A 72,089-nucleotide genomic window follows, 5' to 3' on the forward strand; every position below is an offset into this window, starting at 1 on the left:
CCACCGCCGTCGGGAGCCCCAGATAGCGCTCACTGAATGCCTCATTGGTGATGCCCAACATTTGTTTCACATGAATCCTTCTATGCTCCGGTGTGTTTGGACTGAAATAAATAGCGCGTTTGCCTTTATGAACACTCTGGCCCGAACACTCCAAGTAAATTTTGAGGATTTCATTCAGCCTTGTACAACTCTGAATTTTGGCGTCAATGAATATGAGGCTATCATCCGCAAAAAGTAGATGATTGACCCATGGAGCTCTAAAGCTAACTCTGATTCCTCTATCAATATAGTTTCCTCCATAGTGCTTAAGCAGCGACAAAAAACCTTCAGCACATATAAGGAATAGATACGGTGAAATGGGGTCTCCTTGTCTAAAACCCCGAGAGGGAGTAAAGGAAGGTAGTAGTTCCCCGTTCACTTTCACGGCGAACCTGACCAAAGAAACGCACTTCAAAATCAGACGCACAAAGGATGCACAGAAGCCCATCTTGAGCATGATCGCTTCCAAGTAATGCCACTCGACTCGATCATACGCTTTCATCATATCGAGCTTTACTGCACATGCAAAATTCTTTCCCTTCTTCCTCCTCCTCATCGCATGTACGCTTTCATAAGCAACGAGGATGTTGTCTGTAATCAGACGGTCGGGAACGAAAGCACTCTGCTCTTCACTGATAATATCATCCTGACACAATCTCACCCGGTTTGCTATTGTTTTTGCTGCAATTTTATAGGGCACCGGGCAGAGAGAGATGGGTCGGAACTGAGTGACATCTTGGGGATTACGTACCTTCGGAATCAATGTAATAGAAGTGTCATTAAAACCGGCTGGTAATTCCCCACCATTTATAAAGTCCGGTATCGCTGGCACAAGGTCTCCTTCTATCAGGCCCCAATGCCGTTGAAAGAAACCAGCTGTAAATCCGTCGACACCAGGAGCTTTCGACGGCGCCATTTGAAACAACGCCGCCTTGACCTCGGATGGTTCGAACGGTTTTGAGAGTACTTCATTCATCGCCTCTGTAACACTAGTTGGCACAAATTGAAGCAGCTCATGAAGATCATGTCCTCCTTGGGACATGTAAAGATTCTGATAAAAAGAATTAATCTCCTGTTTTATTTCATCAAAACTATTACAAACTGAGCCATCAACACGAGATAAATTAGCAATGCGATTGGTGCACTTCCGCTGCGCCGCTTGGGCTTAGAAGTATCCTGTGTTGCGATAGCTAGAGCGGAGCCACAATACCCGTGAACGTTGCTTCATCCACAACTCTTCTTGGTACAGTACCTCCCTCAATCTCTTCACTAGCCCCTTCTCTTCTTCAGATGGGCCTTGACCAATGGAACGAGTGCGCAGATTCTCAATACGCTGCTTGAGTTTCCGAATCTTCTTGCGCATATTTCCAAACTCGCAATCACCCCAAGCGCCCAGGTCCTCTTGTAATTTCTCCAATGTATGCGCTAGACCTTCAAGGCCCTGTTCACCGCGGTGTCGAGACCATGCTTCACACACCACCTGCTCATAATCACAGTGTGTTTGCCACATATTTTCGTACTTAAAACTCTACGCCCCCTGCTATCAGCCACCATAAATCTGTCTCTTATCTCCGTAATAACAAAATAGTGGTCCGACTCAATAGCACTGACATGCCAAACTCTAGTTTGTTCAAAGCGAGTCAAAAATTCTGCATTAATTAGCGAACACACGGTCAATCCTCGCCTTAACATTGTTGTTTCCTTCTTGCCGGTTATCCCAAGTGAAAGGGACACCAGACCAGCCCAAATCCTGCAAGCCACATTCCTCCGTGACTTGTCGAAAAGCTCTCATCTGCCCTTCAGGCCTAGGCCTGCGGCTAAAATGCTCTGTTGCATAACGTTTCATTAAAGTCCCCCATACAAATCCATGCCTGGTGACTAATATTGTGCAGTGTTCTCAGGAATCGCCAGCTGTGGTGCCGATCCTCCACTCGAGAAGCTCCATAAAAACCTGTAAATCGCCACTCCGGTTCAGAGAGATCTTTCTTCTGAATGGTGACATCAATATGGTTCTGGCTGTAGTTTTTAAAGCTGACCGTGATATCCCTTGACCAAAACAAGCCGATCCCACCACTGAGACCATTACTATCCACTCCAAAGCTTCCTGCAAAGTCCAACATACTCTGCAAGTTTTCCACCTTCTTCCCCCTAATCTTTGTCTCCATAACAAAAACTAGGGCAGGCCCTTCTTGCTTCACAACATTGTGAAGCTCGCGAACTGCCTCGGGGTTCCCAAGCCCCCGGCAGTTCCAACTTATACAATTCATTGGCTCTGGCAGCGCTGCTCCGCGGTCGCTACCGAATTCTCTGAACTGGGCGGTGTTGGTTTCTTTTTCTTCACCTCCCTCTCGCCCTCCAAGCTCTCCTGATCGCGCTCAGTGCTGCTGAACTGGTGTGTATATTCTATCTGATATGTTCCTTTCCCATCCGTCAACAACGCTGGCTGTACCTTTTTGTACACCTGAACCGGAGGCCCCCCTTTTCTCTTGTTGATATTACCAGTGCGATTTTTACGTGGGGACTGAACTTCAGGGTACTTTTCTGCCCCCTTCGACGAAGAGTTTGCGTCCTTACGATCTGACTGTGATGCACTCGAACTCTTCTGATGTCACTCGGAGGAGCCACTATTTTTCCACTCATCTGGCGCCCTCAAGTTCGCCTTAAATGGCAGCTCACCTTTTTCATCCCGAGTACCTGGCGTCGGACAGAATAGGTCTGAGTGACCAAGCCGTCCACATGAGAAACAAAAGTGGGGAATCTTCTCATACTGTATATCATAATAATCACGGCTGTTCCTCCACTCCGACTCAATCAAAATCCATCTCCTTAGTGGTTTCTGTACATCTATAGTTATCCGTGTTCTCAGGAAACCTCCCATCAGGTCGATCTGAACACCAGTAGTATTCTTGTCCAACTATTTGGCGATTGCCATACCCCACGTTTCATCCCTAAGATGGAAGGGTAGGTTAATCACCCTAGCCCACACCTGCAGCTTATCAAACTTGAGTTCTGACGGCCGCATACAAGGCACAAATTCCTCAAGAATCACTGCATGCTTGCTGACATGCCACGGCGACCCCTCTTTGACGTGATCCCGATCTCTCTTGGTCTCAAAATCTGCCACAAAGATGTTCTCTCTACCAGATCGAAAAGCTAAGCCCTTAGGGTTTCCCCATGCAGGTCGTAGAGCATTAGCGATTGTTTGAATATGCAGGATGTTGCGGTAGAGGATCTTCCCGACCAACGACCACTTCCTTGGGGCACCACTGTCAATATCCTTGAGCACAAGCGGCGTCGCCTCCTCCTCTGAAATCCCCATCCTACCAAGCTCCTCCTTCATCCTCATCCTCGCCGAGCGGGGCGAGAGAGGAGTGCCTCCATCCCTCCCCGATGCAGATGATGAAGCCATCAACCCGATCAGGAGTGTTGATGCAGCCCGCCGACGAATCTGCGAGCGCCGTCTCGTTCACTCGAAAACCCTAATCGCCAGATCGCCAGAGCGAAGGCTCCTAGTTTTTTGGGAAACCCTTCATGAGATGAATTGGCCCAGGAACCGTCTATGTTCTGTACCCTCGTCCAATACAGATAACCTAGGGCCTCGAATGTAAAACATACCGATGTGGCGTAAAATACGTACATGGCCACACGCCCAAATTGGTCTTTCATTTTTACAGGGCCATGTAAATCTGTTGGGCTTAATTCCTAATTAGCGCTAATTATATATGCATGCTGCCGATTTCTACGCATAGTACTTGTGTGTCTGACCCTGCTCGCACCCCCTGACTCTGCCCCTGCCTAAGCAACCTACAATCAAATATTTGAGGTTACAAAGCAAAATGACTAGCATGATATATAAGCAACAACCTCATCATAAAACTATTTAGATTTCCATGAAAACATGTAAATTACAATGACAACTCTTCAATTTATTCAATTCTTATCAAAGAAAAAAATGGATTCAATGTGAATTTCTTGAATATAGTTTGTAGAAGTAGATACCAAATTCAAGTCTTGCAGGAGAATGAGTTAATTATCATCAACCATATCTGACCGCATCAAGGAAAATAATATGTACACATTGAAACTAATTGCATTCGGTTCATGATATGTACTTTATACAAGTCGATATATATCATTATGAATTTGAAATATTTTTGCGATATCAAGAATAACTGAAACTCACTATAGGAAATTAACAGGAACTCACTTATGAAATTGATTGGTCAGCACCACGCGCAGTGCTAGAACTTTTGGGTAGATAATAGAACACTTAAAAAAACAAATTCCTCAACCATAAATAAAATTTTCAATCCAGTAGCGATAGTAATAAGCTGCTATCATAGGTAAAAAAACATGTTAGTTAAATAAAGGCATCCGAAAATATCTTATATAACAGTTACTGAGCTTTGGATGGAATCACAAAATGGACTAACGATCTCCGAATTACTCAATGCTATGGGAACGTTGCCCCGCCGCTGCTGTCAACCGCGCGAGCAAGTCTAGTGACACTGAGTGGCGGCAGCAAGGGAACCGTGCACGACGAAGGCTCTCAGAAAATAACTGGATTAGGGCCTTTTGAGTCGCCATCTCGGACGACGCCTTCACATGTCAAAATTAGACACACAATAACTCATAAAGCTTAGGGTTAAGAAAACTGGTACTACTCTCTCCATTCACTTTTGTAAGATTATTTAGACATTTAAGACAACACCTAAAACAGTTCAATTTCTGCTGTCCTAAAGGACTTACAAAAGTGAACAGAGGGGGTAGCAATTTAATCATGATGAGGTGACCCAAAATTGGCCAGTGCTAGGCATAGGTCGGGCGATGCTAGGCGATTCGTAAGCCACCTTTGCGGTCGTCCGATGTAAAGCACCACGTCCGTCCGATCTGTACGTGCACGCTTCCCCCTTGCAAAGCCCGTCGGCCCGTAGCGGTCGCTGCATTGCAATGAAACAAGACGCCCCCACACGCGAATAGATCCCCACCTGTGGCTGCAAATCGCGGGGCTTCCTCCACCTCCACCTGCCCTGCGATTTTAGCTCGTCGGAGACTACAACGACCCGTGAGCGCCACCCCTTCTCTCCACCTCCACCCCTCCACCTACTCCACCTCCCGCGATGGCGCACCACATCGCCAGAGACATGGCCTACTCCGCCATGGCTTGGAACTCCGGCGAGGGTTCCTCTGTTCCCCGGCGGACAACTTCAGCTCCGGCGACTGCCCTAGATCCCAGGAGACAAGGTCCCATGTACAGAGATCCTCCAATTGTTTTCACTCATGCACCCCCTATAGGATCCGCTTCAAATTGGGTGAGCTTCCCCTTTCTCTACCGCATTGACATTTCCTATGCTAATGGCTTTGTTGCTTGCCCTTGTCGCTTTGCTCATTGTTCACTGTCATTTAACACAAACTAGTGTGCAGCTGAGGTGATGTTGCTTTGAAACAAAACTAGATGTTGCTTTGATTTCAATTCAGTAAGGAAGAAAAGTTATGTAATGGGAAGGTTGCATTGCTTCAGATTCAGAGGATGTGTAGCTTAATTGAATGTGTGTTAGCTATGCAACACCACTGAATGTTGCTTGCTTTAAGATTCACATGATGTAAGCACACACTGAAAAAAAATGATTTCTTTAAATTTCAGAGATTACTTGTGCAAAGTTAAAAATTCTGCTGTATGAAAAAAATGATTGCTGAATAGCAAAAAGCACTAGTAGATTATAAGGCTTGGGTATGTTATAGTGTTGTTGGCCTCTACAATTTCAGCAAGCATAAAACTCTGTAAAAGGATATGTTATTTAAAGCTTGTGCATACTGCAATGAAAAAACTGGTGTTGTTCTTCACTACTACTGATGGTGTTGTTCTACTGTTGTTGCAATGATGTAGCATACCGAAGATGGGGCGGCAAATGAGGAGAGTTTTGTTCAGCAACCTTTCACAAGTCATGGTGGTGGGGATTCAGATGGTGTCCTAGAAACTCACGGTGGAATGCATGATGCAGATGAGGATGATGATATTTCATCTCAGCCACTTCTACCCTATGTTGGCATGGAATTTGACTCAATTGAATATGCCAAAAAGTTCTATAATGACTACGCATTTGGAACGGGCTTTGGCTCACGCATAGCTTCCTCAAAAAAACAGCGAGAAGAAAGGTTCACAACAACTTATAAAGAGGGTCTTCCAATGTGTGCATGTTGGCAAACCGGAGACTACATGTGAGACAAGCAGCCACTCGGAAGGAATTGCAGCACGGGGAAGCTCATCAAGCAAGCAGGTTGGGGTTGAAATGGATGTGATAGTCAAGCGTCAGAGGAATCGGATTATGCGTTATGATTGCAAAGCTCATATGATTGTTGGCCTTAGGGGCAATAAGTGGGTTGTTACCTACTTTGTTGCACAGCATACACACCCTTTGATGCAGCGTGAGGAGATTGTGAGGTTCTACCGCTCACACCGCAAAATTCCAGAAGAAGATTACCAACTACTGATGACAATGCATGATGTAAACTTGTCAACTACAAATTGCATGGGAATGCTTGGAATGGTCCATGGCGGAGACCGGAGGAAACTGTCATATGTGAAGAGGGATGTTTCAAATGCGCGTTCCAAGCTGCGACAAAATCAGTCATTTCAGGACATGGATATGACGGTTGCTTACTTTAAGAGGCGTCAAGCTGAGAATGCTCAATTCTACTACGCAACAGAAGTTGACAAAGAAACAAACGAAGTGACAGCTCTGTTTTGGGTGGATGGAGGGACAAGATCATTGTACCCAAAGTACAAAGATTGTGTGTTCTTTGACACAACATTTTGCACAAATCGGTACAATCTGCCTTTCGCTCCTATTGTTGGTGTGAACAACCACTTGCAAACCGTGCTGCTAGGTTGTGCCTTGGTGCCAAATGAACAAATAGAAACTTTCAAGTGGGTGTTTCAACATTAGATGATTGCAATGAATAATGAGCACCCGTTGCACCTAATGACTGACCAAGACAAGGCAATGGAAACATCAATAAAAGATGTCTTCCCAAACACAGTGCATAGGTGCTGCAAATGGCACGTCCAGCGAAAAGCAAGGGAAAAGTTGGGTAGGATCCTGAGCATGGATGAAATTTTTGAGCAGGTTTTCTATGGGGTTATCAATGATTCAGAGACGGTGGATGAGTTCGAGGAGAATTGGCAGCATATGCTGCATTGCTTTGACTTGGTTGACAACAGACATCTAAGTAACATGTGGCGTACGCGAGAGACCTGGGCTCCAGGATACTTCCGAAAGAACTTCTTCCCATTTACAAGCACTACAGGGCAGTCTGAGGGTCTCAACTCCTACTTCAAGACATTTGTCAACCCTCAAGACTCTGTCTGGAGATTTGTACAACAATATGAGGTGCTTCAAGAAACAATGTTGGACCATGAAGACAATCAAGCTTTCATAGGCCACGCAACAACTGCACCACTTTACTCAAGGTATGTGTGTGCTTTTGTAGAGAGAAAAGGTTAGAACAGGGAACTTGAAAAACTCAAAATCATTGACCTTTTCATTGCAACATTCAGGTACAACTTTGAGCGCCAAGCAGTTCACTTCTATACCCGAAGCGTGTTTCTCAAGTTTCAAAAAGAGGTCATGGCATCAACAGGCTTCCTCATGAACCTGGCCCCTTCTCTTGACAATGCAAGCGTGAGGTTTGAGCTGCACTCAAATTACTTTGAGAACCCCCGAATATTTTCAGTGAATGTTGTGTTGGCAGAGGAGAAGTTTGAATGCAGCTGCAACTGTTTTGAGATGAATGGGATTATTTGTGCACACATCATAAGGGTAATGGTGCATCTCAATGTCCAAAAAAATCCACAAAGATACATGCTAGAGAGGTGCTCAGAAGCTGCGACAACGGCAATGAGCAGTGGTGGATGTCTCCTAGATTTTGGGCACCCTGCAACCAACACTCTCAAGTATAACGCCTTGTGCAGAAAGTATACATGGTTGGCTTCACAAGCTTGCAGCAACGATCTTGCCTATAAAATAATGAATGATGCAACTCACCAACTTGAGCCCCTCATAGCTGCAGCGAAGCAAGGGGCGCTCCAAGAACAACAGGAAGCAAATCAGCAGCAAGCAACGCAACAGCAACAACAAACCCCCGAGCCAAGCACTGTGTCGCAACCTGATGGCGATGCCATGCTTCAGAACCCCGCACGTGTTCCAAAAAAAGGGCGTCCGGCTGAAAAATCAAAGAGGAGAAAGACTCTGCTTGAGCAACGGGAAGATGCACATAAGAACAATGCTAAGAAAGATGAAAAGAAGCAAACCAAGCCCAGAGGAAAACCTGGACCAAAGAAGAAAGCGCCTCCTTGCTCGTACTGCAACGAAGAAGGTCACAGTGTCCAAACATGCCAGTACTTGAAGGCTGCAATGGGGGTCAAAAAATGTCCCTACTGTGAAGAGCAAGGTCATGCTGTGCAAGAATGTCCCTACCTAAAAGCTGCAATGAAGACAGATGCTAGCATGGCTAGAGCAATAGAGCTTAGGCTGTGATCAACTTCAACCAGAAAAAGAAAAAGAAAACTCTCTTGCTACTACACATTTGTAATATTGGTTACATAGATTAGTTTCTTGACAAAGAGAATGGTGCAATTTACATTAGAGGACAAAAAGTAGTTATTTCATCATGCATTGAGTTGTGCCTCATATAATGCTCTTCTTTTTCTGAAATTACAATTCCCCCTGTTGCTTATGATATTGTTGCTGGCTCATTGTACTTCCACCATTGTAGCTTTTATTTTGAAAGGTTTCCTTGGGCCAACAATGCATGATGTTGTTGCTGGCTACTTAAACATACAAGTACATTGAAGCATCCTGTTTTAAAAACTTTTCCATAAAAAACACACTGGAGAAACTGTAGCAAAAACTTTTGACATGCCCGTTGCCACATAGAAAGGATATTGCATTACATTTCCTTTTGTTTTAGTGAGATTGAAAAGTTATGAAGATGAAGAGAAACAACAGCCCGACAATCGCCCCAAACCCACCCTATTGTTGCGATTATTCAACTTCGCACACGATTACATGTGTGAGTACAGTGTATTGACTTTCATTGATGATGTCGAACTTCACTGTAATTACTAAATCCATATAAAAAAAGATGTGTATATATATATGTGATTAATAGAGATACTAGCAGATACATTGTAACAACTTGTGAGAAAAAAGATCTCAAGCCAGGTACGGTCAAAGTATATCAACAATCTTCTTGAAAAGGCAAGTAAAAAAACAAATAATCCTTGCATAAGCTGACAAACAATCTTCAATAGGCTTCACAAAAAACCAAATCCTTGCATACAGTCACACAATGAAACATTCCTGTGAACTTCATTCAGAGTTGCATTGTGAAAAAAGTTCAGTCGAGCTGGCTAGAAGAACAAGCTCTCAACTACACTCGAGCTGGCTACAAGAACATGCTCCCAACTACACTCGAGCTAGCTACAAAAACTCGCATCAGCAGTACTAGGCCACCGCCGCCAAGACTCCTCCTGTTGCAGAAGCTTGAAAACTCCCATCTAACGCTGAAGAAGCAGCTTTAGCTTATGCGCGGGGTCCAACTTGTTGCTTGGGTGTCTCAACAGATCTACTGCAATGCGTTTCCGAAGGTTTGGGATGTAATCCTAGGAAGCAATAAGACAGGAAACAAGTAAAAATTTAGTCATGAAACAGATCCCAATCAAGTTGAGAAGAATTACACAAAAAAATATGGTTTTCTATCTAAAGAAAATACCTCGCCAAATGACAGCATAACAAGGCCATCCCAATTCTCCACGTATAAAATACTATAGTAGCCACAGTTATAGCTGAAAAAATAGAAGGTATATAGTTATAAAATGCAAAAGCAGCTTTAGGTGAAAAAATAGAAAAATGTCTCTAAATGCAAAATAAACACATATTCTACTGGGACAAAAATGTTTACTAAGTTTTTTGTTGAGGGTAATCAAGTGGGGTGAATAGCGAGTAAGACTCGAGATTGTGCTTAAAAAGTGGCTCCCTCATTGCAACACTCTTGATGTTTGCGACCTGATCAAACCCGAGAAAACATGGACAAACAAAATGCATAAGTGTGCGGTGTGGAAAAGCAAAAAAGAAGGAAAAGATTTGTTGCGCCAAACTCCAACAGGAGCATTACCACATTCTTAGTGATCCTGTCCATCTCAAAAAGGTCTTCCGAGTTCCTGATGGAGTCAAAGATATTGAACTCCTTTTGGGTGATGTTAGCAACTACTATTGCCCAGTGCTTTTTGTGTACAACCATGAAGAATAGCTGCAATGCATCAAAACAACGCAGAACCAGAAAATCCATTTAGAAAAAAAATGTAAAAAAATAGAAAAAGAATGCAAGATGGAACAAGATAAGAACTTACCAGGTCAGATTTTGAAATGTGATTTTGTAAGCAAGCATTCTTAAATTCTTTTTCGCACACCTTCGGATCAAACACATCTGGCTCAACACTGAGTTTCAACTGATGGAGAAAATCACAAAACAAAAAAAATATTAGAGGGCAGACCACAACTATATGATAAATCAAAAAAGCATTGAAACAACAGATAGAAAAAAGAGATTTGAACACTAACACTCATCAACACTGAGAAAACAAATTTTTTTTGGCTTCTTCTTCTTCTTCACTGACTGATCATAGTTGAATGTCTTCAGGTATAAGGTCATGAACTCATTGTCAATCTCCGCTCTTGGCTTTAGAGATGCATGAAAATTCTTGAGAGATGTATGGAAGCCATCTATTTCAATGAAGTTGGGCCTGTAAAAAGAAAATTTGTGTTGATTTTAGATAAAAACAGCAAGAGATATGCTCACATAGCAAACTCTTTCATCTATGGAAACACAAAAAAAAGATTTCAGGCAAAAATGAGTAATAGAAAAGCATCATCATATGACTCACAGAAGCTCGTTTTTCTTTGGTTTTCTTGTCTTGTATCTGGTCATTACATACTGATGGTGTAAGGCATCACCGTGTGCATCAACCTTAATCTTCTTCATCGTTGGCACATTGTCTGGGGAGAGAGCCGCCCTTTTCTTCTTTGACTGTTTACCAAGACTGTTGGACTCACCCCTAACCGCAACATTCACCTCGGTTGTCTCGTGCAAATCCACTACTACTGCACAGCATTGCAACAACACAAAAACAGAGAGAAAAATGAGAATGCAAAAAGGAAACGCACTGAGAAAACTCTTAGATAAAAAGAGCTTGTGTTCTGAAGCAAGAAAAAACCTTGAGGTCCATCGGAGGAAGCGTTTTTGAATGAGATGGGGGACACATCAAACACAGGCCCCGGAATGTCGTTTGCCCTAGGGAGCTTTGGAGCTGTGTCAAATGTTGCGGTTGGGAGGTTGCTAGGCCTTTCAACTTGAGGAGTGTTGTCAAAGTTTGGCACTAATGGGATTGAATTCTGCACATCAGAGCTAGAAGCATTTGGTGTCTGCACATGCTTGACTGGTATGTCTACTTTTTGATTCATCCACTCATAGTCTTCGGTTCCCTCCACGAAAAGAGCACAAGATGGGCCATCTTCCCACTCCAAGGCAGTTACCATCATTGCCTGCATCGTGCCCTGGGAAAGAACTGGTGTTTCAACCTTATCAGAAGCTCCCGAAGGATCCATGTTGCAAACATCTTTGGGGGTCACCTTTCCGCCCTGATGTATAACTTCCTCCTGCTCCACACAATCCTTCCCATGAGAATGATTGCTACTCTCACCTTGTTGCAACGCAGCACCCCTGGAACACTTAGCAACGCTTGTGCTTTGACCCGCCCCCTGTTTCGCTTCCACCCCAACCTTCTCACCTAATGCACCGGTCTCCACTACTTTGGGAGTAGCAACTACACCACCAGGTTGTGCCTTGTTCTGATCATCAGCACCTGCTTCTTCCCGGGAATCAGGATCCGATAATGGACACTTGGAAGAGTGGATAGCAATGCCTGCTGCAGTGGCTGTTGGGGTGCCAAAAGTCACCGCTCCCGTGCGCTCGACACTGCTTGTTGCAATGACTCTTTGGGCGACAAAACCTTCACTCCTGTGCTCATGGTTTGACACTGCATCGGAGTGCGCTTCCATCAACATGAGACCCAACCGCTTGCAGAAAGTTGACTGCAGGACCTGCCCAAACGAGGTAACAACATTCTTCAACTCTGCCGTATAGAGATTTTTGTGCTTCTCATATATAGGCTTCAAGTGCAAAGGTATCTGGCACAGAAAATAAGAAACAAACAAATGGGGGTAAGCATAAATAAATATGAAAAGAAGATCAAAAGAACACAAAGAAGCAAAATCATGCACTTAAATTAATTGGTTTTAACAAGGTAGTGCATTTCTACCTCTAACTCTTGGCAGGAAGGGAGCGGCTGCAGCCACTCATCCAGAGAGACGCGAAACTTAGCGCCTAAATCACCCTCAACACTGACTTGAGTGTTGGCTTTGTCAGCACTATTAATGATATTTGCCGGATGATGTTGATTCTGACCCTCACATTGCTTGTCCGCCTTCAGTATTGCATATGGCGTTTGAGACAAAGGACGATGCTGCATACAACAATCACCAAAAGAAGAAAGTAAGATGTTTATCACCGAAAGAAATCTTTAGAAAAAGGAAGATTGGGTCTGCTCTTACATTGCGCTTTCCAAAATCAACCTTCTCGAGGGTGAGCTTGTTCCTGTCAAAATCTTTAACAAGCTCAAAATCTGCATTGCACACAAAGCAAGCCCTGAGCAGCGAGTAGTTGAACGTCTCCTCACTAATCAATGACCGAGGCACATCCAGGAAATCCATGTAAATTAACTACATATATTTTTGAAAAAGAAAACAAATCAGAAGGTTGTATCATACATATGATTGTTGCGAGCAGAATAAAATAAAATAAAGTAAAGCAAAAATATGAACCAATGAAAACATAGACAAAATGATTTTTGTTTGGCATACCACGAACATAGGTAGACAACTGCCTATCCAGAAGCCACTTGCCCCAGCCTCCCTCTTTAGTTGGTAATTCCTCGCCTCCCTCAACGCAGTTGCCAACACATGCTCGTCCCATGCAAACTCATTCAGTTCATCCAAGTCTTTCAAGCTAGCAAGGTAGTCCAACGAGACCATGTTGCCAGTGCCAGGAACTAGCACGAGAGCAAGGCATAAAAGAACCCAAGTCCTCTCTAAAGTAACAACGTCATTATCCGATGCTTTCTTGATTACAGAAATGGATTTCTTCATTGGAGCCCTTGTGCCTTCTCGATATATGTCGCGCAGCTCGCAACGTTCGTTCCTCTTCAGCAGCTCCACTGCCCTTGGTCCGGATGGGATATTAAAAATTTTGTGCACCATGTCTCTAGTGAACAATATAGTCTTCTTTTTATGGCTGACAAAAAGGCACATGTCAAATTCGAGGACGAAGAACATTGCTATGCAATTCCAAATAAAGAACATTGCAACAGAGACAAACACAAAATGAAATGTGCCAGAGGGTGATTTGAAGGTACCTGAACAAAGAATGCTTAGTGTCAATTCTCATAACTACCTAGTCAATCAGCTCGAGAGGTACAGAAAATGGTCTGATCTTCAACAACGAACCAAAACTTGACTTCTCTAGCACTGCCTTCTTGTTAGCATTCAGCTCCTTGTCTGCAACCTCACGGCTAGCTGAAAAGCGCGTTGAAAACGACCCATCGGAAGATTCATCATCATCCATTTTTGGATCACTGCAAAAAAAAAGAACAAAAAGGAAATGTTCAGAACACCCATTAACAACACTAAAAGCTATAGAGAAGGAATGCATGAAAATCTGAAACTTGTGAAAAAAATCTGAAATATACTTGGTCATTGCATGAAAATGCTGGTTGGTCATTCATTTTAGGAGGCCACATAAAAAAATTGCAATGTAGCATCTTCACTAACTTCTGAAAGGGAAAACCTATATAGCTATCACTAACAGATATCAAATAAAAACAAACACAAACAACTACTTCTGCAATTTCCATGCAATATGGGTAAAATCCTAGGGTAACATGTACTGCAATGCAACACAACTGCCTCCTGAACAAACACAACAACAGACAAAACTACACTAAAATCTACAACTCACAAGTACTACAAATGCAAAAAACCGCCTAATCATATCTCTACATCATCAGGCCTGCTACACACATAAAAACAGCAGCAACCGTCTACATAAATCCACATGCAGTCAACGACATTGCAGCAGTAGTCGTGAGCACCACCGAAACCTGTCAAAAAAGCAGCAGCACACACACACACATATACCATCACTGATGACCTTCAGCAAGGTGCAGTGCAAAGACGTGGAAGATTGCAACAAGCTTGAAACAAATGCAGTTGCGAGCACGAGATCCCGGAGAGAGTGTATGGGCTCTGGCAAAACTCCTGCTCCAGATCCAGAACAAAGACCACTGCGCCTCTCCCAAAAAATAGATGTCTACCGGCGAGCCCGCCCCTAAAACTCCGGCAAGCCAGCAATCCGCCTTCCCTAAAATAGATCGTCTGGGACGTTGAACCTACAAGATTTCTACTACGAATTTCTACTGCGGCCATTTCCGGATTATTTTGGAGAAGGATCGGAGGTACCTGTCCTGCAGATTGTCGACATCCATGTCTTCAGCCGCCTCCTCGCGGACCTCCTCGCGCGCCTCCCCTCGTCGACCTCGCGTCAGCTTCGCCGCTCCGGGAGCTGGACGCCGCGACGACCGTCGCATCGGAGATTTGGAGCGAGCTTGGGGGAGAGGAACGAACAGAAAAGGGAGAAATGTTGCAATGTGCGTAGGGGTGAGGGAAGGGGATGCGGGTGAGACAACCCGACCCGATAGACGCGTCCTTGTCAGCTTGCGTCGTGCACTACACCGGGTCCGTCGGATCTCTCGCGATCGAACGGTGCGCGAGGAGATTTACGCGAGCGAGAAATCAGTCGTTGGAAGGAAGCGTTTTCCAAACGTGTTTCATGCTCGACGAATTGACTTTTCTCATGTAAAACCGCCGTCTAAATGGATTCAGGTTACGGACACACCCAAAGGCAGTCCACGACAGGTACCGAGCCGGCCCCATGGCCATGGCCGCCGCTGTCGCGCGCCGCCTCCTCCGCCTGCTCTCCTCGCGCTCGAACCCTAAACCCGCCTCCCTCTCCTCCTGCTCCTCTTCCTCCTCCTTCGACACTCCGGCCACCGCCGGCGAGCGCGAGGGCGACCCCCTCTCGTGGCGCCTCCTCCGCCTCCGGTCGCCGGGCGCGGCGGCCGCGGCCATCGACGGATGGGCCCAGGAGCGCGGCCGCGTCTGGCGGCCGGACCTCCAGCGTGCCGTCTCCCAGCTCCGCCGCGCACGCCGCTACGGCCACGCTCTCGAGGTCAGCGGCTTCAACCAGTAGTCCCCTCTCTGAACTCTAGTTTTAAACTTCAGGCTCTTCATCGACTGAAAATCCAGCTATTTGCCTTGTACAGTGACACTAACTCATATGCCATTTTTGAACTGAAAAATCTGATAACATGGAGATGAACCCAATTAGGCCATTCCTCGGTCGTCGCTTTACATCTTATTAGGAATAATTGCACCTTCGTTCCCCTGTTTTTATTGACTGACAGCAAGTATTGAGAGGTTAATTGCGAAGGAAGAACTGATTAACCGCAACTCTGTAAAAATTTCAGACCCTTTAAAATCTCTGCTTGCAGAGGAAGAACTGGTCAATTCAAACTCTTCATATTGTTTGATCGAAACTCTCGAGACGGGAATCTGGCACTTCTGCCGATTGGCAATTCGTGATTGTTTTAGTCCCATGTAGGCTAGAGTTGAAAATTACAACTGGCACAGCCTAAAAAAACTTCTGTTGTCCTGCAGATTTTATCATGGATGGACTCACGCAAAGAAATTAAACTATTACCATTGGATCATGCAGCTAGACTGGACTTGATTGCGAAAGTGCACGGTACTTCTCAAGCTGAGGAATATTACAACAAATTACCAAACTCTGCTTCAAGGGAAGCTGCCTCATTCCCTCTCCTCCATTGCTATGTTGCTGACAGAAATGTTCAGAAAGCAGAGTCCTTTATGGCTAGCCTGCAGAGTATTGGGCTGCCCGTCGATCCTCACTCGTTCAATGAAATGATGAAACTCTATGTTGCAACATGTCAGTATGAGAAGGTGTTCAGTGTAATCGATCTGATGAAACGCAACAACATTCCCAGGAATGCTCTCTCATATAACCTTTGGATGAACGCATGCTCTGTCTCTGATGTTTCGTCTGTACAATCAGTCTTCAAGGAGATGGTTAATGATGGCACAATTGAGGTTGGTTGGAGCACATACTGTACATTGGCCAACATCTTCAAGAAGCATGGACTGAATAGTAAAGCCCTGGCTTGCCTTAGGACGGCCGAAACAACATTATCAACAACACAGCGCTTAGGATATTCTTTTGTAATGACATGTTACGCTGCTCTGGGTGACAGCGATGGGGTTATGAGACTGTGGGAGGCTAGTAAATGTGTCCCAGGTAGAATCCCCGCTGCTAACTACATGACTGCTATTTTATGTTTGATAAAAGTTGGCGACATTGACCGGGCTGAGTGGATATTTGGAAGCTGGGAAGCGGTGTGCAGGAAGCATGATGTGCGGGTTTCAAATGTTCTTCTAGGTGCTTATGTGAGGAACGGGTGGATTGAAAAGGCTGAGAAGCTTCATCTGCACATGCTCGAGAAAGGTGCACGGCCAAACTACAAGACGTGGGAGATATTGATGGAGGGATTTGTTCAGAGTAGGCAGATGGACAAGGCTGTCAATGCCATGAAGAAAGCTTTATCTCTAATGAAGAGCTGCCATTGGAGACCTCCACTCAAACTGGTTGAGGCCATCGCAGCATTCTTCGAGGAGCAAGGAAACACGGATGATGCAAGCAGATATATTAAGCTTCTTCAAAAGTTTAACCTGACAAGCTTGCCCCTGTACAAGTCCGTGCTTCAAGCATATATTAAAGCTGATACCGTGGTGCCAACAAACATTTCCGAGATGATAGCAAGAGATGACATCGTTATGGATGAAGAAATGGACCACTTGATCATACGTGCTAGCAAGATAGATATCAGAGGCGATGTGTAACTATGAAATGTAACAGCCTGTGATCCAGACACATGCTATATAGCATTTTGCTGATGTCGCAAAATAGAACTGCAGATTAGACTGAGAACAACACATGACAAAACAACATTTCATTGCTTAGCAGGCAAGCAAAGTGAATTCTTGTCTGTCATCTGAAGTGATGATTTCTCACAGAGATGACAATTATATGCTTTTATTGTGGAGGATCTCCGTTGTATGTACTTGAGACGAGCCTGAGAAATTTGGAGGGCTTCATACTTTTGTGAGAACCGGATAATGGGTTCTTATAGCTTTATTGGGATGATTAGTCATGAGCAAAGTGAATTCTTATTTCTTAACAGAGATGACGATTATATGCTTTTATTGTGTAGGATCTCTGTTGCCTGTACAAAGACGATCCTGAGAAATTTGGAGGCCTTCATACTTCTGTAAGAACCGGATTAGGTGGTTCTTATAGCTTTATAGAGATGATTAGTGATGTACTTGTGTGTGTATTTTCCTTTTTCAAAGATTTGTTGTCTCTGAATACTGTAGTTATTCATCTTCAATATCATCCCTGGAGTTTTGTCAAACTAGGCAACATTGGTTGTACTTGGTTCGTGTTTTCTCTTTGTAATAATAAAGTGCATTGGCTAGGCGTGTCACATTAAATTCTTGATCTTGGTACAGAGTTCCGAAAGGCAATACCATTCTTCCTACTAAGAAAATTCATTATTTGTTTATAAAGAATGGTTAAAGCTCTCGCACCCGCTAACCTACTAAGGACCAAGCTCATGGCATTCTTAGCCACACTTCTTACTGGAGTAGAAGTTTAAGATGAGAAGTACTAGGCCAGCTATTGACCTACCGGAGGACCAATGGCTTCATGTCACTCCCTACCATCACCATCCAAGTTCTTTTATAAGGAGCGGTGCTTCTTTAAGCTAAAGATGAATATCTTTTTACCATATTACTTCTCCTTTTTGAAAAAACCATATTACTTCTCTGCCTTGGAATTACACAGTTCCAATTTTGTACATAAGTTATTTGTGTCTCTACACACATAGGGGTTGGAAATTAATAGCAATGGGCATAGGAGGCACCAGGAACTACCGATGGATCACAACATTCATTTCCTACCGACATGCCTGTCTGTCAGAATCATTCGACATGCCGCCATCTCCTGCCATCTTGAGAAAGCAACCGTTCTCCAAGCTTGGCTGGGATGGATGGCTAGAGAAAGCAGGCGTCACAGTCGCTAGATGGATCCGGAAGAACGAGATAAGGTGGCTCGTATAGTTTTATAGGGATGAGTAGTGTTGTAATTCTATGCGATACATTTTTTTTCAGGACTTGCTGTCTCTGAGTACTGTAGTTATTCATCTTCAATGTCATCCATGGAGTTTAGTGAAACTAGGCAACATTGGTTGTACTTGGCTTGCCTTTTTTCTTTGTAATAATGAATTGCATTGGCTAGGGTGTGTGTCACCTTTAAATCTTGATTTCGGCACAGAGTTCCGAATGTCAATAGATACTACCGTTCTTCCTAGTAAGGAAATTCATTGTTTGTTTAAAGAATTGTTAAAGCTCTGGCACCCGCTAACCTACCAAGGACCAAGCTCATGGGTTTCTTAGCCCCAATTCTTTTCAGCTATCTACCTACATGAGTAGAAGTTTAAGATGAGAAGTACTAGGCCAGCTATTGACTGACCGAAGGACCAATGCCTTCATGTCACTCCCTACCATCACCACCCAAGTTCTTTTATAAGGAGCAATGCTTCTCTAAGCGAAAGATGATATCTTATTTACCATTTTACATCTCTGCCTTGGAATTACACAATTCCAATCTTGTGCATTAGCAATTTGTGTCTATACACACATAGGGATATGAAATTGATAGGTATGGCCATAGGATGCACCGGGAACTACCGATGGACTACAGGATCACAACTCTTATCAAAGAAATCTCGCGGAAGAACTATGACCACTATCTTGACACCCTTGACACAAGTACATGGTTGATCGTTGTTGTGGCGGCAAGCTCTCTGCACCCTCCATTTCGGCGGCAAGATCTCTGCACCCTCTAGTCTGAAGAATTCGTCATCTTCAGTTAATTCAAATCATGTACCGTTTTGGCAGCAAGCTCTCTGCACCCTCCATTCGTCATCTGCCTTTGATCCGACGCTGACTACATCACATACCGCTTTAGGCATTCGAGAATGACTATTGACCGTGGTCCTCAATCGAACGGACGTCAAGCTCTTGTGTGTTACTATTAACTTACTAACTTTCTGAAACTCCGCTACTCTGTTTCATTACCTGCTCCCTACCTTTTCTCTTTTACCATGGACCTGTAAGGCTATAAAGCGAACATTGTAGAAACTTGTTGGTCATTCTCTATGTACTGGGTTAAACCTTTTTTTTTGTGGGAATACTAAGTTAAACCTTAGTCGTCAGTGTTTTTGGTCGGCCCTGGCGTATTTGAAATCACACTAAGTTCTAGCTTTTCCTCCAAATTTTTGACGTTTTGTTCAGTTGAGTAGATTTTTTCCGTTTTCTTAATCAAATGGCCTATAATATCATAATTTAATTTCAATTTTGAAGTTGCTTAACAAGAGCTTGTCAGCTCGGTTGTTCCTTATAGCACGTACGAAGCAGGCTACCTAAGCAAGTTTATTGATCTCAGGAGACTTGCACGTACGAAGAGAACAAAGCTAGCCGGATTGATCCGCCGCGTGACGAGCACACACAAGACGCCTCAATTTGATGGCAACAAGACCGACATAGGATGCACTGAAGCTAGGCAAATCCATCGTGCCTCTGTTCGGCTAGTACAGTAGTACATGCGTGTTGAAAGAAGCTACATCACTGGCGCATCAGTTGAAACCGCCGCGTGTGGATCCTGCTCTATTGCTGAAAGCAGGATGTTGATATCATGGTGCGCGGGGTATTCCTGGAAGTCGCCTCTTTGCTGCTTTGATGTCCCTGAGAAGCAGAGCGTTCTATCTGATTGTGATTTTTTGGTTCTGTTGACTTTGTTCTTTTGTGCATTTTCTTGTGAAAGTGTTATGGTGTTATTTGGTGATTGTGGTGCTATCAGATTTTTGTCCCGTGATAGATGTTCCGAGGTCGAGCATTTATAGCGGGTTTCCTGGTAGTGCTCCAACTCGCTCTCTCTTTCCTAGTTTCCATCTTTAGTATGTCGATTAGTAGTGTTGGAGATGGTTGTAATAAGGATGAAAACTCGGTTATCTTTCTATTAAGTGATTAATGGAAAAGGGGATGCTTGGTTGAAAAAAAAGTACAGTAGGCCAGATGTGCGGGTTGCAGGAAGAGGATAAGTTGGAGATGGTTGTCATAAGGATGAAAGCATTCTAGCACGGTTGGAAACTCTATTGAGAACCCTATGGTTGGATTTTTGGAAGCTGGGAAGCGGAGTGCAGGAAGCATGATGTGCGGGTTTCAAATGTTCTTCTAGGTGCTTATGTGAGGAATAGATGGATTGAAAAGGCTGAGAAGCTTCATCTCCACATGCTACAGAAAGGCGCATGCCCAAACTACAAGATGTGAGAGATATTGATGGAGGGATTTGTTCAGAGTAGGTAGATGGACAAAGCTGTCAATGCCATGAAGAAAGCTTTATCTTAATGAAGAGTTGCCATTGGAGACCTCCAGTTAAACTAGCTGAGGCCATCACAATGTTCTTCGAGGAGCAAGGAAGTGCGGGCGATGCAAGCAGATACATTAAGCTTCTTCAAAAGTTTAACCTAATAAGTTTGCCCCTGTACAAGTCCGTTCTTCGACCATATATTTAAAGCAGATATCATGCTGCCAACACACGTTTCCGAGATGATGGCAAGAGATGACATGGTTATAGATGAAGAAATGGACCACTTGATCATACGTGCTAGCAAGGTAGATATAACAGGCAATGTGTAACTATGAAATGTAACAACCTGTGACCCAGTCACATGGTATATAGCATTTCAGCTTACGTGGAAAAATAGAACTGAAGATTAGACCGAGATCATCACATGACAAAACAACACTTCATTACTTAGCAGGCAAGGTTAATTTTTGGCTTTGCTTTGTGAAGTAATTGTTTCTTAACCGAGGATGATTATATGCTTTTATTGTGGAGGATCATTGTTGTATATATGTAGACAATCCTGAGAAGCTTGGAATGCTTCATACTTCTGTAAGAACAGGATAAGGTGGTTCTTATAGCTTTATAGGGATGAGTAATCTTGTAATTATGTGTGATATTTTTTTTTTCAAGACTTGTTTTCTCCGAGTACTGTAGTTACTCATCTTCAATATCATCCATGGAGTTTAGTGAAACCAGGCAACATTGGTTGTACTTGGCTTGCCTTTTCTCTTTGCAATAATGAACTGCATATGATAGGTGTTTCACCTTAAAATCTTGATCTCAGTACAGAGTTTCGAATGGCAATATATGCCACAATTCTTCCTAGTAAGGAAATACATTGTTTGTTTAAAGTACTGTTAAAGCTCTCGCACCCGCTAACCTACCAAGGACCAAGCTCATGGGTTTTCTTACCCCAATTCCTTTCAGCTATCTACCTACAGGAGTAGAAGTTTAAGGTGAGAAGTACTAGGACAGCTATTGACCTATCGGAGGACCAATGGCTTCATGTCACTCCCTACCATCACCATCCAAGTTCTTTTATAAGGAGGGGTGCTTCTTTAAGCTAAAGATGAATATCTTTTTTACCATATTACTTATCTTACTTGGAATTACACAATTCCAATTTTGTACATAAGTTATTTGTGTCTCTACACACATAGGGACATGGAATTGATAGGTATGGGCATAGGAGGCACCGGGAACTACCGATGAATTGCTGGATCAGAACTTTCATTTCCATCTGACGCGCCCGTCTATCAGGGCTATCCAACTCGCCACCATCTCCTGGCATTTTGAGGAAGCAACAATTCCCCAAGCTTGGCTGGGATGGATGGCTAGAGAAAGCAGGCGTCACCATCGCTCGATAGAGCCGGAAGAGCAACAGTGCAGCAATGAGCGCGAGCTCTGAAACTTACACAGAGAAGAGAGATGGCTTGACTCACATGTCAACCATGTACTGCTTGCTTTTAGCCCAACTTGCAGGATAGCCGAATTACTCTGCATCCACCCATGATTTACGGTGCCAGATGATAAGATGGCGAGCCTAACAGTGACTACCGATTTTTGGTCTGAAACTGCCAGGCACATGACACTTCCCGGCCGATATGCAGACGACGCTGCAATCCAGCAGAGTACAAGTGCTCACTAATTGCATCTGATGGTGGTCGTAGCACGTCAGCCGTGAATCGGCCGCATTTTTATCGTTGGCATAGCAGCGCTCTTTTTGGTCTACTATAGTTAGTTGAATCAGCATTTTTGGATCACTGCTACATGTACGATATTTTCGGACCGATTTCCATACGACATGAAATTGTTGCCATGTGTCCCATTCATTCAGTGGGCCACAACTGTCGATCATGAGTGTTATACGATTTTCCGGCGCCAACCATTGTATGCACAGTAATTCGGCTACATAAATGTCGCCCTTAGCATTCACACCATACATATTATAACCTCACAAGCTTTAGATGTTGAAACCCTAGCTCGTTGCTGCAGATGGTTGGCCTTATTGCTAGCAGGATTGAAATGCACGAAATGTCCCCAAACTATTTTGGAGGTGTCACGTAAGCCTTTAGTTTCTAAAAATCGGCATCTAGATCCAAGTGCAGTAAGCGTGACATTTCAAAGCAGCAAATTCGCAAAAAAAAAGTTTCAAAGCAGAAGAATGTGTCAAAGGAAGTAACATGCAAACTCTCCCGCTTTTATTCATTTTGTTGACAAAAAAATGAATCCAATGCACATCTCTTGAATTTGAATACAGTTTGAAACATTGAAGCACTACAGCACTACTACGGAGTAGATGTCTAGATACTAATGAACCCACATGGTTTTTCTATTGGCGTCGCCTGGACGGCCTTGAGGAGCGTTCATTTCCAGTCGGTTACTAGTATCATGCATCCCGGATGGGTCCGCGTCTTTGTAAATATTGTGGAAGCGTTAAACCCTTTTCTCGGGCCGTAATTGTATTTATATTGGGGATGTCGTGGCTTACAAGTCTGACGATCAGGAGATTGATCGTGAAGTTATAGGAGAAGGTCGGTACATGAGGAGATAGACAGAAGTAGAGATAGAAGAGGATTACAAGTTTAAACACTAGTCCTATCTCAATACAACTATTCCAACACTCCCCCTCAATCTGAACCTAAGGAACACCAAGGTTGAGATTGTACTTGAATTCATTGAGCCTTCTCATGGTAAGAGGTTTTGTAAAGCCATCAGCTAGTTGGTCACCAGTAGGAATGAATCTTATGTCCAGTAGCTTTCGAGCTACTCTTTCTCTGACAAAATGGAAATCAACCTCAATATGCTTTGTACGTGCATGGAAAACAGGATTAGGTGAAAGATAAGTTGCTCCAATATTATCACACCACAATCTTGCAGCTTGTGGAGCTTTAACTCCAAGCTCATACAGTAATGTCTGAATCCACATCACTTCAGCAGTAGCATTTGCTAGAGCCTTATACTCAGCCTCAGTGCTTGACCTTGAGACTGTAGCCTGTTTTCTTGCACTCCTTGATACAAGATTTGATCCCAGAAAGACAGCAAATCCACCTGTAGATCTTCTATCATCAGGAAATCCTGCCCAATCTGCGTCAGAATAAGCAGATACAAGCAAGGAGGGAGACTTGACAATTTTTAGTCCAAGATCTCCTGGAAAACTGAGATACCTCACAATTCTTTTAACTGCAGTCCAGTGAACAGTAGTTGGTGCATGCAGATACTGACATACTTTGTTAACAGAATAGGAAATATCAGGACGTGTAAGAGTCAAGTATTGTAATGCACCTACAACACTTCTATAGTTTGTTGCATTCTCAGGCCCAAGAGTTTCTCCACTATCAATAGTAAGTTTTTCCGAAGTTCAGATTGGTGTGCTTACCGGCTTGCAGTTTTCCAATCCTACTCTCCTGAGAATATCTTTGGTATATTTTTCCTGAGACAGAAGTATGCCATCTTTCATCTGTTTGACCTCTATACCAAGAAAATAATGAAGATCACCCAGATCCTTAAGAGCAAATTCCATCTTTAAATCCTTAAGCAGACAAGCAGTAGCACTTGGACTTGAGCTAGCAACAAATATATCAACAACATATACTAAGACAAAGATAATAATATTGCCTTTGTTGTAGAAGAATAACGAAGTATCAGCTTTAGATGGTATAAACCCAAGTTGTTGTAATTGAGTGCTCAACCTTGAGTACCAGACTCTTGGGGCCTGTTTCAACCCATACAAAGCTTTATCCAATTTGCAAATATAGTGAGGTGTGCTCCTGTTTTCATAACCCGGTGGTTGCCGCATAAAAACCTCTTCTTCTAGAAAACCATGAAGAAACGCGTTCTGAACATCTAGCTGCCTTAAACTCCAGCCTCTGGAAACAGCAATGGACAATACAAGTCGAATAGTAGCTGCTTTAACAACAGGGCTAAAGGTATCTTCATAATCAATACCAAACCTTTGTTTAAACCCTTTTGCAACTAATCTAGCCTTGTATCTGTCTATACTTCCATCAGACTTTCTTTTAATCTTATACACCCACTTGCAATCAATGACATTTTTGCCTTTTCCTGGTGGTACCAAATGCCAAGTTTTATTTTTCATGAGTGCCTCATATTCATTATCCATAGCTTCTTTCCAATCTTTACTAGCAAGTGCATCATGTAGATGAGTTGGCTCACCCATACTAGTAAGAAAGGCACGTTTAATCTTATCATACCTGATAGTTCCATCTTTGTATTCTTTTTCTTTAACAATACCAGATTTTGATCTTGTGTGGCGACGTGGAAATTCCAATGCAGAAACTGGTACACAAGTTTGAGTAGAGTTTTCTACCTCAGAAGATCCCACCGGATCCCGTGCATTGTGCAGCTCCTGATCCTGCTCTTGATCCGAGGCAATCGAGGAGTCAGAAATCCTCCTAGCGATCGGTGCGCTAGTAGGAGAGCGCCGCGTGGCATCCACAGCGGCCAGCCGCTCGGTTGGGTCGGACGCGCCTCCTGCGCCAGACCCCACCCCTGTCGCCTGGTCGGCTGCTGGCCCGTTCCACGCACGGGTGGCGCTAGGTGATTTGCGGTGGCCCACGCTGGGTGGGCTGGCGGGGCCCGTGTTGCTGGGGCTATCGGCCATTGCGTCCGACGCATGCAGCGCGCTGCTGAGATCCGTCTGGGATCGCGCGTCTCCTCTGGATCCCACGCCATTGCTGCCAGCCAGATCCGCCTGGGATCCAGCGCCCAGTTTGTCTTCATTTGCTTGCATAAAATGACAATCTGAATCTGCACACTTAGCATTAGAATTAAAATCTTCTTTGGGACTAGTCATATGATCAGCACTATTTAACTCTCCTCCGTGATCTGGACTAGACATATAGTCAGGAAGAAGTGCAATTTCTGCATGAAGTAAAGCTCCGGCATTGGGATGAAGTGTGGCAAAAGGAAAGATTGTTTCATCAAATACAACATCACGAGAAATATATATTCGTCCGGTAGAAATTTCAAGACACTTGTATCCTTTATGGAGATTACTATAGCCAAGAAAAACACATTGAGTGGAACGAAACTCAAGTTTATGGCGATTGTAAGGACGAAGATTGGGATAGCAAGCACACCCAAAGATTTTGAGAGAATTATAGTCTGGCTTTTGTTGGAACAATTTTTTCAAAGAAGTGATGTTACCAATAACTTTGCTAGGAAGACGATTAATGAGATAAGTGGCTGCGATAAAGACTTCATCCCAATATTTTAATGGCATTGATGCATGAGCAAGGAGGGATAAACCAACTTCGACAATATGACGGTGTTTACACTCAGCAGAGCCGTTCTGTTGATGAGCATGAGGACAAGATACATGATGAGCAATGCCAATATCACGAAAGAAAGAGTTGAGCTTTTCATACTCTCCTCCGCAGTCACTCTGGACTGTGATGATTTTTCTATCAAATTGACGTTCAAAAAGCTTCTGAAATTCTTGGAATACGGAGAAAACTTCAGATTTGAACTTAAGCAAATATATCCAAGTAAATTTGCTAAAATCATCAATAAAACTAACATAATATTTTTTTCTTCCAAAAGAATCTCTTACATGACCCCATACATCACTAAAAATAAGTTCCAAAGGAGCATGAGACACATTGTTTGACCTAGGATAAGGGAGTTGGTGACTTTTGGCACATTGACAAGCATCACAAACGGACTCAACATGTTGACTAGATGACAATGGAAGATTGCCTTTATTCACTACTTGCTTGACTATGATCGAAGAAGGATGTCCTAATCTTTGATGCCATCTTGCCAATGAGGGCTTGACGACGGAGTAGACTTGACGATGACGCTTTCGACTAAATGCTCCGGATGTGATGGGGTACAAGCCTCCAATGCATCTACCGTGATAGAGGAGCTCCCTCGTTGCCCGATCCTTAATAAAAAAATATGTAGGATGAGTTTCAAAGAAGACATTGTTATCGGCGGTCAAACGAGACATAGATGCAAGGTTTTTATCGGCTTGTGGAACATGAAGGACATCTTTAAGAACTAGATCACGTTTAAGAGTAGGGGAATTAATAGATGCTTGACCAATATGACGTATGTCCATACCTCCTCCGCTAGCGGTGTGGATCTGGGAGTTGCCGAAGTATCTTTCCCTTATGGAGAGCTTCTCTAGCTTGTTGGTGACATGGTCAGTAGCTCCCGAGTCAGCGTACCAAACAGAGCCATCTCCACCACCTTGCTCCCTCATTGCAGCCGCAACGAGACGTGCATCAGGGACAAAGTCCTCGTCGTAACGATGCCAGCAATCCATGACTTCATGGCCTGCCTTCTTGCATAGCTGGCATCTAGGACGGTTGGAGGAGGAAGATCCAGAGGAGGTGTTGTTGTTGTTGGAGTAGCCACCTCCTCCAGAGCGCATGGGGGCGTTGTTGTTGGTGGTGAAGCCGCCCCCACCAGAGCACGTGTTCTGGCTGTTGTCGCGTCCGCGACCGCCTCCTCCGCTGCTGCGGCCGCGCCCTTGGTGATCGTGCCCACGTCCTGCTCCACGTCCTCGTGAGGCAGCGTTGGCAGAAGATTGGCAGATGTTCGTCCCATGGAGCAGGTTGAGACGCGCATCAAAACTCAGCAGTTGGGTGAAGAGTTCTTGCACAGTCACGGGCTCAACCCGCGCTGCGAGGGCCGACACGACCGGGTTGTAGTCGAGGTCGAGGCCGGCCAGAACGTGGGAGACGATCTCAGCATTGCCTAGTGCCGCTCCCGTGCATGCAATCTCATCTGACAGCATCTTAATCTTGGCAAGATATTCAGTCATGGTTAGGTTACCGTTTTTCAGATTTGTGAGCTCTATCCGAGTGTTGATGGCTTGAGCTTGGGTTTGGGCAGCAAACGTAGCTTGGATCGCCGCCCACACCTCCGCTGGAGTCTCCAAGGTAACGACCTGTGCAAGAATCTCGCGAGACAAGGAACCCATCAAGAAACTTTGAACATGCTGCTATTGTGCGTACCAGAGATGCCTGGCGAAGTTTGCAATCTGTTCCTCCTTCCCATCTTTGGTGATGGTGAGAGTTTCCGGCGGCGCCTGGCTCGTTGGATCGAGGTGGTGCGCCATCTGGGCGCCCTTGATTTGTGGCAGCACGATGGCTTTCCACATGAGGAAATTGTTCCTCGTAAGCTTCTCCTGCGGTGGTGCTCCAAGGGACATGGCCTGAGAACTACTGGATGAAGGGGCGAAGGTGGATGTGGAGGCGAGGGAGGTGGTGAGCGCACTCAAGGTGCTGGATTGGGTGGAGGCCGAAGTCATAGCGAGGTTTGGCGAAGTTTTGGGGAACGCTAGATGCGATCTCTTCTCGATCTAGGAAGAAGATGCTCTGATTACCATGTAAATATTGTGGAAGTGTTAAACCTTTTTCTCGGGCCGCAATTGTATTTATATTGAGAATGCCGTGGCTTACAAGTCTGACGATCAGGAGATTGATACAGAAGAAGGTCGGTATATGAGGAGATAGACAGAAGTAGAGATAGAAGAGGATTACAAGTTTAAACACTAGGCCTATCTCAATACAACTATTCCAACAGTCTCTGCGAGGTCCGACTCCGCGCGGTGCCCCGTAGCTCGACGAGGTACACGCTGCCGATGCCGCCGTGGCCCAGCTGCTTCAGGAGCCTGAGTTGTGGCCCAGGCTGAGCCGGGACTCGCGCCCGTCGGCCGCTCGGGTCGTCAGGGGCGACTTTGCTACTGCACGTCTCGGCTCCGCCATGCCAGCCCGGAGTCCCCAGGCCACGCGCGCGGCGCGTCGTGAGCCGGCCCACAACGGCGCAGTAGCTCTGAAACGCCGGAACGTCGCGTCGTCGGTTTCCATGAGCGCCGGCCACTCTCTTGCCCCAGCGGCCAGCGCGTGCGTTGGCGAGACCCCCACATTCGTGCTGCACTGGTCCTCGAAGCCGGTTCGACGGGGCGCGTCTTCTGCGCGTCCGGCGCCGACAACAAGCTGCTCCTGGCGCGTGCTTGCTGTCCAATGAGACGGTGCGCGACGCGTGCCACGGCGACGGACGGCTGTGGTACACGCGAACTCAGTTCACCTAAAGCGAAGGCCGGTACGGCGCGTGTCCCTAGTGTTGACTACAAGCATCTCCGACGACGTGCCGTCGGCGGCTGCCGTGGCTCTCGTCGTGCACGAAGCAGAGTACCTCCCCGCAGCCAGGTCTTCGTGTCGTTCCGGATGCTGAGCTGGCATGGCCTGGAGCTCAGCGCCGGCGTCGCCAGGGAAATCATGGAACAGCGGTGGCGCGTCGACAAGGACAAGCAACTCGGGGGCCACCTGTGGTGGCACTGCGAGGAGATAGCACTCAACGGTGGCGGTGGCCTGACATTGCACGCCAAGTGCTCGATTAAATGTCTACTGCAACGAGAGTGGGGATATAATGAAGAAGATGACGAGGTGGATGTCAATTTAGCCAGCTCTGGTCAAAACCATGTTGAGTCGGCATGGAAACTGCTTTAACTAGGTCAAGGGGTGAAACTTGTCCTATTTGGAGAGCTCAAGGTGTAAGCTATTTGATTTTGATGGACGAAAATGTACCATGCGACTAGTTTTGAGGGACAAAAATAGTCTTTTATCTTTGATTGAACGCAGACAACGATAAGAGCAAATTCATCTTGTTTGCAAGAATCATAAATCGCTCGCAGTCGCTAACCTACCAAGGACCAAGTTCATAACCACTGCCTACTACGCAAGTCTTTATAAGGAGAAAGACTTCCCTGAGCAAAGGTTTTTACTTGTGTCATTGGAATTATGCCATCCCACTTTGTGCATGATTTTTTTTTGTTTGTCTCTACACGCTAGGGATATTTTTTTATATGTATAGGCATAGAAGACACCAGGAAATACTGATGGATCACGGAAGTCACGACATGTACTATACAAGTTTGTTGACCATCGTTGTATTCTCGTCACGCTGGCTCATACACCACGCTTTCATGCCATCTTGAAGAAGCGGCGTGGTGATATTTACTCTTTTGGGCGTATGAAACTAATGATACTAGTTTCTTTATCCAGGCGTAAAATTTTGGGCCTCCGCCGCCGCCCGCCCATCCTCGCCCTCCTCCGCTGCCGCTCCATGGCCGGGCCTCTGCTGCCTCCCGCCTCCCTTCATGCCACAGTCTACCACCACGTCTTTATAAGGAGCAAGGCCTACCTTAGCAAAGCATGAATAAATTATTTCCCATTTTACTTGTCTACCGGTATCTTGAAATTGTGCAGTCCCATGCCCTGCATTATTCGTTGTGTCTGCGCGAACTAGGGATATGAATTTGATAGGTATAGGCGTAGAAGGCATCAGGAATTACCCATTGATCACTAGAATCACAACATGCACTCTATGGCTGTGTTGACTTTCAACCTCTCTTGGTTTGACTGGGCCGTTACGGCACGCTTACGCGCCATCACAAGGAGGCATCACCGTGATATTTGCTTGTTTTCGCGGGATGGAGTGGCCGGTCAGTGGCTGGGATGGAATAGGGATGGTGCCAGAGTTGTCCGTAGTGACGGTTGGAAACAAGGGCGAGAGTGATCAAAGATTTTTCTTTAAAATTTCTGGCTAACAAAACTTGTCAAGCTTCAGCGAAATATACTTCCTCCGTTCCAAAAACAACTGACTCAACTTTATACTACTAACTTTCTATTAGTTAAGTCACTTATTTTAAGATGAAAGGAGTACTTTATTAGGCCCCATTAAACTTCTGTTGGACTAGGTCTGTTTAATAGTCAAAGCAAATACTCTATGGGAAAATATTACTAGCACATGCATGCACTAGCTCCATGCATGCACACCACACTCTGCCGCTTGATCCGCACGCTCCGGCCGCACGCACGACGCGGCTGCCTCCAACAGATTGCAACGGCCCTGTGCATGCAGCCACACGGAAGGCTGTGCAATATTGTATCGTGGAGAAAATCTGGAAAGGAAATAAAAAGAAGAAGAAGAAGGCAGGACATGTGTCTGTTTGTTCGTATATTTTAATGTGATCGATCCATGGACGAAGTCCAACACCTACTGATGGATCACTGGAACCACAACATACAGTCGGTGACTGTGTTGACTGCTATCCCTTGTTCTCTAGCTGGACCACTAGCCATGCTACCGTGCGTCTTGAGCATGCAGCATAGAGATATTTGCATGTTTGGCTGGGAGGAAATGGGGGTCGGAGACCTGGGTGGAATTGGGATGGTGGCAGATTTGCTATTCGTAGTTCTTGTAGGAATTTCATAGGAAAAATTCTTATAGAGCCCTTTGGTTTATAGGAATGGATTCCTATTCTTATGTAGGATAGGGTCCAATTCTTTACATTTTAAAGGAAAAAAATATTAGTCTAGACTTAGTGGAAAAATTCCTATGCATCAAATAACATCTCTTTCTTTATAGAAATTGAGATACATGTCATCTCACTTCCTATGAAGTTCATATTCCTACAATATTCCTATCCTATAAACCAAAGAAGACCTAAGGTTGGCAAAATAAGGCAATATAGGTCTATGATGGCAGATGATGCTGCTATGTGGTCCTCCGGCTCCAACCATGGACGGCGCGATGGGAATTGAGATAAAGGAAGATGTTGCAGGTCTCGCTCATCATGTTCTTGTGCTGCCAGGAAAAGTCGACGCCCTTGAAGATCCTGCTGGTGACAACAGAAGTTTTTTGCTTATCGTCTTCTATCTGAGTACTCTAGGTTCATGTTGGGAGTCTTTTTCTTTTGAAAACTGTTGGTGCTGTGGCCTGGGCCTGATGATGGCGTATGTAATATGTGTGGTACCTGTTTAGGTGCTCGCAGTGCAGATTTGGGTGACATTCAGGTTTTCGCCCCATGACCTGTCGTTCCTGATGACGGGCGCAGATAGTGGGTTTCTTGTTATTGCTCTAAACTCGCTTTTCCTCTTTCCCTAGTGCTGATAGTTTCAGTTCCTGAGAAAATGTATTTTCATTATGAAAGTAATGAAAAGAGGAAAATCCGGTTCGAAAAAAAGGTCTATGGTGTTGGCTGGGGAGCCTTTATATTTGCCAGCTTTCTTTACCGGTTTATCCGCATAGCGATTTCAAAAAAAATAAGACTAACCCAAAGGCTAAGCTTCGTTGGCTTTTCTTTATAGGAGAAACTCCGTGAGCACCGCGCGTCCGTGCCAGGACTCAAACTCGGGTGGACTGGCAGCAACCTCAGTTGCCCAGCCAACGGGTCGACGCCCCGTCCTCTCGGCATAGCGATTTCATCATACCAATGTTAGTCCGTTTTATAACTTTACAAACATGCACAGTTGAAAAAGTGATGGCCTTGTTGCTGCAAGCCAATGTTGCTGGTATCTTGGCAACAGAGACGAATACGCAATGAGTCATGTTGATCCATTGACACAATACATCCTCTTTCAGTAAAAAAAATAAAAGCATGCAGAACACGACAAGATGACTAGAATGCGAGGAGTACACATGCCCGCCTCATGAATGGCATGTTAGACAAGTATTGTGCCACGCATACTTGCAAAACAGGGAAAATTATATCTTGCAAAATTCTGACTACCCAAACTTGTCAAGCTTCAGTGATATGTACTTTATAAGGCCCAATTTACCGAGTTTGGTTCAACTAGCTCTCTTAATCAACCGACAAAGTAAAGATCATTCGGTAAGAAAATTAACTATGCTTGCATGAAGACACGATTAGTTTTCCTCCCCAAGAAGCAACTCCTAGCCACTAGGGTCCCCCTCCTCCCGTCTGCGCCGCAGCCGGTCCGCCCTGCCTCTAATGGCGTTTGGGCCATGGGGTGCGGAGGATGCCGGCACCCCGCCAGCAGAAGGGACCTCGCTCTCGTTCTAGTTTGGCTCGTCGTCTCGGTTGGGGTGGTACGGCGGCAACGATGTTCCCTAATAGGAATTGTGTCTCTCATGTCTGATCCCTAGCCGATGGTGTGTCTAGTGTCGTCAGAGGGCGTGTGGATATGTGTCTCCTCTTCGATCTCTCGTGATTTGGTTGGTGCTGGCCTTGAATGGATCTATTTGGACCCATTCTTCGATCGTGTGTCTACGAGTTTGATCCTTTTGGTCTACTCTTCTATTCAGTGGCGACGGTTGTTGTACGTTCTGGTACGCTAGTCCTATGGAGGCTTAGCACAACGACTTCATGACTGTCTACTATAAAGGTTTGCCCGCCTCCATCGAGGGAAGGACGATGATGATGGCACGTCTTCGTCTTGCTCCAGTGCTTGCTATGGTCTCTAGGTGGTCCACGAACCAGGTTACTATTATTTTACTTCAATTTCTCTATGCTCCCCTGATAGATGATGAATAGATTGAAAGTTTCTCTCGCAAAATAAATCTATGCTCACAATGAATATAACTAGCTGAAGCGGATTAGGAAAGAAGGTCCAACCTTCACAATTTTAAGGCTTGGGTGCAAACTGATTAGACCTTAGCCTAGTTTTTCTTCGAGGAGTCTAGGAGATCATCTCCTAAACTTGTACCAATAAGGGGCAGCTGCAAAGTAAGCATGTAAGTGAATGAGGTCAAAAGGGTCTCATAATTGAAGATTTAATTGCTAAATGAAGAACGAAGAGCATATTGTCTCAATTTTTTGACTGGATCCAAACAACAACACTGGTAAATTACATCACTCAATAACCTTCTTGATTATTCAAAGCCATCAGTCCTACCATTTATATCTATAGAAGACATATTTAAGAAGCTGGCCATAACCAAATGAGGAGAAGAGCCCATTAACACCGAAGCAATCAACGATCTAATATTATGGATTCCAAAATTCATGTTAGCTCAACAACAACATCAGAAAGCACATTGCATTTCCTAATATATGAACAGAGATTGGAACCATAATCCTGGTTAGCAAAGGGTATGACAATTCCTATTATCAAAGAGAGAAATGATACGATTTTTCTCATTGCCAATTACATAATGTCATGCATCCTCTAGAAAGACCAGTGCCACATTTCCTTTATATTGATAGCGTAAGTAAAAGAGAAACCTTCTAGAGGTGCTCTCTCTTTCATTGTTATAGTGTACAATGCTCAGTGCTTAGGTGCCGTCACATATAGATTCTAAACATATTGATGACAAAAGAACAAAAAATAAAACACCTTTTTGCCTTGACGATAGAACATTGAACTGGGCTCCAAGTCTACTGATAGCGTCCAAATATAAGGGTCTTTGTCAAAGCTTCGAAGGTGATATTAAACAAAAATTCAGCTCACTAGGATAAATAAATTAGCACTGTAAGTTATACCAATAAGAGTTCATTGCTTAACAGTTGCGGTTTTGAGCAAAGTGAATTTCTGCCTTGGTTACGAGAAATGATTATTTCTTAACACAGGTGATGGTTATGATATTGTAGCGGATCTCCATGGTGGCTAGTAAAAGAGACGAATATGAGAATTTTGTAGGCTTCATACTTTTGGAAGAGCTGTATTAGGTGGCTCTTATGCATCGGTAATGTATGAGATATTTTTTCTCTCTTTTAAGACTTGTCTCTGGGTACTATAGTTATTGACCTTCAATATCTCTAGTGTTCGATGAAACTACAGAATGTTGGCTCTACTTAGCTCATTTTTCTTCTCTATGGGGATGGAATGGCATCCATTGGTGTTTATTTTCATGAACTTTGTAACGGTGAACTATGTTTGCGACGTGGATGTCTTGATCTTGTGAAAGTGCAACTAATCCCCGGATGGTTTTGGTAATTCATAACAACATATAGCTCATTGATCTAATATCCATTCAAGTTAAATATTTCAGAAAGTTCAATGATTGGCATGGCATGGATTAGAGATGTGGACCCCTCAAGATGCTAAGGATAAAGATTGGCAAAAGCTCAAGACTCTTCATTTTTATTTTAGTGATCCAAGATCACATTGAGTCCATAGGAAAAGCCAATACTATTAAAATGGGATGAGGTGTTGCTTAATGGTCTACTTGCTCAAAAGTGCGTAGTGATATGCTCCAAAGCCCCCATCCACTTTCTCATTTCCAAATATGTCAAAAACCTAAAGTCAAACTCGGCCCCACCGATTTGATCTATCCGGCGCCACCGAGTTCTTTTGACATAGCCACTGCCAGAAACCCTAGTAAATTCGGTCTCACCGACCGGGATCTCAGTCTCACCGAGATGGCAATGCAAACTCTCTGTTTCCCTTCGTAACGTTTCGGTCTTACCGAAATGAGCGATCAGTCCCACTGAGTTTGCCTGACCAACACTCTGTTTGCTCGTTGATGAAATCGGTCTCACCGAGTTCATGCAATCGGTCACACTAAGACAATGTTTTGCCCTAACCCTAGCACATCGGTCCCACCGAGATTCCTAACGTTCACATTTTGAACTGAATCGGTCTCACCGAGTTCTCCTATTCGGTCTGACCGAGTTGGGTCAAATGCGTGTAAAGGTTAGATTTTGTGTGGAGGCTATATATACCCCTCCACCCCTTCTCTATTCAAGAGGGAGCCATCAAAACTTGCCTACACTTCCACTACTCATTTTCTGAGAGAGAACCACCTACTCATGTGTTGAGATCAAGACATTCCAATCCAACCACAAGAATCTTGATCTCTAGCCTTCCCCAAGTTACTTTCCACTCAAATCATCTTTCCACCATAGCCAAATCTGTGAGAGAGAGTTGAGTGATGGGGAGACTATCATTTGAAGCACAAGAGCAAGGAGTTCATCATCAACACACAATCTATTACCTTTTGAAGAGTGGTGTCTCCTAGATTGGTTATGTGTCACTTGGGAGCCTCCGACAAGATTGGGAGTTAAACCAAGGAGTTTGTAAGGGCAAGGAGATCACCTACTTCGTGAAGATCTACCCGAGTGAGGCAAGTCCTTCGTGGGCGATGGCCATGGTGGGATAGACAAGGTTGCTTCTTTGTGGACGCTTCGTGGGTGGAGCTCTCTGTGAACTCGCGCAGCTGTTACCCTTCGTGGGTTGAAGTCTCCACCAATGTGGATGTATGATAGCACCACCTATCGGAACCACGCCAAAAATCTCTATGTCTACATTACGTTTGCCTTCTCCAAACCCTTCCCTTTACCTTCATATGCAATGTTTTACTTTCCGCTGCTACACTCTTAGAATTGCATGTGTAGATTGATTGCTTGACTTGTGCTAAGTTGCTAAAATCTGCCAAGACTTAAAATTGGGAAAAGGCTAGATTTTTATTTGGTCAAGTAGTCTAATCACCCCCCCCCCCTCTAGGCCTACTTTCAATCCTACATCTTGCTACAAAGTCAAAAGAGCGATACAAATCTTCCTTCCTTTTCAAGGAAAAAAGCAAACATAATTCATTGTTTGGTAAAAGAATTGATAAAGATTTCATTTGCACTAACCTTCCCAACGACCAAGCACATGATCAAGGAATTATTAGCTATTGACCTACCGAAGGACCAAGGACTACAATCATTGTCTAGCACCAAAGTCTAAGGACGTCCCTAAGCAAAAGAGGAATAACTTACTTCTCATTTTACTTCTCCATCTTTGAAATATCTAGAAGGGCATCCCTAAGTCTTCTAATGACTATATACGACGCTTTTGTGCCTCTACACACTAGGTATATGGCTAGGAATCAGCATGGAAGGCACTAGGAATTGTCAATGAATCAGTGGAATCACAATATGCACTCTTGGGGTAAGCCAGTCATCGTGCCTCTCCCTCCTACTCCATGATATGAGCCACTACCCCTCAAACTTTTCTACAACTAGTCGGCATGTCTCTCCCTCCTACTCTACCGCGTCAGCTACTCTTTTATTGACAACCTAAGTAAAAAAGAGCAGCTTTTAGGAGGTTCATTCTCCTTTATTGTTACAGTGTTCAATTCTCGATGCTCAGGTGCCATCACATATAGGTTATGTTCCTCGTTTTTCTTTTGTTGCGCTTTGGACGCTTTTTTTTGTTTGTTGTCTCGTTATCTCTATGATAGTGGAACCCTGTCCAAATTTTGGAACGTATGGGAAAAAATCACATATACGTTCTAAGCATACCGATGACAAAAGAGCAAAAAAAAACTTTTTGCCCTGACGATACAGCATTGACCCAGTGCTAATGTTAGCATTCAAACAGAAGGGTCCCTGACAAAGCTTCGAAGGTGATATTAAGCAACAATTCAGCTCACAACCTAAAGACAAAATAGAACTGCAAATTAGACTGGCAATAGTGCATTGCTCTTTAGATAAGGTTTCAAGCACAGTGAATGTCTGCCTTTGTTATGAGTAGTAGCAAAAATTACGGCTATGTTATTGTGGCAGATCTCCATTGTGGCTAGTAAAGAGACAAATCTAAGAATTTCGCAGGTCTTCATACTTTTGGAAGAGTCGGATGATGTGGCGTGGCTCTTATAGCCTCGGTGATGTATGAGATATATTTTCTGCCTTTAAGACTTCTTGTCTCCAGCTGCTATAGTTATTCATCTTCAATTTCTCTGGAATAGATGAAACTAGAGGATGTTGGCTCTACTTAGGACATTTTCTTTTCTCTCTGGGGACGAAATGACAGCCATTTGTATTTATTTTTGTGAACTTTTTAACAATGAACTATGTTGACTAGGTGGATCGTTTTGATCTTGCTAAAAGGTAAAAAGAGCAATACAAACCTTCCTTTTCAAGTAAAAAAATTCAAAGAAAATTCATTGTTAGGTTAAATAATTGATACAGGTTTCATATCCGCTGACCTACCCAAGGAGCAAGAACATAATCAAGGAATTATTAGCTATTGACCTACCGAAGGAGTAATGACTACATGTCACTGTCTAGCACCAAGTCTTCCATAAGAAGCCGAGCATCTCTAAGAAAAAGAGTAGTCTATTTCTCATTTTTACTTCGCATCCCTAAGTATTCTAATGGCCATATGGTAATTTTGAGTCTCTACACACTAGGTATATGATTAGGAATGGGCATGAAAGGCATTAGGAATTATCTATGCATTTGTGGAATCACAACATGCACGCTCCTGCTCAGCTAGGCGCCGTGCCTCTCATTCTTACTCCACCACATTAGCTACTCTCCCTCAATCTCTACTGCTCTGCTTGTCTCATATGCTACGCTCTCATGCCATCTTTAGAAAGCATCGAGGCGGGATTTTCTTTCTTGGCCAGAATGCTCTCATAGCATAGATGTGGTATTTGCTTTCTGGCTGCAGGGCTCTCATAATCTCATATGCCATGCTCTCATGCCATCTAGGAAGCATCAATCGGGTATTACTCTTTGTTCCTAGTATGGAACGTGAATCAGAGGAGACAGATTCACAGCACTGATGCCGAGGACGACAATGTCAGAAGGATGCATCTAACCTGACAAAAAGCTGATCATCACAATGGCTTGGAATTCCACTCAAAATAAATGGCTTTGAACGGTCCTTCAACCCACAATCGACAGAAAATGGTGCTAGCAACTGTGGATTGCTGAACTTTGCCAAATCATAATTTCTGATACAATACTATGCAAGGATTAGAGATTTCGCACATCTTACATAAATATCAGTCGCAGAAACGTCATCCTTAGCATTCACACTACACATCTTACAACTGCACAAGTGTTACACATGTTGAAAACCAAGCTGTCGCTACAGATGGTAGGCCTTACTGCTGGCGATGAGCATTGTCACGGTCAGAGTAATGCAATGATGGTCCTGTTGAACCAATGAAACTGCATTGTAAGTGAAATCATGCGCACAACTTGGCAAGATGAGTAGAGCACCAAAGTTGCACCCACTTTTTTTATTGAGAATGACCCGCTAGACAAGTACAGTGCCAAGCAAGCCTGCATAAACATGGACGATTATTTTGTAAAGTTTCTGGCTTCATTGATCTGTTCTTTCTAAGCTTTCTTTACATACTTCTATCAGCCTGGCTCTCTTAATAAACAAATAAAAAAGGACAGACGATTCAAAAATTAAAGCAACTATGCTCATATCAAGTTGAATGGAACAGAAAGATGGTCTAACCTTGATATATCCAAAGCTTGGATGCAAACTGATGTGAGCTAAGCCTAGTTCTCTCCATGAGATTGTCATGTCTGCTAGAACATGTAAATGAATAAGGGAAGGGGCTTAATGAAGAATCGAGAATATACTGCCTCACATTTTTCTTTGAATGAACGCAACAACGCAGGCAAATTACAGCCCTCCATTACCTTTAATTATGCAAAGCCATCAGTGCTGAATGATCTGTCATTTTATCTCCAAAAGATACATTAAAGCAACTGGCCATAACCCGGCCATAATAAGAGCCTGTAAGTACCAAAGCAATCAACCCGTCTAATATTCTACTAGGTTGCAAATCAAAATGACTAGTAGGATGCAGAAGCAATAACATTGCGCTGAACCTGTTTAGATTTCGCAGCAAAGGATGTAAATTGCAGTGAGAAAACTCTCCTACTTATTCAGTTATTAAGTTTATTAGCATCAGAAGCAATAGCTCAGGACATATATACTTATGAACTTTGTAAGCTCTCTTTACAGACTTCTATTATACTAGCTCGTTTATAAACTGACAAAGGACAAACCTATTAAAAAATTAAACCAACTATGCTCACAATTAATACAACGAGTGGAAGTGTATTAGGAAAAATGGTCTAATATTGATATCTAAAGCTTAATCCCTCCCCAGACCCCACCTTGTGTGGGAGCTTCTATGCACTGGGTCTGTCCTTTATTGATACCTAAAGCTTAAAAGCAAACTGATTAAGCTAAGCTTAATTCTTTCACGCAATAGATCATGTGCCAAAAGCCCAGAGCATGTAAATGAGTCATGTGAAAAGGGCTAAATGTACAATTGAGAAGATGTTGTCCCCTTCAATTTTCTTTGATTAAACGCAAACAACGACATGAGCAAATTCATCTTGTTCGAGGGAATGATAAAGCTGTTGTAGCCCTAACCTACCAGAGGACCAAGCTCATAACTGATGGATTCTTATCTATTGACCTACCGGATGATGAAAGACTTCATGTCACTGCCTACTACCCAAGCCTTTATAAGGAGCAAGACGCAAGGAAAGGATGAGTAGTACTAGTATATTTCTCATTTTACTTGTCTACCTTGGAGGCTTGGAATTATGCAGTTCCATTTTATGAATTATTTGTTGTGTCTCTGTGCAGTAGGGATACGAATTTGATAGGCATAGGCATAGAAGACACCAGGAACTACCGATGGACCACCAGGATCACAACCTGCAACAGGTGGACTAGCTACGGCGACCGTCATTATCATCTGGTGCGACTGACCCATAGGTCACGCTCTCTCGTGCCATCATGAGGAATCAGCAAAGGGACGAAATGGGAATCAGAGGTTGGATGGAATGGGAATTGGACAATATTTTGTCGATGCAATCATGACTGGCAAAAGACGGCTAGAAAGTTAAACCAGACATGTTTCCGCTTGCTGGATAGAGATATCTATGTAAAGATCAGTAATAGAAATGTCTTCCAGTCATCCTTAGAAAATATTTTGTCGATCCAATCATGACTGGCAAAAGATGGCTAGAAAGTTAAACCAGACATGTTTCCGCTTGCTGGATAGAGATATCTATGTAGAGATCAGTAATAGAAATGTCTTCCAGCCATCCTTAGAAAACCACACTACATACATTGCTACTTCACAAGCATTACACAGTTGAAAAAGCAATCACCTCGTTGTTGGAGATGGTTGCTGCTGGCACCTTGGTGATAACGATGACATGGAGGGGTTCATTTTGATACACTAACACAATGTAGCCTCCCTCAGTAAAAAATATGCACAGATTGGCAAAATAAGTATAACGCCAGAACTGCACCCGCTTCAAGAATGACATGCTAGACAAGTACGTGTCGGGCATACCTGCAAAACATGGAAGATTATATTGTGAATCTCTTGCTACCCAAACTTATCAGGCTTTAGTGATTTGTACCTGATAAGGTCACTTTACAGAATTCTGTTAGACTAGCTCTCTTAATCAACTGACGAAGTAAAGACCCTTTGGGAAAAGAAAATAAACCAAACTATGCTCACAATGAATATAACAAGTTGAAGCGAATTAGGAAAGATGGTCTAACCCTTCACGATATTTAAAGCATGGATGCAAAATGATTCCAGCCAAACCTAGCTTTCTTCCATTTAAATGGAGATTTAATTGCTAAATGTAGAATAGAGAAGAAACTGTCTCCATTTTTTTTACTGGATGCAAACAACAACACTGGCAAATTACACCTCTTAATTATGTAAAGCCATCAATCCTACCATTTTTTATCTCCAAAAGACACATTTAAGCAATGGACTATAACCAAGTGAGAAGATGCTGTTAGCACCAAAGCAATCAGCAACAGTCATATAGGTTTCAAAGCAGAAAAATGTGTCAAAGGATGCAGCTTGTGATGAGAACTCCTGCTTGTTCAGTTGTTGACAAAAATGTAAATGAAGTGATGAACCCAATGCATATCTCTTGAATATAGTTTGGATAAGTAAATACCAAATCCAAGTGTTGCAGGAGAGTAAGTTACTCCCTCCATTTCTTTATACAAGGCCACTTCGTTTTTCGTGTCAAACTTTGACTTATAGTTTTGGTCAACAAAATATGGGTTATATGTCATAAACAATATATCATCGGAAAGTTCTTTGAAATGTACATCCAATGACAATACTTTTTGTGGCACATAACTCACTTTTTGTTGGTGAAATTAATGGTCAAAGTTAGACATAAAAATATGAAGTGGCCTTGTATACAGAAATGAAGGGAGTAATTAGCATCAGCAGAAATAGCAGAAGGCAGATCTACTTATACTGATCCGAATCATGAAAAAACATGTCCAGGATGAAATTAAATTGCTGGGACTTCAAGTTCTGTGCATGATCTGTACTTGAACATATGAACTATATAACACTATAACAGTATGAATGAATTTGAAATATTGTGTGCAGTATCAAAAAGAAATATCTCTAACTGAAATCACATGTAGGAAAAAAATTACAGCAATTCCCACATGAAATTGATTGGCCAGCACCAGAGAGAAAATAGATACTAGAACTACCGAGTAACAGAACAGTTTAGCCAAAAAATAATCCATAAACAATACATTTTTCTATCAAGTGGTGATATTTATGAGCTACTATTACGGATACCAAATCATGTTATCTTGTAGAAAATATTAGAAATCATTTTGCATAATAATAACTGAGATCTCAATGGAAACCAAATAATAAATAGCTAAAGATGGTGTGATTGGAATCATAAGATACATTCATTCTCATTCCAAATTATGTGATAGCGTTCTTCAGGACAGTGCTATATTTACTTTCATATTGGCTGGGTAAATTAAAGATTGGCCTTGAGGAATATCCTCGTTAACATCAGAACATTCCCTCAAAATCAGAACAAGGAGGGTGAAGTTTTCTCTTGTAATGTTGTAAAGTGCACGTTTCTGAAACCTTAGATAGATGTACTTTCACCCCAGTCTACTGATGCAGCAAGAGTGGTTCTTAACATATCGATGACAAAAGAGCATCTCCTTTCCTATTCCTACTCATAGGATTTGAGATACATGTCATCTCATTTCCTATGACTTTCCTATTCCTACGATTTTTCTACCCTATGAACCAAAGAAGGCCTTAACTTGTCAATCATTTCGCCCGCTAGCTCAGTTGTCACCTCTTTCTGTCCTAAATTAATCCGTTCACAGAGTTATAATTCAAAGAGAGCATCATCATCAATGTGCACAGGCACCATCATGAAGAACATGGAAGATTAATTTTGCAAAAGTTCTCGCTAATCAACCTTGTCAAGATTCGGCGGTCTGTACTTTGTAGGGTCCCCTTACAGAGTTCAGTTAGACTAGCTGTATTAATGAACCGACAAAGCTCTCTTAATGAACCAACAAAGTAAAGATCCTTCACAGAAAAAATTAAACCAAGTATGCTCATAATGATAAAACAAGTTGAAGCGAATTAGGATAGATGATCTAACCTTAACAATATATAAAGTTTGGATGGAACTGATTTGAGCTAAGCCTAGTTTTCTTCCAGGAGATCATCTGCTAGAACCTGCACCAATAAGGAAGAGCTGCAAAAGTAAGCATGTAAGTGAATTATAGGTGTAAAAGGGTAAATGGAGATGTAATTGCTAAATGTAGATACTGTCTCCATTTTTTCTTTGACTGGATGCAAACAGCCACACTGGCAACTATACCCCTCAATTATGCAAAGCCACCAGTCCTGCTGTCTACCTCCAAAAGACACACTTCAACATTCGAAGATAACTCAGTAAGGAGAAGAGTGTGTTAGCACCAAAGCAATCAACAGTCTAATAGTAGAGGTTTCAAAGCAGGAGAATGTGTCGAAGGATGTAACTTGCGATGAGAACTCTCCTAATTAGTCGGTTGTTGGCAAAGAAAGTAAATAAATCTAATGCATTCTCTTGAATGTAGTTTGGAGTAGATACCAAATCCAAGTCTCACAGGAGATTAAGGTAATTAGCATCAACAGCAATAGCTTATTATCTTAAGACAGATATACTTGTTCTGATCAGCATCGCATCATGAAAAAACATGTCCAGGATGAATTAAATTACTGGGACTTTAACTCCTGTGCATAATCCGTACATGCTACAAATAAACAAAAATAACAGTATGAACAAATTTGAAATATTTTAGCAATAACAGCGTAGTAAAAAAATGCAGGAACTCACGCATGAAATTGATCGGCCAGCACAAGGCAGGAAGTAGATATTAGAGAACTCGTGAGTAGATAACAGAACACTTTAGCCAAAAAAAATCCATCAACAACACATTTTTCAATCAAGTGAACATATCTACAAATTGCTATTATGGGTACCAAGTCATGCTATCTTACTGACAGCATCAGAAAATACTTTGCATAATAATCACTGAGATCTAAATGGAGATTAACACTTATTCTCATTGCAAATTATGTGGTGGCATTCTCCAGAAGGACAGTGGTTACTACTTGCATATTGACTGGGTAATTAAAATATTAGCCTTGAGGAATATACATGTGAACATCAGAACACGGATGGTGGCATTTTCTCTTGTAGTGTTATATAGTGTATGTCTCTGAAAACTTAGATGTACTATTACCTACATATAGGTTTTAAACATATCAATGACAAAATAGTCTTTTTGCCATATTGAACTGGACTGAAGTTATTGGTCAAACAGGAGATATAGAGGTGATACTTTTCTATTTAAGTAATATGCAAGAGAAAGCTAACAGCATAAGCAGAAAACACTAGTTCAATGGAAACAACTGAAAAACACTACGTTCAAATTACATCCAACAAAATGGAATTGACTAATTGAGTGAGACAAGCTCAACCTACAAAGTTGGCATCATTTTGCCTGCTAGCTCACTCGCCACCTCTTTCTGTCCTAAATCAACCCATTCACAGAGCTATTCGAAGGGAGCATCATCCATCAATGTGCACTGACACCATTCTCTGCGTTGAGCCCATACAGCACGCCTGCATATTTCTCGGTTGATCCAGCAAAGAAGGAATCCTTGAGTTTCCAGAACGCACAAGACGTGACCAGGCTATCGGACCCGGCCTGATGTGACTCTCCAACACGCTCCACATCGAGCAACTCGGCGAGCTTGTTCAGCCCGCCGTGCAGGCTGTTGCAGAACTTCATGAGATGCTTGATGTCATAGACGGTGGGGAAATATATCTTCATCAGCTTGAAGAACCCAGCCTGTGTGTCTGGGAGGCTGTTACAGGTGAGGATTTTGAGCAGGTAGCCGAAGTCGTATCCCGCGTGGAAGGTCACCCAGTAGACGGCGTCGTTGAGCACAACGCCCGAGGACATGAGCAGCTCCGCAAATCGGCGGGCGTCGACGCCGCGCTCGGCGTTGCGGCGGAAGTCGATGCCGCTGTGGCGGAGCAGCTCGATGGAGTCGGTGGCGAAGATGTCGCGCTCGTCGTCGAACTCCCGGAAGTTGAACTGCCAGACGCATCGGCGGCGTCCGGCGCCGAGGGCAGGAAGCTCGCCCGTGGGGCCCGAGAAGGTGAGCCCCAGCTGGATGAGGTGCAGCATGTCGACGTTGGCCTTGAGGGTGGCGTAGTTGTAGTCGGCCGGGGAGCGGAAGGCGCCGACGGGGCGGCAGACGATGCCCGGGAACTCGGTGTCCATGGCGACGAAGGGGAACTCGTCGACGACGTCGCGGATCAGCGCGAACTCCGCCTCCAGGTTGTCCGCCCACACCTCCCGGATCTCCACCGGCTCCTCGCCGTCCACGCCGCCGTTGGCCTTGGAGATCACCGCGGCCGCGAGATCCGACATCGCCATGGCCGGCAGATTTCCTAGGGTTTGGTCGGATTGGGATGGTGGGTGGGATGGGGGAAGGCTCTGGATTTTTTAGACCCGGGGGAGGGGGTGGTGGGGTGCGTGGTGGCCAGCCAGCCAGAGGACGCGCTCGCTGGTGCGGCGTCGCCTCTATCGCGAATCGACGGCTGGGATGCAAATACATATATAAAAACAAACTAAACAAATAATGATTAAGTTCATCTTAAATGTCGAAAATCATTCCTCCCTCATATGTTCGAAAATCAAATGGACGCCCAATAGGCTCCACAAAATTCAATCATTTGGACAGTCCAGCCTCTCTCAAATCTAGATCATATATGAGGGAGAAATTTCGCTATCCGGACTATTCGTCATGTTTTTTTTACTATTATCATAGTAAGAAAGGCTTCTACTGCATGTATATTACTAGGAATAAACTGAATGTCATTGAGAAACAGTATAACGCAGCCACCTAGGGCTCTACACAGCGATTTAACGCTTTGAACCGTTAGATTAATTCTTCAACGCTCGTGATCGCCCGTCATCCCACCCGCGCGTCCCCGCCAGCCCAACGTTAGCGGGCTGCCGCTCCGAAGACTGACCTGGACGACATCTCATTCACTGATGCAGCCTAATTTCCGATCCTAATTGGACGGTTGCGATCAGTGCGGGGCTCCGAGGCGCAGCTCGCCTCTGATTTGGGCGGACTCCTGCTACATGCAGCGGTGGTGCCGGCGGCGCTTTCTTTGCTATCAGTGTGCTCGCTACTGGGAAAGGGGGGTGAACGAGAGACAGTGCCCCGCCGTCGCCGCGTCCCTCCAGCGTTCAGATCCTCTCATCACTAGCTCTACGGACCTCCACGGCGGTGGATTTCTTGCGGATCAGGGAGAAAAGGTAGGAAAGGAGAGACCGTTGTGACGCCGCTGCCACCACTTCTAGCCCTCAGCCCTTTCCCCATTGCTATCCCTGTTAATCCCATTCTCCCCAGCGTGCACACTACGGGAAACAAACACACCTAAGACGGTGAAAAAAGTACAAGCGGTGCACGTCCCTTTTCCTTCTACTTCCTCTCAGCTTCAATCGATGGGACGTGCGTGTTTTCTATGGTGCAGATTAGAGTCTCTGTTTGGTTTTTGAATGTATCTTGTTTACTAATCCTCACATATCAGTACGAGTTTGTCCTATGGTTCCCATGTTCATGCGGCGTACTGACCCCGGGCCTCATTGTCACTTTCCAATGTAGAGGGTAAATGTTTTTTCTTAACTCTGATTTGATGTTGCTATTTTGTTTCCTTGCAGAGAGATATGTTCAAAGATATCCCCCATCCTCCCATTCATTAGATCTGAAGTATAAGCCCAGGGTTCAAATCGAGGGGACAAGTAAAGCGCCTGCTAATATGGTACAGTACTAATATTGGCAATACTGTGTTCGACGTCATCTCCCCATTATTCATGTTAGAAGTAATCAGGTGACCGTATCTATGGTCCTGCTCCCTGTGTTGATTGCAGTTCTCCTGGAGCCAACAGGTATCAAAAAACTGCCCCTGCAGGTATAGATACTTAACCTCTTGAGTAGAATGTAAGTAGCAAGAGCTTAAATATTTAACTCCTAGGATGTTTTTCTGCTTCGGAATTGGACGTTATCTTTTGCCGGTAACATATATGTGCTTGCACAAAAAAGTAGGTTAAACCGATGCTAAGTATTCAAGCTGACATATGGCCTCTTGGTCTAATTAGAATTGTTCATTTTATATTTATTATTCAACATTTTCTAATTATTTCATAAATATATATTATTCTTGTGTTAGAATGGGCGGGCGCGGCAACGCGCGTCTTCATGATCTAGTATTTACAAAAGGGGGGGCACACTACTATCAAGAGTGTGAGGGTAGAGCAAACAACAAAAGTTTCAACAATCTACTAGCTTATGTGATGAAGGCTACAAAAGCATTAATAAAATGTTTCTTTTTAGCAGACACTCTAAAGCTTAAGTTTGCAAAGTCAGTTTTGAATCTTTGTTTTCAGGATGAGATGGAAGGGGGATCCACCTGAAGTGATTATTGTTGCGCCCTTTCCACATGCTCCGGACAGTCCATGGTCATTTTTTTAGGTTGCAGCTTTTTCATTTGACCGACAAGTTCAAACCTGTTATCATGTATAGTCCAGTTAATGTCCAGGATTCTCCAACATCCTTGTTGAATGTGCAGTGAAAGAATAAGTTCTCCACTGTTTCTTTTATATGCTCTCCACCTTGTCCTAAGTGTTGTAGTGCCTTCTTTTGAGCATGTTTCTGGTGTTGAGGCGGCCAGACAACAAAAGCCAACCAAACACCTTGATCTTGGGTATGCTTTTGGATTTCCACAGCCACTTAAATGCCTCGTGCACCACAACTTCTCTGAAATAAAAGTTATAGTATGCAGTGGTCCGAAAGGTTGTTGGTTCCCAGAGGTAAACCCAGACATCATGAGTTTGATCAAAGATGGCAGTGTTGATCATCTTAGTTTGCATTTCCTTTATCTCATCATGGGCTTATACAGATAAAGGAAGACGGAAGATCTCCTGCAAGTCAGCAGCGAGGAGGAATTCTTTGACCGAAGCATCCTCGACTATGGTGAATGAGTATGCTCTAGGAAAGGATTTTGAGAGTATCGATTGGTTCCAGCAGTCCTTGCAAATGAGCGTTGATGTGCCACGGTGAATTTGAACTTTCATGATGCCTCAAAAAATTGGCATAAGTTGAATCAGATCGCGCCACCAGAATGAGCCACAGGGCTCCATTGCGTGTGGCACCAAGGTGTTGTAGTAAGGTTTCCATATCAATCTCACCCAAGGTATGGCATGCATGTTGTAGAATTTATGAAGATATTTTAGCAGGAGAGCATCATTTTGAACTTTTAGGTCAATGACTCCACCATTCTTTTTGGGGCGGCACACTATATCCCATCCAGCTAGAGAATTACATTCATCACCATTCTCAGTCTTCTTCCTCCATAAACAGTTGTCCGGACTATCCGCTATGTTATCTTCAACACTTAGCCTAACACAAAAAACCCACCCCACGACGCACCCTTCTCTTTTTCTACCGGACTCTCCCCTTCCCGCTCGGTTTCCCGCCGTAGCGGGACATTTCTCACTGGAGCCCTCTCCTATAAAACCAGATGACACCCACCCCACCCTCGTACGTTGCAACAGGGATGTTCTTTTCTTCATATTTACAATATATATATAATGGGTTAAACTAACACATACTATTGCCACAAAACAACAAATAGCTATAGAGATCATTCTCAAAGGTCCATTCAACTTTGCGAATGCATGTAGTAAAATGTCATCTTTTCTAGGGTTTCTAATTGTGTCGCAACAGGTCTAATATTTTTCTCCATTTCTCATATCTCGCATCTATTTAAAGTATGCAACGCCTTCGGTTCAACATGTCAATGTCATGATGAAACAACATGATATGTCCCTTTAATTTTGCAACTAGATGAGACGAAAAAACACATACACACCGACGTGGGAGGAGAGTGGCAACCTGAACATATTTCTAGTCACCAATAAGCTCCACCTCCAGCTCACACACCATTCATTGCTAAGAAGGGATACTTGTCATTCTTCTCTTCCTCGTCCTTCCCTACATTTTATACTCCTAGCCTCTTTGTGCAACCCATTTTGTTGGCTCCAACCAGCACCACGTTAACGTCAATGTGTTCGTCATTGACGCCTCATCTTCTTCCTCCTCCTTGCTCGCTAGCTTTAGTTCTCGTTCCTATTTATTTCCCAGAATACTCTTCTTTTCTTTTTTCATTTTATTTTCTTGAAAACTCTTTCCTTCTCCAACAACATGGACCACTTGATTGCTTTAGTTCTTTCTCCGTCTTATTCTTGAACACTCTTTCTACTATAACATGAACCACCTGGCCAATGTAGTGTCGTGCTGTACTCGTTCACGAACGTCTCGGCAACCGTTAGTGTGTGGACATCATGCAGAGCATGGTCGTCATCCATCTTGGTGAATGCTTGGTCATCCATGTCATTAGCGCATGGTGGTCGTTGTCCATGTTGGCAAGCGGTGCTCGGCCATGTCGCTAAGAGCCCGTTGACTGTCCTTGCCTGCGAAAATAAATCATGAAGGCGAAAATTAACCATGGAGGAGAAAATAACCCATGCATATTTATGAGTGATATTTTTACACCCATCCATCCTTCTTTAAACTGAGATATTTCATTTAAAAGAGATATTCGCTTCGATATTGCTACTAATGACTAATGAATGCAAAGGATTCCATAAATCTTATATTTGGTGTGTTTCCATGAGAAATGGGCTAGAAAGGAAAGAAATCACGTGGGAATATGCAAGGGAATGGAAATGAAGAAGAAATCACCAGGAGGCACACCTACGTAGACAGGGCAAAAGACGATGTTCCATACGGGCGCCCATATGGTGTGGAAACCGAGGCAGATCGTCTACCTGGACAACTTTTATAAAGGGGACCCCATCGAAATGTCAACAGGGGAGCGTCGACAAAAGCCAGAGCATCATCATCTTCCTCATCATCCACAAACCCTAGCCACCACCATTTCCATCTCCATAGCCACCATCACCACCATAGTGCTTCCTCATCTAGTTCATACTTGTAATCGTGCATCGCATAAGGCATCCATTGTAAGACATATTTGCAATCAATCAATCTTCAAGATGTGTTCTTTAATGTTTTCTTCCCGTTATCTGATCTTTATGTGTGAGTAGTTCGGTAAGGTATGGGTTGAGGAATAGGCCTTGCAACCCTCTGTATTTGTTGTGGGGGTTAATGGAAGGGCTTTGAATTAACATCTCGTATGTGTGAAATAAAACTGTTTCGTAGATGTCTCTTGTCTTGTCCGCTATCTTCATCCCTGCGAATACCCAGGATCATGGAGATCGAGCACCGATGAGTCTAGGAGCAAGAGAATGTGAAGTGTTATACCGAACACTGGTGATATTAAGGTTCGGTAGGGTAAGATGGATCCAATCCTTGGGAATTCATGAGGTGTGGTCATTAAATGCCCAAAGCTCTTGTATGATTTTATTATCTTAGTTACCGAGGCAACCCCGCATGATGGATAGGGCCCCCGATAGGACAACTGTCTTGATGCAGGACTCGTGCCGATCAAGATGTTATTTGGACACATCCCCAATTTTGGTTCGTAACAAGCGCATCTCGACGGGTGACTTCCACTGCACAAATTAAGACCATATATCTTGTCCCAACACAAATACATGGTTGTGAGCATTAAGACCTCATACTCGTACCTCTTTTTACTATAACTGTTTGAATCACTATATGCTTGCTTGATCTGGTCAGAATCTGGATTTGATCCTTTAACATAAGCTTGCTAGGGACCATCGCTTCAAGGGAATCTCCCTCTCATGGATTCGATAACCCAGGGTCACCTCTGGGGAAATAGGTGTAGGATACACTTTTCTATTCCAATACCGGATCACTAAAAGGAGGTATCAAGCCCTTTTTCTGGTGGCATTGCCGGGAAGGAGTTGTGTATTACTAGTCTTTGTGTTTAGAATTTTTGTTAAGTTAAGTTTTTATTTTTGTTTTTACTTTTTTGTTTTTAGTTCAAGTTTTACTTTGTTGCAAGTCTTGTAAGTTGAAACAACTAACAAGATTACTATGGCTCATAATCTTGGGAGTTTTGCTACTGAGTATGAGATCAAACCGAACTTAGTTTCCATGGTTCAACAGGACCAATTTGGAGGCTCTGCTTTCGAAGATGCCGGTATGCACTTGCATAATTTTACTGAATATGCAACATGACACGCATTAGAGATTACGACCCTAACGCTTTAAAGTTGTGTCTTTTTTCCTTTCTCTTTGAGAGGAAAAAACAAAATAACGGCTTCTATCTCTACCTAGAGGTAGTATTACTTCTTGTGTTGATTATTGCAGCAAATTTTTATCTATGTTTTATCCATCTGCAAAAATTATGCAATTACGTTCTCAAATTATAGGTTTCAAGCAGGAAGAACGTGAGCCGCTAGTGCTTGCATGGGATAGAATGAAAGAAAGGAACCGTCCTAATCATGGAATGGAGGAATGGTTAATCCTTCATATGTTTTATAATGGCTTAAATCACATGTCAAAAACTATGCTTGACATAACTATAGGAGGAACAATCATGGGAAAGCCCATACATGATGTCAAGAAACTACTTGTTGATATGTAAGAAAATCATGCCCGATGGGATGTTGAGAGAGCCACCACCAAGAGGGTGAATGCCATCGAAGAAAGTAGCATGGAGTTGACAGCCAAACTTCATGAACCTATCTCCGTGATAAAAGGTAAAGAAGAGGTAAACATGAATTTCATCACTAACGAAGAAACTAGTGATGTGAATTTTATTGCTTGCAACAGCTGAAGGAAATATGCCCTAGAGGCAATAATAAAGTTCTTATTTATATTTCTTTATATCATGATAAATGTTTATTATTCATGCTAGAATTGTATTAACTGGAAACTTAGTACATGTGTGAATACATAGACAAACAGAGTGTCCCTAGTATGCCTCTACTTGACTAGCTCGTTAATCAAAGATGGTTAAGTTTCCTGACCATGGACATGTGTTGTCATTTGATGAACGAGATCACATCATTAGAGAATGATGTGATGGACAAGACCCATCCATTAGCTTAGCATAATGATTGTTTAGTTTTATTGCTATTGCTTTCTTCATGACTTATACATATTCCTCTGACTATGAGATTATGCAACTCCCGAATACCGGAGGAACACCTTTTCTGCTATCAAACATCACAATGTAACTGGGTGATTATAAAGATGCTCTACAGGTGTCTCCGAAGGTGTTTGTTGAGTTGGCATAGATTAAGATTAGGATTTTTCACTCCGTGTATCGGAGAGGTATCTCTGGGCCCTCTCGGTAATTCACATCACTATAAGCCTTGAAAGCAATGTGACTAATGAGTTAGTTATAGGATGATGCATTACAGAATGAGTAAAGAGACTTGTCGGTAACGGGATTGAACTAGGTATGATGATACCGACGATCGAATCTCAGGCAAGTAACATACGGATGACAAAGGGAATGACGTATGTTGTTATGCGGTTTGACCGATAAAGATCTTCATAGAATATGTGGGAGCCAATATGAACATCCAGGTTCCACTATTGGTTATTGGTCGGAGTGTTGGAAATATGCCCTAGAGGCAATAATAAAATGGTTATTATTATATTTCTTTGTTCATGATAATTGTCTATTGTTCATGCTATAATTGTGTTATCCGGAAATCATAATACACATGTGAATACATAGACCACAACACGTCCCTAGTGAGCCTCTAGTTGACTAGCTCGTTGATCAAAAGATAGTCATGGTTTCCTGACTATGGACATTGGATGTCATTGATAATGGGATCACATCATTAGGAGAATGATGTGATGGACAAGACCCAATCCTAAGCATAGCTCAAAGATCGTGTAGTTCGTTTCCTGTAGCTTTTCCGAATGTCAAGTATCATTTCCTTAGACCATGAGATTGTGCAACTCCTGAATACCGTAGGAGTGCTTTGGGTGTGCCAAACGTCACAACATAACTGGGTGACTATAAAGGTACACTACAGGTATCTCCGAAAGTATCTGTTGGGTTGGCATGAATCGAGACTGGGATTTGTCACTCCATATGATGGAGAGGTATCTCTGGGCCCACTCGGTAATGCATCATCATAATGAGCTCGATGTGACCAAGTGGTTGATCACGGGATCATGCATTACGGTACGAGTAAAGTGACTTGCCGGTAACGAGATTGAACAAGGTATTGAGATACCGACGATCGAGTCTCGGGCAAGTAACGTACCGATTGACAAAGGGAATTGTATACGGATTGATTAAATCCTCGACATCATGGTTCATCCGGTGAGATCATCGTGGAGCATGTGGGAGCCAACATGGGTATCCAGATCCCGTTGTTGGTTATTGACCGGAGAGGCATCTCGGTCATGTCTGCATGTCTCCCGAACCCGTAGGGTCTACACACTTAAGGTTCGGTGATGCTAGGGTTGTAGAGATATTAGTATGCAGTAACCCGAAAGTTGTTCGGAGTCTCGGATGAGATCCCGGACGTCACGAGGAGTTCCGGAATGGTCCGGAGGTAAAGATTTATATATAGGAAGTCCAGTTTTGGCCATCGGGAAGGTTTCGGGGGTCGCCGGTATTGTACCGGGACCACCGGAAGGGTCCCGGGGGTCCACCAGGTGGGGCCACCCATCCCGGAGGGCCCCATGGGCTGAATTGGGAGGGGAGCCAGCCCCTAGTGGGTTGGTGCGCCCCTCCCTTGGGCCTCCCCTGCGCCTAGGGTTGGGAAACCCTAGGGGTGGGGGCGCCCCCCACTTGGCCTGGGGGGGAAGGCACCCCTTGGCCGCCGCCCCCCTTGGAGATCCATCTCCTAGGGCCGGCGCCCCCCCAAGGCCCCTATATAAAGAGGGGGGAGGGAGGGCAGCCACACCCCTTGCTCTTGGCGCCTCCCTCTCCCTCCGTAACACCTCTCCTCCCCGCTTGCGCTTGGCGAAGCCCTGCCGGGATCCTGCTGCATCCACCACCACGCCGTCGTGCTGCTGGATCTTCATCAACCTCTCCTTCCCCCTTGCTGGATCAAGAAGGAGGAGACGTCTTCTTAACCGTACGTGTGTTGAACGCGGAGGTGCCATCCGTTCGGCACTAGGTCATCGGTGATTTGGATCACGTCGAGTACGACTCCATCAACCCCGTTCTCTTGAACGCTTCCGCGCGCGATCTACAAGGGTATGTAGATGCACTCCTTTCTCCCTCATTGCTAGATGACTCCATAAATTGATCTTGGTGATGCGTAGAAAATTTTAAAATTCTGCTACGTTCCCGAACAGTGGCATCATGAGCTAGATCTATGCGTAGTTTCTATGCACGAGTAGAACACAAAGCATTTGTGGGCATCGATATTGTCAATTATCTTGCCGTTACTAGTCTTATCTTGATTCGGCGGTATTGTGGGATGAAGCGGCCCGTACCGACCTTACACGTACGCTTACGTGAGACTGGTTCCACCGACTGACATGCACTAGTTGCATAAGGTGGTTGGCGGGTGTCTGTCTCTCCCACTTTAGTCGGATCAGATTCGATGAACAGGGTCCTTATGAAGGGTAAATAGAAATTGGCAATTCACGTTGTGGTTTTGGCGTAGGTAAGAAACGTTCTTGCTAGAAACCTATAGCAGCCACGTAAAAACTTGCAACAACAATTAGAGGACGTCTAACTTGTTTTTGCAGCAAGTGTTTTGTGATGTGATATGGCCAAAGGATGTGATGAATGATATATGTGATGTATGAGATGATCATGTTCTTGTAATAGGAATCACGACTTGCATGTCGATGAGTATGACAACCGGCAGGAGCCATAGGAGTTGTCTTTATTTATTTATGACCTGCGTGTCAACATAAACGTCATGTAATTACTTTACTTTATTGCTAAAAGCGTTAGCCATAGTAGTAGAAGTAATAGATGACGAGACAACTTCAAGAAGACACGATGATGGAGATCATGATGATGGAGATCATGGTGTCATGCCGGTGACAACGATGATCATGGAGCCCCGAAGATGGAGATCAAAAGGAGCAAATGATATTGGCCATATCATGTCACTATTTGATTGCATGTGATGTTTATCATGTTTTACATCTTATTTGCTTAGAACGACGGTAGCTTAAATAAGATGATCCCTCGTAATAATTTCAAGAAAGTGTTCCCCCTAACTGTGCACCGTTGCGAAGGTTCATTGTTTCAAAGCACCACGTGATGATCGGGTGTGATAGATTCTAACATTCGAATACAATGGGTGTAAGCCAGATTTACACACGCAATACACTTAGGTTGACTTGACGAGCCTAGCATGTACAGACATGGCCTCGGAACACAGAAGACCGAAAGGTCGAGCATGAGTCGTATAGAAGATACGATCAACATGAAGATGTTCACTGATGTTGACTAGTCCGTCTCACGTGATGATCGGACACGGCCTAGTTGACTCGGATCATGTTTCACTTAGATGACTAGAGGGATGTCTATCTGAGTGGGAGTTCATTGAGTAATTTGATTAGATGAACTTAATTATCATGAACTTAGTCTAAATTCTTTATAATATGTCTTGTAGATCAAATGGCCCATGTTGTCCTCAACTTCAACGTGTTCCTAGAGAAAACCAAGCTGAAAGACGATGGCAGCAACTATACAGACTGGGTCCGGAACCTGAGGATCATCCTCATAGCTGCCAAGAAAGATTATGTCCTAGAAGCACCGCTAGGTGACGCACCTGTCCCAGAGAACTAAGACGTTATGAACGCTTGGCAGTCACTTGCTGATGATTACTCCCTCGTTCAGTGCGGCATGCTTTACAGCTTAGAACCGGGGCTCCAAAAGCATTTTGAGAGACACGGAGCATATGAGATGTTCGAAGAGCTGAAAATGGTTTTTCAAGCTCATGCCTGGGTCGAGAGATATGAAGTCTCCGACAAGTTCTTCAGCTGTAAGATGGAGGAAAATAGTTCTGTCAGTGAGCACATACTCAAAATGTCTGGGTTGCATAACCGCTTGACTCAGCTGGGAGTTAATCTCCCAGATGATGCGGTCATTTACAGAATCCTTCAGTCGCTTCCACCGAGCTACAAGAGCTTTGTGATGAACTTCAATATGTAGGGGATGGAAAAGACCATTCCTGAGGTGTATTCAATGCTGAAATCAGCAGAGGTGGAAATCAAAAAGGAACATCAAGTGTTGATGGTGAATAAAACCACTAAGTTCAAGAAAGGCAAGGGTAAAAATAACTTCAAGAAGGACGTCAAGGGAGTTGCCGCGCCCGGTAAGCAAGATACCGGGAAGAAGCCAAAGAATGGACCCAAGCCCGAGACTGAGTGTTTTTATTGCAAGGGAAGTGGTCACTGGAAGCGGAACTGCCCCAAATACTTAGCGGACAAGAAGGCCGGCAACACTAAAGGTATATGTGATATACATGTAATTGATGTGTACCTTACCAGTACTCGTAGTAGCTCCTGGGTATTTGATATCGGTGCGGTTGCTCACATTTGTAACTCAAAGCAGGAGCTGCGGAATAAACGGAGACTGGCGAAGGACGAGGTGACGATGCGCGTCGGGAATGGTTCCAAGGTCGATGTGATCGCCGTCGGCACGCTGCCTTTACATTTACCTACGGGATTAGTTTTAAATCTCAATAATTGTTATTTAGTGCAAGCTTTGAGCATGAACATTGTATCAGGATCTCGTTTAATTCGAGATGGCTACTCATTTAAATCCGAGAATAATGGTTGTTCTATTTATATGAGAGATATGTTTTATGGTCATGCTCCATTGGTGAATGGTTTATTCTTAATGAATCTCGAGCGTAATGTTACATATATTCATAGTGTGAATACCAAAAGATGTAAGGTTGACAATGATAGTCCCACATACTTGTGGCACTGCCGCCTTGGTCACATAGGTGTAAAACGCATGAAGAAGCTCCATGCAGATGGACTTTTGGAGTCTCTTGATTACGAATCATTTGACACGTGCGAACCATGCCTCATGGGTAAAATGACCAAGACTCCGTTCTCAGGAACAATGGAGCGAGCAACCAACTTATTGGAAATCATACATACTGATGTGTGCGGTCCAAAGAGTGTTGAGGCTCGCGGTGGATATCATTATGTTCTCACCCTCACTGATGACTTGAGTAGATATGGGTATGTCTACTTAATGAAACACAAGTCTGAGACCTTTGAAAAGTTCAAGGAATTTCAGAGTGAGGTTGAGAATCAACATGACAGGAAAATCAAGTTCTTGCGGTCAGATCATGGAGGAGAATACTTGAGTCACGAATTTGGCACACACTTAAGAAAATGTGGAATAGTTTCACAACTCACGCCGCCTGGAACACCTCAGCGTAATGGTGTGTCCGAACGTCGTAATCGCACTCTATTAGATATGGTGCGATCTATGATGTCTCTTACCGATTTACCGCTGTCATTTTGGGGCTATGATTTAGAGACTGCCGCATTCACTTTAAATAGGGCTCCATCGAAATCCGTTGAGACGACACCGTATGAATTATGGTTTGGGAAGAAACCTAAGCTATCATTTCTAAAAGTTTGGGGATGTGATGCTTATGTCAAGAAACTTCAACCTGAAAAGCTCGAACCCAAATCGGAAAAATGCGTCTTCATAGGATACCCTAAAGAAACTATTGGGTACACCTTCTACCTCAGATCCGAAGGCAAGATCTTTGTTGCCAAGAATGGGTCCTTTCTAGAGAAAGAGTTTCTCTCGAAAGAAATAAGTGGGAGGAAAGTAGAACTTGATAAAGTATTACCTCTTGAACCGGTAAGTGGCGCAGCTCAAGAAAATGTTCCTGAGGTGCCTGCACCGACTAGAGAGGAAGTTGATGATGATGATCATGAAACTTCAGATCAAGTTGCTACTGAACTTCGTAGGTCCACGAGGACACGTTCCGCACCAGAGTGGTACGGCAACCCTGTCTTGGAAATCATGTTGTTAGACAACGGTGAACCTTCGAACTATGAAGAAGCGATGGCGGGCTCGGATTCCGACAAATGGCTGGAAGCCATGAAATCCGAGATAGGATCCATGTATGAAAACGAAGTATGGACTTTGACTGACTTGCCCGATGATCGGCGAGCCATAGAAAATAAATGGATCTTTAAGAAGAAGACAGACGCGGATGGTAATGTAACCATCTATAAAGCTCGGCTTGTCGCTAAGGGTTATCGACAAGTTCAAGGGGTTGACTACGATGAGACTTTCTCACCCGTAGCGAAGCTGAAGTCCGTCCGAATCATGTTAGCAATTGCCGCATTCTATGATTATGAGATATGGCAAATGGACGTCAAAACAACATTCCTTAATGGTTTCCTTAAGGAAGAATTGTATATGATGCAGCCGGAAGGTTTTGTCGATCCTAAGAATGCTGACAAGGTGTGCAAGCTCCAACGCTCGATTTATGGGCTGGTGCAAGCATCTCGGAGTTGGAACATTCGTTTTGATGAGATGATCAAAGCGTTTAGGTTTACGCAGACTTATGGAGAAGCCTGCATTTACAAGAAAGTGAGTGGGAGCTCTGTAGCATTTCTCGTATTGTATGTGGATGACATACTGTTGATGGGAAATGATATAGAATTCTTGGAAAGCATAAAGGCCTACTTGAACAAGTGTTATTCAATGAAGGATCTTGGAGAAGCTGCTTATATATTAGGCATCAAGATCTATAGACATAGATCGAGACGCCTGATTGGTCTTTCACAGAGTACGTACCTTGACAAGATATTGAAGAAGTTCAAAATGGATCAGTCAAAGAAGGGGTTCTTGCCTGTATTGCAAGGTACGAGATTGAGCATGGCTCAATGCCCGACCACGGCAGAAGATAGAGAAAAGATGAGTGTCGTCCCCTATGCCTTGGCCATAGGGTCTATCATGTATGCTATGCTGTGTACCAGACCTGATGTAAACCTTGCCGTAAGTTTGGTAGGAAGGTACCAAAGTAATCCCGACATGGAACACTGGACAGCGGTCAAGAATATCCTGAAGTACCTGAAAAAGACTAAGGATATGTTTCTCGTTTATGGAGGTGACGAAGAGCTCGTCGTAAAGAGTTACGTCGATGCTAGCTTCGACACAGATCTGGATGACTCTAAGTCACAAACCGGATACGTGTATATTTTGAATGGTGGGGCAGTAAGCTGGTGCAGTTGCAAGCAGAGCGTTGTGGCGGGATCTACATGTGAAGCGGAGTACATGGCAGCCTTGGAGGCAGCACAAGAAGCAGTCTGGGTGAAGGAGTTCATTACCGACCTAGGAGTCATACCCAATGCGTCGGGCCCGATGACTCTCTTCTGTGACAACACTGGAGCTATTGCCCTTGCCAAGGAGCCCAGGTTTCACAGGAAGACCAGGCATATCAAGCGTCGCTTCAACTCCATTCGTGAAAGTGTTCAAAATGGAGACATAGAGATTTGTAAAGTACATACGGACCTGAATGTGGCAGATCCGTTGACTAAACCTCTCCCTAGAGCAAAACATGATCAACACCAGAACTGCATGGGTGTTCAATTCATCACAATGTAACTAGAATATTGACTCTAGTACAAGTGGGAGATTGTTGGAAATATGCCCTAGAGGCAATAATAAAATGGTTATTATTATATTTCTTTGTTCATGATAATTGTCTATTGTTCATGCTATAATTGTGTTATCCGGAAATCGTAATACACGTGTGAATACATAGACCACAACACGTCCCTAGTGAGCCTCTAGTTGACTAGCTCGTTGATCAAAAGATAGTCATGGTTTCCTGACTATGGACATTGGATGTCATTGATAATGGGATCACATCATTAGGAGAATGATGTGATGGACAAGACCCAATCCTAAGCATAGCTCAAAGATCGTGTAGTTCGTTTCCTGTAGCTTTTCCGAATGTCAAGTATCATTTCCTTAGACCATGAGATTGTGCAACTCCTGAATACCGTAGGAGTGCTTTGGGTGTGCCAAACGTCACAACATAATTGGGTGACTATAAAGGTACACTACAGGTATCTCCGAAAGTATCTGTTGGGTTGGCATGAATCGAGACTGGGATTTGTCACTCCGTATGATGGAGAGGTATCTCTGGGCCCACTCGGTAATGCATCATCATAATGAGCTCAGTGTGACCAAGTGGTTGATCACGGGATCATGCATTACGGTACGAGTAAAGTGACTTGCCGGTAACGAGATTGAACGAGGTATTGAGATACCGACGATCGAGTCTCGGGCAAGTAACGTACCGATTGACAAAGGGAATTGTATATGGATTGATTAAATCCTCGACATCGTGGTTCATCCGATGAGATCATCGTGGAGCATGTGGGAGCCAACATGGGTATCCAGATCCCGCTGTTGGTTATTGACCGGAGAGGCGTCTCGGTCATGTCTGCATGTCTCCCGAACCCATAGGGTCTACACACTTAAGGTTCGGTGATGCTAGGGTTGTAGAGATATTAGTATGCAGTAACCCGAAAGTTATTCGGAGTCCCGTATGAGATCCCGGACATCACGAGAAGTTCCGGAATGGTCCGGAGGTAAAGATTTATATATAGGAAGTCCAGTTTTGGCCATCGGGAAGGTTTCGGGGGTCGCCGGTATTGTACCGGGACCACCGGAAGGGTCCCGGGGGTCCACCGGGTGGGGCCACCCATCCCGGAGGGCCCCATGGGCTGAATTGGGAGGGGAGCCAGCCCCTAGTGGGCTGGTGCGCCCCCCCTTGGGCCTCCCCTGCGCCTAGGGCTGGGAAACCCTAGGGGTGGGGGCGTCCCCCACTTGGCTTGGGGGGGAAGCCACCCCTTGGCCGCCGCCCCCTTGGAGATCCATATCCTAGGGCCGGCGCGCCCCCAAGGCCCCTATATAAAGAGGGGGGAGGGAGGGAAGCCACACCCCTTGCTCTTGGCGCCTCCCTCTCCCTCCGTAACACCTCTCCTCCCCGCTTGCGCTTGGCGAAGCCCTGCCGGGATCCTGCTGCATCCACCACCACGCCGTCGTGCTGCTGGATCTTCATCAACCTCTCCTTCCCCCTTGCTGGATCAAGAAGGAGGAGACGTCTTCCTAACCGTACGTGTGTTGAACGCGGAGGTGCCGTCCGTTCGGCACTAGGTCATCGGTGATTTGGATCACGTCGAGTACGACTCCATCAACCCCGTTCTCTTGAACGCTTCCGCGTGCGATCTACAAGGGTATGTGGATGCACTCCTTTCTCCCTCGTTGCTAGATGACTCCATAGATTGATCTTGGTGATGCGTAGAAAATTTTAAAATTCTGCTACGTTCCCCAACACGGAGATGTGTCTCGAACCCGTAGGGTCCGCATGCTTAACATTCGATGAAGATTTGTATTATGAGTTATGTGTTTTGGTGACCGAAGTTTGTTCGGAGTCCCGGATGAGATCACGAACATGACAAGGAGTCTCGAAATGGTCGAGAGATAAAGGTTCATATATTGGAGGTTATATTCGGACATCGGAATGGTTCCGAGTGATTCGGGTATTTTTCCGGAGTACTGAGGGGTTACCAGAACCCCCCAGGGAAGTGTTGGGCCAACATGCACCTAAGGGAGAGATAGGGAAGCCCGCGGGGGGTGGACGTGCGCCCCCTCCTAGGGAGTCCGAATAGGACAAGGAGGAGGGGGTTGCGCCCTGATGTCTACTACACAACCTTCTTCTTGTAGACGTTGTTGGGCCTCCAAGTGCAGAGGTTTGTAGGACAGTAGCAAATTTCCCTCAAGTGGATGACCTAAGGTTTATCAATCCGTAGGAGGCGTAGGATGAAGATGGTCTCTCTCAAGCAACCCTGCAACCAAATAACAAAGAGTCTCTTGTGTCCCCAACACACCCAATACAATGGTAAATTGTATAGGTGCACTAGTTCGGCGAAGAGATGGTGATGCAAGTGGTATATGGATAGTAAATAATAGTTTTGTAATCTGAAAAGATAAAAACGGCAAGGTAACTAATGATAAAAGTGAGCATAAACGGTATTGCAATGCGTTGAAACAAGGCCTAGGGTTCATACTTTCGCTAGTGCAAGTTTCCTCAACAATACTAACATAATTGGATCACATAACTAACCCTCAACATGCAACAAAGAGTCACTCCAAAGTCACTAATAGCGGAGAACAAACGAAGAGATTATGGTAGGGTACGAAACCACCTCAAAGTTATTCTTTCCAATCAATCTGTTGGGCTATTCCTATAAGTGTCACAAACAGCCCTAGAGTTCGTACTAGAATAACACCTTAAGACACAAATCAACCAAAACCCTAATGTCACCTAGATACTCCAATGTCACCTCAAGTATCCGTGGGTATGATTATACGATATGCGTCACACAATCTCAGATTCATCTATTCAACCAACACATAGGACCTCAAAGAGTGCCCCAAAGTTCTACCGGAGAGTCATGACGAAAACGTGTGCCAACCCCTATGCATAGGTTCATGGGCGGAACCCGCAAGTTGATCACCAAAACATACATCAAGTGAATCACGTGGTATCCCATTGTCACCACAGATACGCATGGCAAGACATACATCAAGTGTTCTCAAATCTTTAAAGACTCAATCCGATAAGATTACTTCAAGGGGAAAACTCAATCCATTACAAGAGAGTAGAGGGGGAGGAGAAACATAAGATCCAACTATAATAGCAAAGCTCGCGATACATCAAGATCGTGCCAAATCAAGAACACGAGAGAGAGAGAGAGATCAAACACATATCTACTGGTACATACCCTCAGCCTCGAGGGAGAACTACTCCCTCGTCATCATGGAGAGCACCAGGATGAGGAAGATGGCCACCGGAGAGGGATTGCCCCCTCCGGCAGGGTGCCGGAACGTGTCTAGATTGGCTTTCAGTGGCTACAGAGGCTTCTGGCGGCGGAACTCCTGATCTATTGTGCTCCCGGATGTTTTTAGGGTATATGGAGATATATAGGCGGAAGAAGTATGTCAGGGGGGCCCACGAGGGTGGAGGGCGCGCCCTAGGGGGTGGGCGTGCCCCTACCTCGTGGCCTCCTCAAAGCTTCCCTTACGTGCACTTCAAGTCTTTTGGGCTCCTTTCCTTCTAAAAATGAGTTCCATGAAGTTCCAGGTCAATTGGACTCCGTTTGATTTTCCTTTTCTTCGAAACCCTAAAACAAGGTAAAAACAGAAACTGGCACTGGGCTCTGGGTTAATAGGTTAGTCCGAAAAATGATATAAAAGTGTATAATAAAGCCCATAAACGTCCAAAATAGAAGATAATATAGCATGGAGCAATCAAAAATTATAGATACGTTGGAGACGTATCACGCTCCCTTCCCTTTCCCCCCTTTCCTTCCTATTCCCTCCTGTGGAGAAAGGAAAGGGGGGGGGCGAATCCTACTTGGACTAGGAGTCCAAGTAGGACTCCCCCCATGGCGCGTCCGTCCTGGCCACCAGCCTCCTCCTCCCCCTTTATATACGGGGGCGGGGGGCACCCCAAAGGCACCCAAATAAATCTCTTAGCCGTGTGCGGTGCCCCCCTCCAAAGTTTACTCCTCCAGTCATAGCGTCGTAGTGCTTAGGCGAAGCACTGCGCGGATCACATCACCATCACCATCACCACGCCGTCATGCTGTCGGAACTCTCCCTCGACCCTCTACTGGATCAAGAGCTCGAGAGACGTCATCGAGCTGAATGTGTGCTGAACACGGAGGTGTCATACGTTCGGTACTTGGATCGTGAAGACGTTCGACTACATTAACCATGTTAATAACGCTTCGGCTTTTGGTCTACGAGGGTACGTAGACACACTCTCCCCGTCTCGTTGCTATGCATCTCCTAGATAGATCTTGCGTGATCGTAGGAATTTTTTTGAAATTGCATGCTACGTTACCCAATAGTGGTATCAGAGCCAGGTCTATGCATAGATGATATGCATGAGTAGAACACAAAGAGTTATGGGCGATAATAGTCCTACTGCTTACCACCAACGTCTTACTTTGATTCGGCGGTATTTGTTGGATGAAGCGGCCCGGACCGACATTACATGACCGCGTTCATCAGACTGGTTCGACCGACGTGCTTTGCACACAGGTGGCTGGCGGGTGTCTGTTCTCCAACTTTAGTTGAATCGAGTTTGACTACGACCGGTCCTTGTTGAAGGTTAGAACAACACACTTGACGAAAAATCGGTGTGGTTTTGATGCGTAGGTAAGAATGGTTCTTGCTAGAAGCCTATAGCAACCACTTAAAACTTGCAACTACAAAGTAGAGGACGTCTAACTTGTTTTTACAGGGCATGTTGTGATGTGATATGGCCATGATGAGATATAAATTGTTGTATGAGATGATCATGTTTTGCAAAAGTTATCGGCAACTGGTAGGAGCCTTATTGTCGTGGAATTGTCATGACAGAGGTCCTAGTGTGAGGACTTAGTCGTGAGGCCAACGCATCTATGCAGTAGCTTGAAGGGGTTTGTCGGAATCGAGAGACGCGAGGCGGATCAACACACAAGACAAGGATTTAGACAGCTTCGGGCCCCGGGAAACATCATCCGGTAACAACCCTACATGCTGTTTGTGGCTAGGTCTCATTATCATCATGAGGGAGTCGTCGTAAACTGGCTCTCCTAGTTATCTCTAACCCTTAAGATTATTTTCCCCTTTGGGGGTGCCCTGCCCCTCCTTATATATGTTGAAGGGGCGGGTTACATGTAGAGTCCAACTCAGATTAAGACTTAAACTATTTTGACTTCTCTTCATGGGCTTCTTAACATCTTGGGCTTCTTAACGTCTCGGGCTTGTTAACCCCAGGCGACTCTGTCTGCCGGGTTATGATTGTCTGCCGGGTTATGACTGTCTGCCGGGTTATGATTGTGTGCCGGGTTATGACTGTCTGCCGGGTTATGATCTGACTTAACCCCTGCCGGGTTATCATCTGACTTAACACCTGCCGGGTTATCATCTGACTTAACACCTGCTGGGTTATCATCTGCCGGATTACCATCAATTATAACAATCTGTCTTAACTGTCTGTCTTAACTCTCTGCCGGTTTACCATCTGCCGGTTTACCAAGTCCTAGCCGGGTTATAACTCCGATCGGGTCATACCGCGGGGTATATCCCCGACATTATCCCCTAGTTTAATTTGGATTTATCCATGTTAAACTGATCTTGATCATCCTTAAGTCCTTGTCATTTCCTTCTTCTAGAAAATCCGGGTCAATAGGCCAGCTTCATAATCAATTTGCTGACATTGGCTTATCACACAGAAATATTGTGAGGGATAATTCATTTGATTCAGCTCCTAATGCTTAACAAAAACATTGGTCCTTGAAATCCTCATCTGATCTTCAGCCGGCTTAAGGATGTAGAACTTGCCGGGTTATCATAGCCAAAATTGCCGGTTTATAAATATTGATGGCACTGGGTCATAACTGTAGTTAACATTAGGCTTGAAAATATACCTCTTATATGCCTATCACTTGTAGCCCCCAAGTCTTAAGAAGGTAGCGTAGCAACAACTTAAGACTTTCTTAAAAAATGTCACAACCTTGAAGATATCTGATTTGTTCATCTCAGTCACGAGTCATAAACTGAATATTCCACATATGTAGCCCCCAAGTGCCGGATTGTCATGCTTGCAGCAACCTGGGACTTGAAATTGCCTTATGCTCATAAAAACTTCAACCAGTGTAGCCCCCAAGGGCCGGGTCATTATACAAATAATGAGCAGGGACTTTGAAAATATGATCATGTAGACTTTAACAGCAACGTGTAGCCTCCAAGGGCCGGTTCAATAAGATAATACTGAGCTGGGACTTTATATATACTTCATTGAAAATAACATTATATGATGTAATTCCCATCATGGGGCTTGAACCCACGTCCACAAGGTTAAGAGCTTTGTGCTTTACCAACTGAGGAGTGGACCCTTCAATATAATTGTGGCATTGCGCCGATCAAGAGGTGTAGCTATGGTTCGAATACAACCAAGCCCCCAAGTGATTTCCCTAGTGGCCTTACGCCTATCAAGAGGTGTAGCTATGGTTCGAATACGACCAAGCCCCCAAGTGATTTCCCTGGTGGCCTTACGCCGATCAAGAGGTGTAGCTATGGTTCGAATACGACCAAGCCCCCAAGTGATTTCCCTGGTGGCCTCACGCCAATCAAGAGGTGTAGCTATGATTCGAATACGACCAAGCCCCCAAGTGATTATGTGGGCTGTGCCCAAGGGGCACCTATGTTTGAGCTGTGCTATGCAACAGACTCTCTTTGGTCCCTTTGATCCGGGCATGAAGCCTCAAATAAATCAGAGCCATGCTCATATGAAGTTGTAATATTGGCTTGATAGCCGGATTACCAAGGTAGCCAGAGCTGTGCTCTTATAAGATGGGCTTGATAGCCAGATTACCAAGGTAACATAGCTGTGCTCTTATAATATGGGCTTGATAGCCGGATTACCAAGGTAACAGAGCTGTGCTCTTATAATATGGGCTTGATAGCCAGATTACCAAGGTAATAGAGTTGTGCTCTTATAATATGGGCTTGACAGCCGGATTACCAAAGTAACCAGAGCTGTGCTCTTATAATATGGGCTTGATAGCCGGATTTTAAACCAGAATCCTTCTTTTTAAGCCGGAAATTTTCTGACGGCCTTTAAATATTCACCAATAAGGCAGTAGCCTCCAAGGCCGGGTTATCTTCCCTCCACCGACCTGGAGTTCTTGAATTCACTGAAACCGGCCAATTCTGCCAAGTCATGTCATTGTAGCCCCCGAGTCTTAAGATGATTCGAAGAGTTGGCTTGAGATTCTCCATTTTTGACCGTGATATAAACCAGTATGAGTCATTCAACAGCTCAGTGATATAATAGTCCCTTTTGTAGTAGATAATTTATCCTGCATTGGAGAACTTGCAAGCCAGAGTAATTGCTCTTTTAAAGAAAGCAATATATAATATAAAAAATATACTAGATGGATTTCACCTGATATGTTAGGCCAGAAATTATCCACCGCGAAGTTGATGATCACCCCGGTAAAGGCGGGTGAGTCGGCTGTGGGCGCAGACGATGAATCAGTCGCGTATGTTGATGTAGCGGAGGCCGCGATTTGCGCACGTATCCGTCGAGCAGGACGATACGGACAAGCGCTAGCGCAAAAAATAATTTGGCGCATGCCCCTTACGACACTTTTGTAATGAATAATAATCCTGCGAAAAAAATACCATAGACTAAAGTAATTGTTCTTAAACAATTTAATATGTGCTGATAAGATACATAGAAAAGATAGCACCTGTTATTTTCATTTAATGGACATATAACAAAAAGTGTGATGTAGCCCTTGCACCGGTGCTCCTTTTCTTTATATGACGCCAAACTAGCGGCAATACTTTTATTTGTAGTAGTTTATACTACTAATGCATGAATCAGACTAACCCTTTGACTTTTCCAATCTCCAGCGAGAAGAACTTGCTTTTGCTATCGTAACCCCGCAGCGAAAAAGGCCATGTGTGGCGGCGCTCGACGCGGGGAAACCTGGAGGCACAGGACGGCTCTCCGGCAGTGGCTCGACGCTGGGCGGCTTGGTGCGGCTCAGCGCCTACTCCGGCAGTAAAGTGGAGGAAACCCAATGGCGGCTTAGGATTCAGGCAGGCCGACACCGCGGCGGCTGAACGCGTGGTGGCATAAAGCGGTGGGTTGAGGCGAGCGCGGCGGCCGGCTTCGAAACGAGCGGTGGCTCCAGGCGACTTGCAGTGGCGGACCGACCCATAGGCAGCAGGGCGAGTCCGTGGTGACCCGGCAGCGGCTCAAGCAGAGGTGAACCGGCAACGGCAATTCGTGGAGGAATGCGGCTGAAGTGGCTCAAGGTGGTTCCGGTTTGTCGGGCACCGTGGAGACCCCCAGCGAGGAGAGGCGAAGCGGCAAACTGTCACGGGATGCGACGGCGGCTCGGAGGTCAGAACCTCAATGGCGGCTCGGAAAACAGAAACATGGCCGGTTTAGAACCAGAGGTGGTAGAGAATCGGCCGGCGACTCGAGGAGGAGTGAGGCCAGGCAGCTTCAGAGGCGGCCGGGGCTTGCAGAGATGAACCGGCATGGGAGTAGCAAATGGGACCAGCGGCAATGAGCCGGCGGCGCGAGGTGTGGTGACCAGTGGTGCTCGACGTTGGAAACAGGGCGATCCGATGCGGCGGTTTGTAGAGTTGCATCCGGGTCGGCGGCTTAAGGATTCACGACCGCGCGGGGCACAACTGGAGATTTGAAAGCAGAAAAATGAGTCAAAAGACACGACAGCGGTGACTTGACTGTGGTGAGTTAGCAGGCACGGGCGCCGGGTCGAAACCACGGCAGGCCACCGCAGGCCACTGAGGTGAGTGACGGCCGCAGATCGAGGCGGGTCTGTCCTTCGCAGCGGCTCGAGGCAGGTCTGGCTTGACGAGGCGACGGCGGAGGCGGCTCAACCGCAGTGAAAACAGGGCGGGGTCGATTCGGCGACAGAAATCGAGCGGCGGCAGTTCAACGCGCGCCCGCGACGGCGGGTTGGAAGCAGAAGGAGGTCGTGGCCGGTTCAGCACAAGTGCGCAGAGCAGGATGAGGTGAGGTGGAGGCCTAAATCGCAACAGAAGCGGCGACTCGGAGTAGAGTCGACCCAGCAAGGTAGCCTCAGAGGTGGCTCAGGCAACGGCGGTTTATCCGTGGCGAGCTACATCGCTTCAACAGAACAGCGGTAGGCGGTTCACCCACAGCGAAGGTGAGGCGGCGGCTCAACGGAGCGTCCCCAGGGCCCCGTTGGCTGTGGTGACTCCGGGTCGTGCCTGGGCGGGCGTTGTTGATCCGCGACGGCTTTAGTTTGGGGCCCAGCGCACCGAGACCCGGACAAGAGACGAGGCACGATGGCGACTCGGACCAGAGGCGAGGCACAACAGCGATTCAGACGAGAGGCGAAGCGTAATCCGATGTTTAGAGGAGTCCAGGCGGGGAACGGCGTGAAGTAGCACAAGACAACCAGACCGTCCAGGAAAAGCCGCCGCGGTGGTTTAGGCCGAGTGACGCCACAGCGAAGGGGCAGGGTCGGCTCAGCGATGGAGCGACAGCGAAGTTGGTATGGTGGAGACAGAGTCAACGACGGAAGCAGGCGAGCCGGCTTGCAGCGTTGGAGTCCCGGTCTGTCTCCAGGTCATCATAAACATTGAGTGGCGGCTTATCGCAGCGAGACCGATTTCTTCAATCTTGACCGATGAACTTGCAGTTGATGTATATCCTTCTAAATCGATTCTTCTTCATCTAGAAAAATCGCGAACTCTTCGACCCCTCGGAGAAATCCCTCTAAGAACTCAGCCCCATGGTGGGCGCCAACCGTCATGAAATTGTCACGGCAGATGTCCTAGTGTGAGGACTTAGCCGTGATGCCAACGCATCTATGCGGTAGCTAGAAGGGGTTTGTCGGAATCGAGAGACGCGAGGCAGATCAACACACAAGACAAGGATTTAGACAGCTTCGGGCCTCGGGAAACATCATTCGGCAACAACCCTACATGTTGTTTGTGGCTAGGTCTCATTATCATCATGAGGGAGTCGTCGTAAACCGGCTCTCCTAGTTCTCTCTAACCCTTAAGATTATTTCCCCTTTGGGGGTGCCCTGCCCCTCCTTATATATGTTGAAGGAGCGGGTTACATGTAGAGTCCCACTCGGATTAAGACTTAAACTATTTTGACTTCTCTTCATGGGATTCTTAACATCTTGGGCTTCTTAATGTCTCGGGCTTGTTAACCCCAGGAGACTCTGTCTGCCGGGTTATGACTGTCTGCCGGGTTATGACTGTCTGCCGGGTTATGATTGTCTGCCAGGTTATGATCTGACTTAACCCTTGCCGGGTTATCATCTGACTTAACACCTACCGGGTTATCATCTGATTAACACCTGCCTGGTTATCATCTGCCAGATTACCATCCGTTATAACCATCTATCTTAACTGTCTGTCTTAACTCTCTGCCGGTTTACCAAGTCCTAGCCGGGTTATAACTCTGGCCAGGTCATACCGCGGGGTATATCCCCGACACTTATGGTTGTCGCTTTATTGTATGAAATGTAATCGTCATGTAATTGCTTTACTTTATCACTAAGCGGTAGTGATAGTCGTAGAAGTAATAGTTGGCGAGACGACAACGACGCTATGATGAAGATCAAGGTGTCAAGCCAGTGACGATGGAGATCATGATGGTGCTTTGGAGATGATGATCAAAGGCACAAGATGATGATGGCCATATCATGTCACATATTCTGATTGCATGTGATGTTTATCTTTTATACATCTTATTTTGCTTAGTACGGTGGTAGCATTATAAGATGATCCCTCACTAAATTTCAAGGTATAAGTGTTCTCCCTAAGTATGCACCGCTGCTACAGTTCGTTGTGCCGAGACACCACGTGATGATCGGGTGTGATAAGCTCTACATTCACATACAACGGGTGCAAGCCAGTTTTGCATATGCAGAATACTCAGGTTAAACTTGACAAGCCTAGCATATGCAGATATGGCCTCGGAACACTGGGACCGAAAGGTCGAACGTGAATCATATAGTAGATATGATCAACATAATGATGTTCATCATTGAAAACTGCTCCATCTCACATGGTGATCAGACATGGTTTAGTTGATATGGATCACGTGATCATTTAGATGACTAGAGGGATGTCTATCTAAGTGGGAGTTCTTTAGTAATATGATTAATTGAAATTTAATTTATCATGAACTTAGTCCTGATAGTTTTTGCATATCTATGTTATTGTAGATCAATGGCCCGTGCTACCGTTCCCTTGAATTTTAATGCGTTCTTAGAGAAAGCTAATTTGAAAGATGATGGTAGCAACTACACAGACTGGGTCCGTAACTTGAGGATTATCCTCATTGCTGCATAGAAGAATTACGTCCTAGAAGCACCGCTAGGTGCAAGACCCGCTGCAGGAGCAACTCCGGATGTTATGAACGTCTGGCAGAGCAAAGCTGATGACTACTTGATAGTTTAGTGTGCCATGCTTTACGGCTTAGAATCAGGACTTCAAAGACATTTTGAACGTCATGGAGCATATGAGATGTTCCAGGAGTTGAAGTTAATATTTCAAGCAAATGCCCAACTTGAGAGATATGAAGTCTCCAACAAGTTCTACAACTGCAAAATGAAGGAGAATAGGTCTGTCAGTGAACACATACTCTAAATGTCTGGGTACCATAACCACTTGACTCAGCTGGGAGTTAATCTTCCTGATGATAGTGTCATTGACAGAGTTCTTCAATCACTGCCACCAAGCTATAAAGGCTTCGTGATGAACTATAATATGCAAGGGATGGAAAAGACAATTCCTGAGCTCGTTAAAGGCTGCGGAGGTAGAAATCAAGAAGGAGCATCAAGTGTTGATGGTTCACAAGACCACTAGTTTCAAGAAAAAGGGCAAAGGGAAGAAGGGGAACTTCAAGAAGAACAGCAAGCCAGTTGCTGCTCAAGGGAAGAAGCCCAAGTTTGGACCAAAGCCTGAAACTGAGTGCTTCTACTGCAAAGGGACTGGTCACTAGAAGCGGAATTGCCCCAAGTATTTGGCGGATAAGAAGGATGGCAGAGTGAAGGTATATTTGATATACATGTTATTGATGTGTACCTTACTAATGCTCATAGTAGCGCCTGGGTATTTGATACTGGTTCTGTTGCTCATATTTGCAACTCGAAACAGGGGCTATGGATTAAATGAAGATTGGCTAAGGATGAGGTGATGATGCGTGTGGGAAATGGTTCCAAAGTCGATGTGATTGCCGTCGGCACGCTACCTCTACATCTACCATTGGGATTAGTTTTAGACCTAAATAATTGTTATTTGGTGCCAGCGTTGAGCATGAACATTATATTTGGATCTTTTTTGACGCGAGACGGTTATTCATTTAAATCAGAGAATAATGGTTGTTCTATTTATATGAGTAATATCTTTTATGGTCATGCACCCTTGAGGAGTGGTCTATTTTTGTTGAATCTCGATTGTAGTGATACACATATTCATAATATTGAAGCCAAAAGATGCAAAGTTAATAATGATAGTGCAACTTATTTGTGGCACTGCCGTTTAGGTCATATTGGTCTAAGCGCACGAAGAAACTCCATGTTGATGGGATTTTGGAATCACTTGATGCTTGCAAACCATGCCTCATGGGCAAGATGACTAAGACTCCGTTCTTTGGAACAATGGAGCGAGCAACTGATTTATTGGAAATAATACATACTGATGTATGCGGTCCGATGAGTGTTGAGGCTCGCGGCGGGTATCGTTATTTTCTGACCTTCACAGGTGATTTGAGCAGATATGGGTATATCTACTTAATGAAACATAAGTCTGAAATATTTAAAAAGTTCAA

General features: G+C 44.5%; 3 protein-coding genes and 2 pseudogenes across 10 annotated transcripts; 2 read left to right on the top strand and 3 right to left on the bottom strand.

Annotated features, from left to right (window-relative positions):
* Positions 1–6,028: 6,028 nt before the first annotated feature.
* Positions 6,029–8,576, top strand: LOC147966395 (protein FAR1-RELATED SEQUENCE 9-like; annotated as a pseudogene).
* Positions 8,577–9,598: 1,022 nt separating this feature from the next.
* LOC147966396 (ubiquitin-like-specific protease ESD4) lies at positions 9,599–10,389 on the bottom strand. Its single transcript, XM_087527241.1, has 4 exons — positions 10,216–10,389; positions 10,003–10,106; positions 9,814–9,886; positions 9,599–9,703 (listed from the first exon to the last, which is right to left on the bottom strand). The coding sequence occupies exons 1-4, from the start codon at positions 10,387–10,389 to the stop codon at positions 9,599–9,601; spliced, it is 456 nt and encodes a 151-aa protein (XP_087383367.1).
* Positions 10,390–14,961: 4,572 nt separating this feature from the next.
* Positions 14,962–17,868, top strand: LOC125515118 (Tetratricopeptide repeat (TPR)-like superfamily protein). 2 transcript variants are annotated; one of them, XM_048680545.2, is made up of 2 exons: positions 14,962–15,441; positions 15,930–17,864. In XM_048680545.2, exons 1-2 carry the CDS (start codon positions 15,145–15,147, stop codon positions 17,184–17,186), a joined length of 1,554 nt encoding a protein of 517 aa, XP_048536502.2. In that variant the 5' UTR covers positions 14,962–15,144; the 3' UTR covers positions 17,187–17,864. The 2 variants fall into 2 exon arrangements, with proteins under 2 accessions (XP_048536502.2, XP_087385005.1); XM_087528879.1 differs by having other exon boundaries at positions 15,116–15,441; positions 15,988–17,868.
* A 9,540-nt stretch (positions 17,869–27,408) lies between these two features.
* On the bottom strand, positions 27,409–27,547 carry LOC147966397 (small nucleolar RNA Z247; annotated as a pseudogene).
* Positions 27,548–38,208: 10,661 nt separating this feature from the next.
* On the bottom strand, positions 38,209–45,194 carry LOC125515120 (putative CCR4-associated factor 1 homolog 7). 7 transcript variants are annotated; one of them, XM_087528884.1, is made up of 8 exons: positions 44,134–45,194; positions 42,989–43,403; positions 42,767–42,843; positions 40,460–40,647; positions 38,966–39,062; positions 38,778–38,848; positions 38,546–38,593; positions 38,209–38,462 (listed from the first exon to the last, which is right to left on the bottom strand). In XM_087528884.1, the coding sequence occupies exon 1, from the start codon at positions 45,099–45,101 to the stop codon at positions 44,232–44,234; it is 870 nt and encodes a 289-aa protein (XP_087385010.1). In that variant the 5' UTR covers positions 45,102–45,194; the 3' UTR covers positions 38,209–38,462; positions 38,546–38,593; positions 38,778–38,848; positions 38,966–39,062; positions 40,460–40,647; positions 42,767–42,843; positions 42,989–43,403; positions 44,134–44,231. The 7 variants fall into 7 exon arrangements, with proteins under 7 accessions (XP_087385010.1, XP_087385008.1, XP_087385011.1 ...); XM_087528882.1 differs by having other exon boundaries at positions 38,209–38,593; positions 40,460–40,530; XM_087528885.1 differs by lacking the exon at positions 38,546–38,593.
* Between the last annotated feature and the right edge of the window lie 26,895 nt (positions 45,195–72,089).

This window comes from Triticum urartu, chromosome 6A, assembly GCF_056163025.1.
Source record: "Triticum urartu cultivar PI428250 chromosome 6A, HENAU_Tu73, whole genome shotgun sequence".
In the NCBI taxonomy this organism is placed as follows: Eukaryota; Viridiplantae; Streptophyta; class Magnoliopsida; order Poales; family Poaceae; genus Triticum; species Triticum urartu.

Bases quoted from the DNA above. Each gene is read 5' to 3' on its own strand.
- LOC147966396 (XM_087527241.1), bottom strand. From the start codon at position 10,389: ATGGATTTTCTGGTTCTGCGTTGTTTTGATGCATTGCAGCTATTCTTC. The intron at 9,887-10,002 runs GTAAACATTTTT...CTATTTTTTCAG, and splicing joins TACCCTCAACAAAAAACTTA to CTATAACTGTGGCTACTATA. The intron at 9,704-9,813 runs GTATTTTCTTTA...ATTGCTTCCTAG, and splicing joins TTATGCTGTCATTTGGCGAG to GATTACATCCCAAACCTTCG.
- LOC125515118 (XM_048680545.2), top strand. From the start codon at position 15,145: ATGGCCATGGCCGCCGCTGTCGCGCGCCGCCTCCTCCGCCTGCTCTCC. The intron at 15,442-15,929 runs GTCAGCGGCTTC...GTTGTCCTGCAG, and splicing joins GCTACGGCCACGCTCTCGAG to ATTTTATCATGGATGGACTC.
- LOC125515120 (XM_087528883.1), bottom strand. From the start codon at position 45,101: ATGGCGATGTCGGATCTCGCGGCCGCGGTGATCTCCAAGGCCAACGGC.